This window comes from Heptranchias perlo, chromosome 2 (assembly GCF_035084215.1).
Source record: "Heptranchias perlo isolate sHepPer1 chromosome 2, sHepPer1.hap1, whole genome shotgun sequence".
In the NCBI taxonomy this organism is placed as follows: domain Eukaryota; kingdom Metazoa; phylum Chordata; class Chondrichthyes; order Hexanchiformes; family Hexanchidae; genus Heptranchias; species Heptranchias perlo.
This window is the reverse complement of record NC_090326.1, coordinates 43976277-44032959: the sequence shown is the minus strand read 5'-3', so window position 1 is coordinate 44032959 and position 56683 is coordinate 43976277. Positions and strand designations below refer to the sequence as shown.

The 56683-nt window shown below is 42.0% G+C and overlaps 1 protein-coding gene across 1 annotated transcript; it reads right to left on the bottom strand.

The window, feature by feature from the left end:
* Positions 1 to 23385: 23385 nt before the first annotated feature.
* On the bottom strand, positions 23386 to 39449 carry LOC137333480 (cholecystokinin-like). Its single transcript, XM_067997641.1, has 3 exons — positions 39411 to 39449; positions 32472 to 32717; positions 23386 to 23781 (listed from the first exon to the last, which is right to left on the bottom strand). Exons 2-3 carry the CDS (start codon positions 32713 to 32715, stop codon positions 23645 to 23647), a joined length of 381 nt encoding a protein of 126 aa, XP_067853742.1. The 5' UTR covers positions 32716 to 32717; positions 39411 to 39449; the 3' UTR covers positions 23386 to 23644.
* Positions 39450 to 56683: the final 17234 nt, after the last annotated feature.

Here is a 56683-nt window from a genome sequence, read left to right as displayed (position 1 = left end):
ACCTCTGACCCATACATTTGGCAGCCATCTTTTTGCATTGCCTGTGTTTTGACACAGGTAGAAACATAGATATACATCAGGAAAGAAACAAGTTCTGAGCCATACAGAGACATTGGGAAACACTGAGGAAAGAGGATTGCATACAGACCAAGACGGAACCATCACAGACACTACAATGAGAAGAGAATGTGACAACTATACAGAAGGAAAGGAGAGTGAAAACTGAATATGAACAAAAGGGTAGAGAAATGGACACACAGGATTAATATATAAGTGGAAAAACGGTTACCAGAACAAAGGAACCATTCATTTTCTCTGTGAGCAATGCTGTATCAGATTGTACATGATTTGTATGTGAATTTATATTTTATAATATATGCTATTGTGGATAGCATGTTTTGGGAGGTGATTACCCAGCAGCTGCAGAGATTTCAGGTGGAGAGGGAGTGGGTGACCACCAGATGGATTAGGAGGAGCAGGCAGTGCAGGAGTCCCTTGGGTGTGTTTCACTCTCAAACTGGTACCAGTGAAGGTGTTGACACCTTGGGGGAGTGTGTCAGGAGCAAATCCATGGCACCGTGGGAGACTCAGCTGCATGGGGGGGGGGGGGGGAAAGAAATGCAGTTGTTATAGGGGATTCGATAGGGTGCTAGGTGTTTCTACAACTGTCGATGTGAGTCCCACATGGTGTTGCTTCCATGATGCCAGAGTAAAGGACATCACTGAGTGGGTACAGAACATTTTGAGGGGGGAGGGGAACAGCCAGAAGTTGTCGTCCATGTGGGAATCAATGACATAGGAAGGAGAAGGGTTGAGGTCAGGAGCTAGGGAGGAAGTTAAAAAGCAGGACCACAAAGGTAGTAATCTCTGGATTGCTCCCAGTGCCCTGTGCTAGTGAATATAGGAATAGTAGGATAAGAGAAGTTAATGTGCGGCTGGAGCAATGGTGCAGGAGGGAGGGCTTCAGATTCCTGGGGCAGGAGGGATTTGTTCAAGATGGATGGGTTGCACCTCAACAGAGCTGGGACCAACATCCTCACGGGGAGGTTAACTGGTGCTGTGGGGGAGGGTTTAAACTAATTTGGCAGGGAATGGGCACCAGGATGAAACATTGGAAAGGAGAAACAAGGTGCACAGAGGACTGGGAGGGACAAGTAGTACAAGACTAAAGAATAGTTCAGAAATAGGAGGGATCAGAGGGGGCAAAGCCGAGGCAGTCTAAGATGAATTTAGAGTGCATATGCATAAACGCACGTAGCTTGGTAAATAAGGTTGGTGAGCTGCAGGCTCAAATCGCCACGTGCGACTATGATATAGTGACAATAACAGAGACCTGGCTCAAAGGATTGGGTACTTAATACTCCTGGCTACAAGGTATTCAGGAACGATAGGGAAGGAAAGAAAAGAGGGGGGTGGGGGAGTGGCTGTATTGATCAAAGAAACTATTATAGCACTAGAAAGGGATGATGTAGTTGAGGGGTCAAAGTCAGAATCTATTTGGTTAAAATTAAGCAACAATAGAGGAGCTACTGGGTGTATACTATAGGCCACCAAATAGTGAAAAGGAGATAGAGGAGAAAATTTGTAGGCAAATTACAGGCAAGAACTATAGAGCAATGATAATGGGGGACTTCAATTATCCCAATATAGACTGGGATAATAACAGAGTAAATGGCAAAGAGGGGGAGGAATTCCTGAAATGTGTACAAGAGAGCTTTCTGGAACTCTGTTTCCAGCCCAACCCGGAAGGAAACAGTGCTGGATCTCGTTCTGGGGAATGAAATGGAGCAGGTGGAGCAAGTTTCAGAAGGGGAGCATTTGGGGAACAGTGATTATAATATCATTAGGTTTAGAATATGTTAGGTTTAGTTATGGAAAAGAACAAGGAACAATCAAATGTGGAAATACTTAACTAGAAGAGGGCTAATTTCAGTGAGTTAAAAAAGGATTTTGCCCAGATGGATTGGAATCAAAAATTGGTCGGCAAAACAGTACTTGAACAATGGGAGGCCTTCAAGGAGGAGTTGGTTCGGGTACAGAGTAGACACATCCCTAGCAGGGGGAAAGGAAGGGTATCCAAAGCTAGAGATACCTGGATAACCAAAGATAGATTAAAATGAAACAGAAAAAGGAGACTTATAATGAATGTAAGGTTCATAATACAGTAGAGAACCAGGCTGAACACAAAAGTACAGAGGAGTTCTTGGGGAAAAAAAGGGAATAAGGGGCAAAGAGAGAGCATAAGAGTAGATTAGTGGCTAACATAAAAGGCAACCCAACAGTCTTTTACAAACATACAAATAGTAAACAGGTAGTCAAAGAAAGGGTGGGACAGATTAGGGACAAGGAAGATCATCTTGTGGAGGTAGAGGGTATGGCTGAGGTACTAAATGAATGCTTTGCATCCGTCTTCACTAGAGAAGAGGATGCTACCATTTGCAGTATAAGAGGAGGTAGTAGCGATATTAGATAGGATAAAAATAGATAAAGAGGAGGTACTTAACAGATTGGCAGTACTCAAAGTAGAAAAGTCACCCGGTCCAGATGGGATGCATCCTAGGTTACTGAGGGAAGTAAGGGTGGAAATTGCGGAGGCTCAGGCCACAATCTTCCAATCGTCCTTAGATATGGGGATGGTGTCGGAGGACTGGGGGATTGCAAATGTTACACCCCTGTTCAAAAAAGGGGAGAGGGATAAACCCAATAATTACAGGCCAGTCAGCTCAACGTCAGTGGTAGGGAAACTTTTAGAGACAACAATCTGGGACAAAATTAATTAGCACTTGGAAAAGTATGGGCTAATAAATAAAAGTCAGCATGGATTTGTTAAAGGAAAATAGTGTTTGACTAACTTGATGGAGTTCTTTGATGAAGTAACAGAGAGGGTTGATGAGGGTAGTGTGGTTGATGTGTACATGGACTTTGAAAAGTCATTTGATAAAGTACCACCATAATAGACTTGTTAGCAAAATTAAAGCCCTTGGGATTAAAGGGGCAGTGGCTGCGTGGATACAAAATTGGCTAGGGAACAGAAAGCAGATAGTATGGTGAATGGTTGTTTTTCAGACTGGAGGGAGATATAGTTGTGTTCCCCAGGGATCTATATTGGGACCACTGCTCTTTTTGATATATATTAATGACCTGGATTTGCTTATAGATGGGTATAATTTCAAAGTTTGCAGATGACACACAATTTGGAAATATAGTAGACAATGTGGAGGATAGTAACAGACTTCAGGAGGACATAGACTGGTGAAATGGGCAGACACGAGTCGGGTGAAATTTAACACAGAAGTGTGAAGTGATGCATTTTGATGGGAAGAATGAGGAAAGGCAATATAAACAAAATGGTACAATTTTAAATGGGATGCAGGAACAGGGAGACCTGGGGGTGCACGTATACAAATCTTTGAAGGTGGCAGGACAAGTCGAGAAAGCTGTTAAAAGGGATCCTGGACTTTATTAATAGAAGCATAGCGTACAAAAGTAAGGAAGTTGTGCTAAACCTTTATAAAACACTGGTTAGGCCTCAGCTGGAGTATTGTGTTCAATTCTGGGCACCACACTTTAGGAAGGATATCAAGGCCTTAGAGAGGGTGCAGAAGAGATTTACTAGAATGGTACAGGGATGAGGGACTTCAATTATGTGGAGAGACTGGAGAAACTGGGGTTGTTCTCCTTAGAACAGAGAACGTTAAGGAGAGATTTGATAGAGGTGTTCAAGTTCATGAATGGTTTTGATAGAGTAAGTAAGGAGAAACCGTTTCCAGTGGCAGAAGGGTCGGTAACCAGAGGACACAGATTTACGGTGATCAGCAAAGGAGCCAGAGGTGACATGAGGTAACATTTTTTTACACAGCGAGTTGTTATGATCTGGAATGCGCTGCCTGAAAGGGTGGTGGAAGCAAATTCAATAGTAATGTTCAAAAGGGAATTAGATAAATAGTTGAAGGGAAAACATTTACAGGGACATAGGAAAGAGCAGGGGCATGGGACTAATTGGATAGCTCTTTCAAAAAGCTGGCACAGGCACGATGGGCTGAATGGCCTCCTCCTGTGCTGTACCTAAGAAGAAAAATAAATAAATAAAATAGGGAATGATATTCACTGGATGATCCCTATGGTGTTGCCCACAGTAAGTCAGATAATACCTTGTTTTATGCTATGTAATGTATAATAGATTGTCAAGGCCACTGACTTAGTGCTTGACTAAGTCAAATTGTATTTTCATTACTCCATATAAACTCTTCTACCCATAACCAGGCCATCCCCTCGACCTTGCCATGGCCTCTATCGCTGAAAGGCCATCTCTGACCCTTTGTAACCCTCACTCTCAACATCCCCCTACCTTCTTCCAAAGCTACTTCCTTCTCTGTCCCCCTGCCACCACCACCCCCCCCTCCAAATCATATACCACTGCACTCTCTCTAAATTCCAACTGCTTAACCTTTGACCCTTCATTTACCACATTCTACAGTTGTCGAGCTGTTTCACCATTCCCTCATGTCCACCGTTGATGTTTTTGACCCTAGCAAAACTTTTACTCTTTCCCACCATGGTTGTTCCCACTGCTATGGCCCCCATCTTCCTCCCTCAAGTCCAAGGGGTGCAGACGTGAGCCTCCAATGCTGGTTGATGTTGTAAATGGTTCCCTCCTCTGCTACTGTCTCTCTTGCTTTCAAAATCACCATCATCACCCCTCTCTTCAAAAAAAAAAATCACCCTCAACTCCTCTGTCCTTGTAAACTTCTACCTGATCTCCAACCACCCTTTTCTCTTCAAAGTTGTTGAATGTGGTGTTGCCTCACAAATCTGTGGCCATCTTTCCTAATACTCCATATTTCAATCTCCAATTGAGTTTCCATTGTGCCACAGCACTGAAACGGCCCTAGCCAAAGTCACAAATGACATCCTCTATAACTGTGAGCATGGTACATTATCCCTCCTTGTTCTTCCTTGGCCTTTCTGCAGCCTTTGAGAAAGTTAACCACACCATCCTCTTCCAATGCCTTTCATTCGTTGTCCAGCTCAGTGGAAATGCCCTCGCTGGGTTCCATGCTTACTATCCAATTGTAATTACAGCATCTCCAGCAATTACTACTTTTCCCACTTCCACATCATTACCTCCAGAGTCGCCCTTATCTACATGCTGCCCTTTGGCGGCATCATCTGTAGACATGAGGTTATGTTCCATATGTACACCAATGACACCCAAATCTATCTCTTCACCTCAGTTGACTCCTGCACTACTTCTATGTTGACTGACTACTTGTCCAATATCCAGTCTTCAATGAGCCTCAATTTCCTCCAGTTAAACATAGGGAAGAATGAAGCTATCTTTGGCCTCTGCCACAAACTCTCGCCAGCAGCGCTATCCCCCTTTCCACCCATTGTCTCAGGCTAAACCAGGCTGTTCATTGTTTCAGTGTCCTATTTGATCCTGAGTTGGGCTTTTGACCCCATATCCTCTCCGTCACAAATACTACCTAATTCCATCTCCATAACGTCAACCTCTTCCGCCTCTAACTTAGCCCATCTGCCACTCAAACCCTCATCCATGCCTTTGTCACCCCCAAACTCAACTATTGCAATTCTCTTCTGGTTAGCTTCCCATTCTCCACCATTCATAAACTTCAGCTCATCCAAAACTCATGTCCTATCCCACAGCAAGTCTTGCTCACCCATGTCCTTGCTGACCTATATCGGCTCCCAGTCTCCCAATGCCTCATCCTTGTGTTTAAATCTCTTCATGGCCTTGCCCCTCCATAACTCTAATGCCCCTCCCTATCTCTAACAGCCCCCCAAAATTGTCCATTCCTCTGTCAGACCTTTTATGCATCCCCCCCTGACTTTGTGTAGTGCCCTGGGATATTTTTCTACATTAAAGATGCGATATAAATGCGAGTTGTGTTGATGTTTTTGGGGATTAAGTTTTATGATTATCCGTATATTTGGAAACTAAATCAATGGCTGATTAACCTTAAAAGTTCATTTGCAATGTTAATTTTATCTCTTACCATTTTAAAAACCCAGGATGCAAAGCAAGATGGTAGGTAGGCTGTTCCAGGTTGTAGTTGGGCAGGAGATGGTTGTCGGTACTTCATGTAGGAGTAGTGGGGATTTGGGGAGGGGGTGCCATGGATTATCAAGCAAGTACATTCACATTTTATGAAGCTGTTACACATGTGTACATTCACATATATTTTATGAAGCCATTAAGCAATCATGAACACATGTACATTTTTCTGAAGTCATTGAATATTTTGGTGTATAATTACAGATGTTTAATGAGTGCATAGTCCCATACATAGCTAATGAAGTCAGTGTGCACCCTGATTGCACGGCGTTGCAGATGGAATTTATAGCCAGGTCAGGCTATTTAATTGGGTATGACAGGGGGGGAAGGGGAAGGCAGCTTGTTTGGTCCTGGGTTCTGGGGATCATTCATCCTTGGGAGTGATGGCGAGGGGGCCTGCATTTTAGTGGCTATATTGGTTTAGATCAGTTCTCCTAATGACCAGTGGGTGGGTTACTGTGCTGAGGGGTAGTTTGTGTTGAGTGGTTCGCCAAGAACAGCCCCCAGGCTGCCTGGTATTTTCCCAGTCCTCGGCAGAGGCCAAACATCACTCATCCTGATTGGCAGATGTCCCATATGTTTGAGCCACATGCTTGTTGTGGTAGGGGCTGCACTCTGCGACAGAAGGGATTGCTGCATCCTACAGCTAGTTTTTTTTTATTCGTTCATGGGATGTGGGCGTCGCTGGTGAGGCCAGCATTTATTGTCCATCCCTAATTGCCCTTGAGAAGGTGGTGGTGAGCCGCCTTCTTGAACCACTGCAGTCCGTGTGGTGAAGGTTCTCCCACAGTGCTGTTAGGAAGGGAGTTCCAGGATTTTGACCCAGCGATGATGAAGGTACGGCGATATATTTCCAAGTCGGGATGGTGAGTGACTTGGATGGGAACGTGCAGGTGGTGTTGTTCCCATGTACCTGCTGCCCTTGTCCTTCTAGGTGGTAGAGGTCGAGGGTTTGGGAGGTGCTGTCGAAGAAGCCTTGGCGAGTTGCTGCAGTGCATCCTGTGGATGGTACGCACTGCAGCCACTGTGCGCCGGTGGTGAAGGGAGTGAATGTTTAGGGTGGTGGATGGGGTGCCAATCAAACGGGCTGCTTTGTCCTGGATGGTGTCGAGCTTCTTGAGTGTTGTTGGAGCTGCACTCATCCAGGCAAGTGGAGAATATTCCATCACACTCCTGACTTGTGCCTTGTAGATGGTAGAAAGGCTTTGCGGAGTCAGGTGAGTCACTCGCCACAGAATACCCAGCCTCTGACCTGCTCTTGTAGCCACAGTATTTATATGGCTGGCCCAGTTAAGTTTCTGGTCAATGGTGACCCCTAGGATGTTGATGGTGGGGGATTCAGTGATGGTAATGCTGTTGAACGTCAAGGCGAGGTGGTTAGATTCTCTCTTGTTGGAGATGGTCATTGCCTGGCACTTGTCTGGTGCGAATGTTACTTGCCACTTATCAGCCCATGCCTGGATGTTGTTCAGGTTTTGCTGCATGTGGGCTCGGATTGCTTCATTATTTGAGGCATTGAGAATGGAACTGAACACTGTGCAATCATCAGCGAACATCCCCATTTCTGACCTTATGATGGAGGGAAGGTCATTGATGAAGCAGCTGAAGATGGTTGGGCCTAGGACACTGCCCTGAGGAACTCCTGCAGCAATGTCCTGGGGCTGAGATGATTGGCCTCCAACAACCACTACCACCTTCCTTTGTGCTAGGTATGACTCCAGCCACTGGAGAGTTTTCCCCCTGATTCCCATTGACTTCAATTTTACTAGGGCTCCTTGGTGCCACACTCTGTCAAATGCTGCCTTGATGTCAAGGGCAGTCACTCTCACCTCTGGAATTCAGCTCTTTTGTCCCATAGTAACAGGAGATGTGCTAGCCTGATCATTATGCGATGCCCTTTTTCTCCAGTGAGTAGGAGCAGCAAGCATTGAGCAGTATCCTTGGGGATCATGAAATCAGTCATGTTCCTATGATTCCCCAGACTGCTGCCAGATTAACTGGATGCGGGGGCATGATCAGAATATGTGGAGGAGGGTGCCTTTCTGACTGTAGCGCCTCCAGCAGTTGTCTGGTATGGAGGGGTGGAGTATGTGTGGGGTGCAGCATGTATGAAGAATGATTTTGAGCTGGCCGCCTTGAAGTTTACTGCAGGTGGTGGTGTTTAGAGTCTGACTCCATACTTTTTGACATTTTTCCTCAACAGTCAAGCTAGGTCATGTTTCTAGGCATCCATCAAGCTTTCTGTTCTACCTTTGTCACTGAAGTAAAAATGGTACATAGGGTGGAGATGCACTTGCAAGAGTTTGGGAAATGGAGGAAAAATTCCAAGGCTCACGCTGAAGTCTGCAAAGTGTGGTAGGGTTTGTTGGGTGAGGTGAAATTTATGGGCTAGCTAGTGGCCTTAATGGAAGGAGCTACACTAATTTGGGGATCTCTTTATTTATGCCAGGTTCTGCATACTAGGAGTTCCCCATTGTGCCATATTGGAGAGAGGACAGCCGGATCCAGTGGCATCTTTAGGGAGGCATAAACCTAACTACGGGCTGAGAGGTCGTAGCAACAGTGGTCCTAACTTCTATTCCAAGCCATGAGTTATACTGGGGGCTGTGGACCAAGCCACAAACACTTGAGTCCAAGCTGGCCGGTAGTAGTGTTTGAAATTTGGGAGACTGAGTGTTTCCTCCTGTTGTGGGAGCTGGAAGTGTTTGAGGTGCAGTTGCAGCCTTTTGCCCACCCAGAGAGTCAACTGTCCAAGTTGTAGATTAGTCGGTCTAATGCCTTGACCGGCTGTCCTCACCTTCAATGTGGGGCACCCAGCTAGGGGCCTAGCTGAACAGACAATGTGGTTGCCATAGCTCCCACACCAAGGCGGAAAGGGATGATTTGCCATGTTGGACCCTACTGGGTGAATGGTCATATCATGTCAGCATTTTGCAAACCTATTGCAGGGGTCAAAATTATTTTTGTAGGTAACTGGCTCAGGGCAGCAAATGCTGAGTATTAGAGTTCTGGATGGTCTCGAACCACCAAACTAGATAATCACAAGGATTTTGCTGATATTCTCATGGCTATCTGAACTGCTGAGCTTGTTTTTTTCTTTTCTTTTCATAATTTCTTTCATCATGAATAAATGCATTCTCTTTACTTCAGCACGAGGAGGATATTTCTATTGACTATTGTTGTGGTAATGATTATGGCCACTGGGTGACATTGTAATACTGGCATTGCATTAGTTTCAAGCTGCTAAATGCTCCCTGTACAGAAAAGAGATGGATCCGCACATAGCTACCTGATAGCAAGAATAAAATGCTGCAGCTGTAAGTAGTATTTTTAAAAATTTGATCCAGAGGTTAAATAAAGGCCCCAAACCTTTGACCAATGGATTTTTCTTAATTGTGTCGGAAAGCTTTCAGGCTCCTTTCTCCACTCCCCCCCCCCCCCCGGCCCCCATTCTGGATATTGTAAGAAACAGAATTAATTTCTATAGGAATTCAGAGCTGCTTCTTACCCTACTTGGCCATTCTCTTACCCACCCCTCCACCCCCACACACACACACTGTGTAGTTCTCCACGTCAAAGTCTCCTGGTAGGAACAAATTAATAGAATATTTATAAAATATTTTAATAGTGGGATTGCTGGGCTAGTAAAACTTTTTTTTTTAACATTGTCAAACTAGTGCGAACTCCTGTTTGACAACATCTCTACATGAAATGTTTTTCTTTTGATTGAAAGCTGATTTTTAAAAAAGAAATCCAGACAATGTTGCACATTTAATTCCAAACATCCAAGTTTCTGCTTTAGTGTCTCTGTTATTAAGGGGACTGAAGCTTCACTGAAATGTAGTGCTGGTTAGATGGCCAGCAGAGCGCACTCTATCACCTCTGATATTTGGCCATTTCAAGACTCCACACAATCTAGATATGAGGATTGCTATTTTCACAGCAGCAGTCATTCTGCCGCCAAAGATGACAGGACTGTTGGATTGCACATTTGTATCCAATGCAAAATTTTGACTGAACAATCCTTTCATAATTTGTAACTTTTTATACTATATAAGAATAGGATTCATGCCTTTTACCAAGTCCAAAACCAAACGTGGTACAATAGGGGGAGACTCGGTCGTCTGGGATCGTAGTGCAAGTTTTGTTATTTTCTTAGTAGATTAAAAAATCATTGAAAAAGGAAAAGTCAGTCAATTTTATTCAAAATACGTTTCCATTTTATACGTTAAAAATATATGTTTGTAACCATTGTTGACTCCATTTGGAAAAAAAACATCAAATTTGATCGAGCCGCACAGATCCCCCAGCTTGGGTCTCCTTTTTAGGCTGTTCTGTGATGTCACCAACAGGAGCACCTGGCCGTGCTTCATTCAATGCAATGGAGGCCACCACTGGGCATAGCCTTTGAGCTGCAACAATACTGCCCGATTGCGGGAAGCGTACAACCAACTGGGTATATTACATTCCTAACCGCGTGCTTTTCTGCTTCATGGGAGTGAATTGGCCAGATTTCACTTCACACAGTTTACCAAAGGACTGCTTAAACGTGCATAATGAGTGAAAGAAAGTTGAAAAGTTATATTTGGGGTAACAGTATTAGATTCTGCCTCTAATGTTAGTAGATTGTACTATCTGAAGCTGTTGCTCAATTGGCTTTTGATCGTGATGATTTGTTTCAGACATGCAAGCCATGTTTTCCACAGTGCCTCTACTTGCTGCAGTTGTAACCTGATTTTACTCTGTCTCATTAAATGCTTTTTGTTTTTGCAAACAAGGAAATAAGGACTTCTGGAGTGAATCCCTGTTACACTCTCTGATCTCTCCACTCTTCCAGTAGCACCCACAACCTTTACAGGAATAGATTCTTCTTTCTTGAGAATGTTTTTGCCGTGTTTCTTTGAACATTTTGGCTGGCAAATATGTGAAAGACTTAGGAATTATAATGTCCGATATCTAAAAGTATCATATTTAGTTCCTTAACTGAATGAAACACAGAACAGTCAGTGTTAGCTCTGAATAGACTCTAGGCAAATGACGAACATGTTTAAAAATGTTGGGGGTGAAGTTTAACTTCGGCTGGGGTGCAAAATGGGCAGTGACGGTTGAGCCACCCGTTATATACCCACCCAATTCTCCTTTCCATCAAACTCCTTCCTGTCCCATTCACACCACCCACCACTGCCCCTTTGGACTATGCCAGCGGGTCAACAATCATTGCCTCTCTCCACATTTCCCTCCGGTATGTCCATTCATTTGTGAACGAAGCCCTAGCTATCCACGACCTTATTGTGGATGATTGCATTGACATCATAGCTTTGATTGAAACTTGGCTCGGATGGCGACACCTTGCCGTATCGAAGCCTCCCCACCTGGATATACTTTTCACCACGCTCGGATTCTCCCCGAGATATCCTCCCTCATTTTCTACCTTAGCCTCTACACTCTGTGATTCCTCATCCTGAGTGATTTCAATCTCCAACTTATCTTCCCTTATCTTCTATCCTCTGAATTCATTGCCCTCCTGTCCTCCCTAAACCTCGCAATATAAACTCTCCTACCCATATTCACAACCACCCCCTTGACCATCTTCTGTGACCTCTCTACTGGCTTGACCACTTCCTTGTATCACTCACCACACACATCCCCTTTTCCTCCTCAAATCCCATTTCATTCTGCATCTGCTCCTGGAAAAAAAACTCCCGTAAAACACAACTGCATTTTCAAACTCCAACCACCTAGCCTTTTTCCCTCCATTTGCTACGAAACTTTTGCAACCATTGATCTGCACAACTAATCCCACACTTCCACCTTTGATGCCCTTGCCCCGAACAAAACCTTCACTCTTCCATTCCAGTTGTTCCCCCTGAAATGTTCGACATCTTCATTCTCTCAAGCCCAAGGGGTGCAGACTTGAGCATTTCTGGCGCACAACTGGATTAGCCATCCAGCACCAGATGTGGCTGGACCACATCAAATGTTAACGGGCCTCACTAACTCTCTGCCAAAACCATCCATGATTCTCGGATACTATCAAACGTCTCGTTAAACCCCTCCCACCACCCTCACTTCTGACAACAAGTGCAAGGAGCTCATGGACTTCCTTGTCACTAAGAATGAGACCTTATGTTCAGCTGCCTCTGCTGCTTGCTCCTTTTCCCCTTGCCCACCAAGCCAATCTCCCCTGCCTCCCAGGGTCCCCCCGCCCTAGCTCTGAACTTCTATGTCTCTCTCCAGTTTCTCTCCCATCTCCCCTTGTTCCCTCTCCAAGCTCATCTCATCCGTGAAACCCACCTCCTGCTCCCTTGATCCTATTCCCACTGAACTGCTGACCACCCAACTTCCCCTCCTGGCCCCATTTGAGCTGACATTATAAATTGGTCTCTCTGCTCAGGTAATGTCCCCCTCCCTTTCCTGCTGTCATCACCCCACCCTTCAAAAAAAACCCATCCTCACCCCCATTTCTAACCTCTTTCCTCTGCAAAGTGGTTGAAAGTATTGTCACCTCCCAAGCCAGTGCCTATCGCTCAGTCAACTCCCTGTTTGAAACTTTCCAATCAGTATTTCACCCCTCTCGCTGCATTGAGAAGACCCTAACTAAAGTCACGAATTACATTTTCTGTGACTGTGCCCATGGTGCATCATTCTTCCTCAGCATATCTGCAGCCCTTGACACAGCCGACCGCACCATCCTCTTTCAATACCTCTCCTCCACTGCTCAGCTCAATCGGACTTCCCTTGCTTCATTGCATTCTTACCTATCTGATCATAGCCAGAGTATCTCCAGCACACGTCGAGTCTCACAAAGATCCATCGTTGGTCCATCCCTCATTGCCATCTACATCCTGCCACTTGGTGAAATCATCCAAAGACACGGGGTCAGCTTCATGTGCACATTGACGACACCTAGCTCTAGCTCTCCACCACCACCCTCGTCCCCTCCACTGCCTCTGTGCTGTCTAACATCCAGTCTTGGATGAGCTGCAGTTTCCTCTAGCAAAACATTGGAAAGACTGAAGCCATTATCTTTGGGCCCTGCCTCAACACCGTACCTTTGCCGTCAATTCCATCCCCCCATCTCAGGCTGAACTAGATTGTTCACAACGTCAGCATTCTATTCAATCATGAGCTGAGTTTACAATCCCATATCATCTCTATCACAAAGACAGCTTATTTCTAACTCTGTAAAATCATCTGCCACCACCCCTACCTCAGCCCATCGTCTGCTGAAACCCTCATCCATGCCTGTGTCACCTCCAGACTCGACTATTCCAATGATCTCCTGGCTGATATCCTGTCTTTCATCCTCCAGAAACCTCAGCTCATCCAAAACTCTGCTGCTCGTATCCTATCCTGCACCAGGTCCGACTCTCCTAAAACCCCTATTCTTGATGACCTACTTGGATCCTGGTCTCCCAATGCCTCCAATTTAGAATTCTCACACTCGTGTTTCAATCCCTCCATCCTTGCTCCTCCTTATTTCTATAACCTCCTCCAGCCCTGCAACTCTTCCCCAACCCCCCTGCCCTCTCTGTTCCTTTCACTCCAGCCTCTTGTGTATTTCTCCCTTCACCCTACCACAGCGCTGTGCCTCATGCTCTGCAACTCCTCCTATAAACCTCGCCACCTCCCTCTCCTCCTTTAGAACCCTCCTTTAAAACCCACTTCCTTGACCAAACTTTTGATCACCTTTTCTAACATCTCTTTTGCTCAGCATCCGTTTTCTTCATTATGCTTCCGTGAAGTGCTTTGGGACTTTTATTTACATTAAATGTGCTACATAAGTACAAGTTGCTATAGTTGTTGTAGTGGTAGTAAACTGAAGTTTGCCTGTTCAGGTGGATATAAAGTATTTCATGGCATTATTTGAAGAAGATTAGCGGAGTTCTCCCACTGTCCTGGTCATCATTTGTCTCTCAACAACACCACCAAGGCAGATTAACTGTCCATTCATCTCATTGCTGTTTGTGGGACCTTGATGTGTGCAAATTGGTTGATGCATTTGCCAAAAGACAACAATGACAATACTTCAAAAAGTAATTTTTTGGCTGTGAAGTGATTTGAGACATCCTCTGGACATCCTCTGAAGATGTTCTTTTTTAAATATAGTAATTGACTCAGTACACAGCTGCGTAAGCCAAATGTTTTGCACATTTGCAATTCCTAATCAGAATTGGCTTTAATTTAAAGTGCCCGTGCCAGAGTGTGTGATTTATGATTTATGGCTGATTTATATCACAGCTGAACTCTATTTCTTAAGCGTTCAACAGACTGATCTCTACAGAATAGATTTTATGAATTTGCACATTTGGAACACACATCAGGAACCTGGCCAGAAAATTCAGAGCGGCCCACTGACTTCCATGCTCGAATTTATAAAGTCTACCCTTACATATTGATAACTTTTGTTTTGCCTGGACCTTAACAGTTGACTTAACTCCACTTTTTTTTGCTCAGTGGTATTTAATGTCTCATTTACTCCCTGTTAAATATTACATTTTATCCCTTTTGTGTCCTGTTATGGCATGAATCCTGGTGTCCTTGCTGAGAGGACTGATGAGTGACTATAGACATCTCCATTATCTTCAAAACTGCTGCTGCTGTGAATTCAGTGGGTAGGAATTGCTGCAGAGCAACCCAAGGTGGAACCCCTGACTATCTTTTTTCCCTTGTTTTGGGTCACACCAGTGCCTCTGCTTGCAGATTGCATCGATTGACTCAGGTGAGATTGGCAACTCACCATATGTGGATAGTGCAAGAGCGAAAGCAAGCTGAGGCTGAATTTAAACTGGATCTTTGGCACGATGTACTCAAGTGTCTTATTTTAGACTCAATAAAATATATTTTAGTACTCAACAGTACATCTTACAATTATAATTGCTTCTTAAATTGGTTTGATAACTTGTACAGAACATCAGATCACAAAGCGCATTACGTAACTGGTGCATGTTTAAATGTATCCCTGAGGGAAAGCAGGCTATGTAAATAGTGCATTGATTAGATTAAGACAGCTAATCTAGATTGAATATATTTAAACTAAGTTGTTTGGAATATAAATGAAAATACTCATTGACATGAGGTATTTTATGAGAGGATATCCCTTTTTTGACTGATGACCAATGTCATGTAGAGTTTTTTGGAGTTGGATAATGGGGATATTCTGGCTTAGCTACAGACGATGCAGAGTCCGTCTTGTTGCACTGATCGATAAACCATCTGAAAACCTAATTTTGCACCTTGAAGCAATGATTGTATATCTATCTCTCACTTTAATTTGATAATTCTCTCTGACTTTCTCATACTTTCTCTTTATCTCACTCTGGATTTTATTTCCGTAAGTCCTTAGGTTAGCTTGTCTGCAAGGGCCTCACTGTGCCATTCAGTCTCTTGCTTATTGCCAAGATCTAACCTTGCTGCATCACAGATTTATGTATCTTAGAAATTTGTCTGTCAATTGTCGATTAGTTGCTTGGTGCAATAAAATGAAATAATTTGGTTGCTCCTCAGTTTCCCAAATAATTGAATATCAAAATAAAAATGTGAAAGCTTGCTAATATTGGAAATCTAAAATAAAAACAGAAAATGCTGGCACTGCACAGCCGTTCAGTGATCATTTCATATATGTTCATTCACCAGAACTTCTTGACAAACCAATCACTCAATCTGCTTTTGTTTTCTCAAATTAAAAGTCTTGCATCAAGCATGCTTCCATTGCTTCACACCTTTCAAAGGCATTACACCTGAAACTGTGACCTGAGAGGTGACGTACCTCAAATATGTCAAACCCCAGGGACACCAGCAGCCTGAGCCTTTAGTTTGAAATTTCACCTGCACCTGGACTTAGCTGCTGGGAATTTCCAGCTGCTGTGGACAAATTCTCTGTGTAAGTAAGATCAGCATGAAAGTTTGTAGTTTCACTCTGCTTCTGTGGAACTATAATACCCAGAGTGCACTACATTAACCAGACAGCCAGTTTACAAATGACAACCATGAAGGACAAGTGGGAGAAGGCAAAAACATTTTTATACTGCACAAAACAAGAGTTTTATGTGGTATAAATTATTAAATAAAACTTCGGAGCTAATGGTGAGACAAGTGCAGGGGTGGGAGTAGAGGAGAAAGCATTGAAGAGCAAGTGAGTTTGAAGAGAAACAATTTATATTTATATATCACCTTATCATGACTTTAGGATGTGCCAAAGTACTTTACAACCAATGAATTACTTACATAGGAAAACACAGCAGCAAATTTACAAGATCCCACAAACAACCAATGAGATGAACAACCAGTTACTTTGTTTTTGGTAATATTGGTTGAGGAAGGCCAGGAGAGATTCCTAACTTATTCAAATAGTGCCATGGGATCTTTTACATCCACCAGAACAACTGAAACAAGCAGACATTTGGTTTAATGTTTCATTCAGAAGACAGTACCTTGGACAAAGCAGCACTTCCTCAATACTGCACTGAAGTGTCGACTAGATTCTGTACTAAAGTCCTGGAGTGAGGCTTGAACCCACAACTTTTTGATGCAAAAGTGGGAGTGCTAGCAACTGAGCCAAGCTGACACTTGGAAGAAGAAAAGCAGAAGGAAGTATTGTCTTCTGAATAAAGAGCAAGCCTAATAATATGTTTATAGCAGCGTAGTGCCAGGTGAGTAACTGGAAAGTGGTTTGTAACTACAAGTAGGCAGGTGGGTACCAGATAAGTGATGAGGAGTGACGAAGTGTTAGATGAGCACCAGCCAGAAGAATAATATCCATTTTTTGCTAGATGAACATGGTAAAAGAATTGGATAGAGTACACATACAGTAGGTAAGTACTTGCATCCACTGAGATACTTGGTAAGTCAGGCCAGCAAATTACCATATGCAGTTACCAGGTAAGCACCTGGCCAAATGCAGTTACAGTTGGCAATGAGGAGAGAGAAGTCTGGCAAAATTGTCACTATGGGAAAGGATTCAAATATCACAGGATACAAATCGATAAGTTTGTAGTAGGAAGAGAAATAAGCTGGAACTTTTTTCTGGAATGGATAGTAATGTTATTTTATGATGTTTTTTGGGAAGACCTGGGTGGTGTAGTGGTGTAAGGTGTTTTGTTTCCGGGGCTTATTGTAGGTCAGCCAGTTATGTTTTCCTGAGCTGCCCTGCCCGCTGTGCGGTTTCGAATCGCTTTCCCCTTCCTGATTCTGAGCTCAGGACTTATCGAGCGGTAATAAGGACAGACAAACAGACCAGTGGTTGGTGCAAGGAAAACTAATGTTTATTAATAAGAAAACTAAAACTACAAGGTAAACAGTATTATACAGAAGATAAAAGGAATCGCTATGGATGCAATACAGTCTTGCACTTAACAGGGTGGAAGAAACGAACACATCGAGGGAAAATTCTAAAATCACAATTTTAGCAATACCCCTTTAACTCCCACCCTTACACCTAGCTAGGTTGTGTTGTGACGGCCAGAAAAAAAATAATGCTCACCGATGAAACAGATGAAAAGGCCTGGCCCCTGTGTCCTGCTGCTGCTGTCGACACGTGGTTGCGATGTTTACTGGACGGCCTTCCTTCTTGGTTGCTAGCAGGCAAGCAGGACGCCGGGCCGAGGCGAAGAAAGAGAGAGGTTCTGGGACGCCCCAGTTATACCCTCCCGGTAATGGGTTAATTTTGCGCCTCATCAGTTTGCTCCATTGTCCGATTTGGGCGCGAAAATGTAAGACAAGAGGGCCCGATCTTGGCCCAGTTACATTAATGGCCGGTACCTGTACTGATTGGTTCCATAACTGCTTTCCATTGTTCCGAATGTTCCTTAATGGGTCACCTTAGTCCTGGGATTACTTCTGCTCGAACTTTGATTGTGTAGGAAGGCAACGTTGATGGCTTGCCTCAGGGCATGAATGCAACTGTGCTTGCCTCACTGCACTGTTCAAAGAGCCCTGTCTACTCTTGTGGAAAGGTGTTTGCAGACGTGTTAAACACGGAGCCTGTCAGAGAATCCAATTTCAAATGCTGCAGGCCTTTGGCCATGTGTCTGACCGCAGCCATTTTGAGAGGCCCTGGATTTTTTTAAAACACAGTCACACCAGGGTTTCTTTAATAACTCCAATAAATCTTCGGGGTGGGGACATGTGAAATGTGAAATTTTGCGAATCCCTTCAGTAGGGAATGAGAGAGCAGCACTGATGCAGGGAGAAGACAAAACATGCTTGGAGAATTTGATCAGCCATTTTGAATGCACTTTTGCATCTTCTTTGCAACTACTGAATAAATGGGCAGAGAACATGGCATGCATACCCCATAGGTTGGATGATGGTGGTGCTATGGGTTAGAAACTGTCCTTTCAACTCTGGGACATAGGATTGAATGTGACCCAGACTAGTTCGATGAAAGCCTCCTCTCTCTGTTGGTTCCCATGATCCTATGTAAATGAATTTGGGCAGTCTCCACAATCTTCTTGTCATTGGCCCACACTACAAAACTGCAGCTAATTCATTTCTCTCACTTAATTTACAGTCTCACTTGCAGAAGCTGCAGGATAGCTCATATGGGAAATGGAAAAATGTCATACTGGTGCAATAAAGCATGCTTTTCTGAATGGCCATCTTGTTTGTACTTAACATGTTCAGATTCATCATTGTATAGGTGTGATGTACCACAAAATATTAACCAGTAATTCATGGAGTTGCTGCATCAATTGCAGCCCTATCATTGTCATCAGAGAAGGTTACATTGTGTCCAGAAATGTCAGATGGCAAGAAGATACAGCAGAAAGAAACAATTAGAACTAAATCGGTTTGTGATAATGAGGTAGAGGAACAATACTACCATACAATCATACAGCATATAAGGAGGCCATTTGGCCCATTGTGCCTGTGCTGGCTCTTTGAAAGAGCTATCCAATTAGTCCCACTCTTCCACTCTTTCCATAACCTTGCAAATTTTTCCTTTTCAAGTATTTATCCAATTCCCTTTTGAAAGTTACTATTGAATCTGCTTCCACCACCCTTTCAGGCAGTGCATTCCAGATTATTGCAACTTGCTGCATAAAAAAAATTCTCATCTTCCCTCTGGTTCTTTTGCTAATTATCTTAAATCTATGTCCTCTGGTTACCGACCCTCCTGCCAGTGAAAACAGTTTCTCCTATTTGTTACTCTAGCAAAACCCTTCATAATTTTGAACACCACTATTGAATCTCCCCATAACCTTCTCTGCTGTAAGGAGAACAATCCCAGCTTCTCTAGTTTCTCCACATAACTGAAGTCTCTCATCCTTGGTATCATTCTAGTAAATCTCCTCTGCACCCTCTAAAGCCTTGACATCCTTCCTAAAGTATGGTGTCCAGAATTGGATACAATACTGCAGCTGTTACATGTACAGTAAGCAATTAGGAGCAAAATAGTATGTTAATCTTTATTGCAAGGGGGTTGGAGTATAAGAGTAAGGAGGTCTTGCTGCAATTATATAGGGCTCTGGTGAGACCACACCTGGAGTACTGTGTACAGTTTTGGTCTCCTTACCCAAAGAAGGATATACTTGCCTTAGAAGGGGTGCAATGAAGGTTCACTAGATTGATTCCTGGGATGAGAGGATTGTTCTATAAGGAGAGATTAAGTAGAATGGGCCTATAGTCTCTGCAGTTTAGAAGAATGAAAGGTGATCTCATTGAAATGTGTAAAATTCTTAAGAGGGCTTGACAGGGTAGATACTGAGAGGTTGTTTCCCCTGGCTGGAGAGGCTAGAACTAGGGGTCATAGTCTCAGGATCAGGGGTCAGCCATTTAGAACCAAGATGAGGAAAAATTTCTTCACTCAGAGGGTTGTGAATCTTTGGAATTCTCTACCCCAAAGGGGTGTGGATGCTGAGTCATTAAATATATTCAAGACTGAGATCGCTGGATATTATTACACTAAGGGAATCAAGGGATATGGGGATCGGACGGGAAAGTGGAGTTGAGGTCGAAGATCAGCCATGATCTTATTGAATGGTGGAGCAGGCTCGATGGGCCATATGGCCCACTCCTGCTCCTATTTCTTATGAGGCCTAACCAGTGATTTATTTGGATTTAGCATAACTTCTTTGCTTTTGAACTCTATGCCTCTATTTATAAAGCCCAGAATTCTATATGCTTAACAGCGTTCTTATCTTGTTCTGCCACCTTCAAAGATTTGTGTATGTGAACACCCAGGTCTCTCTGTTCCTGCATCCCCTTTAAAATTATAAACTATAATTCCTACCTAATGCATGCCAAAGTTCAATCAGTTTGGTTAAAAAGTAGCTGGATGTACTGAACACAAAAAAAGCTATGGGCTTTGACTACATCCTGGCTGTAACACTGAAGACCTGCACACCAGAACTCACCACCCTACTAGCCAAACTATTCCAGTGCAGCTATGACACTGGTATGAAATTGTCCCAGTATGTTCTTTCCACAAAAAAACAGAAGAAACCTAACCCAGTCAATTACTGCCTTATCCGCCTCCTCCCAATCATCAGCAGAGTGATGGAAGAAGTTATCAACAATGCCATCAAGTGACACCAGCTCAACAATAACCTGCTCACTAATACTGGTTCTGCTAGAACCATTTGGATCCAAATCTCATCACAGCCTTGATCCTTACATGAACACGAGTGTTAACTGCCAAAGAGGTGTGAGTGGCTGCCTTCAACATCAAGGCAGAATTGAACCAAATATGGCGCCAAGATCTAACAAAACTGAGCTCAATGGAAGATAAATGTGGTTGTTGGAGGGCAGCCCCAGGACATCATTGCAATTGTTCCTCAGGACAGTGTCCTTGGCCCAATCACCTTCAGTTGCTTCATCAATGACCTTTCCTTTCACAAGGGCAGGAGTTAGTGTGTTCAGTAATGGTTCTAGAGTGTTCAGCTTCATTCTCAACTTCTTCTAACCACACTTGGAATACTGTGAACAGTTCTGGTCTCCATATTATAAAAAGGATATAGAGGCACCAGAGAAGGTGCAAAAAAGATTTACTAGGATGATACCAGAACTGAGAGGTTATACCTATCAGGAAAGATTGAGCAGGCTGGGGCTTATTTCTCTGGAAAAATGACTGAGGGGTGACCTGATAGAGATCTTTAAGATTATGAAAGGGCTTGATAGAGTAGATGTAGAGAAGATGTTTCCACTTGCAGGGGAGACTCGAACTAGGGGCCGTAAATATAAGATAGTCACTAATAAATCCAATAGGGAATTCAGGAGAAACCTTCTAACCCAGAGAGTGGTTAGAATGTGGAACTTGCTACCACAGGAGTAGTTGAGGCAAATAGCATAGATACATTTAAGGAGAAGCTAGATAAACACATGAGGGAGAAAGGAATGGAAGGATATGCTGATACGGTTGGGTGAAGTAGGGAGGAGGCTTGTGTGGAGCATAAACACTGGCATGGACCTGTTGAGCCAAATGGCCTGTTTCTGTGCTGTACATTCTATGTAATTCTATGTACATCAGTCTAGATAGCATCCAGACTTGGCTGACACGTTAGGTAACATTTGCCAAGTAATGATCATCTGCAACAAGAAAAGACCCAACCAGCACCCTCTGACCTTCAACAGCATCATCACTGCTGAGTCTCCCACCTTCAACATCCTGGGAGTCATCATTGACCAGAAACTTAACTGGACTAGCTATATTGACACCGTGGCTACAAGAGCATGCTAGAATACTCTGCAACGAGTGGCTTACCTCCAGACCCCTTAAAGCCTCTCCACCAACTACAAGGCTCAAGTCAGGAATATAATGGAATACTTAGCACTCACCTTGACGTGCTACCACAACAACACTGGAGAAGCTCAATACAATCCAGGCAGAGCAGCCCCTGCTATTGGATTCAACATCCACTCCCTACACTACCCATACACTGTGGCTACACTATATACTATCTAGAGGAAGCTCTGCAGCAACTCAACAAGCTTACTTTGACAGCACCTCCCAGCCCCACAACCTCTGTATCCAAGGAGAGGAGCAGCAGCATTGTGACAGCAACATCATCTGCACGTTTCCCTCACACACCATCCTGACTTGGACACATAATCGCTGTTCCTTCATCATCACTGAATTCTGGAATTCCATAAATAACACCATCATGGGAGCACCATAACCACAAAGACAGTTCAAGAAGAAGGCACATCGCCACCATCTCAGGGCAACTAGGTATGGGCAATAAATGCACTTCCTCTAGAAATGTATCCGGAGATGAAATTTAAAATAAACTCCAGAACCAATTTTCCCCAGAAAGAAAAGGATATTTCCTCAGGCAATGGCTAAAGCATTAGAATTCAAAGTCTCGTCCCTGATCAGCAGGGCATAAAACTGACAGCTAGGCAAATTCCCCTGATTTGCTTTCTTTCTGAGAGTGAATACAGATTAATTAGCAGTTACAGTCATCTTCTGCATAAGCTGTAACAATATAGCCAAGAGTGCAATCTAGGACACAGCTTAAGGGATGGACAAATGGTATAATTTCTAATAATTAGAGTTTATCTCTCCTCTATTAGGTCTGGTGAAGCCACGATACTCAAGGACAGTGGGATAGATTTTCAACTTGGCACCTGATGTTGTAAATTGGCTGCTCGTTATAGAAACTGCCTGCTTATCATTTCCATTGATTTCACTGGAAATGATAATTGGGCGGTTTCTATATCAGGTCAAATTGGTTGTTTGATTGAACTTCCCCTGAAATTCAGGTGATCTTTGAATATAGGGTTATACACATCCTTAAGCAGGAAAGGGTTAACAAAACTGTCAGTAAAAAAAAAACCTTGACGGAGACTGGGGCTCTGCAGGATTCTGGGAGTCCAACAGTGCATATAGGAATCCAGAATAAACAACTGATTTGAGGACTGAGCAGACCAATGATTTATACACTGGCCTTTCATCTTTGGGGCCTGGGCTCTAATCCAGCTGAGACTAATGGGATTGACGTCTGCTCTGACTGCTGTCTAGAAGGACCTTACTTGAAATGAGTTTGGGCAGTCCTCATCCAGTTCCTGGAAAGTATGGGGCCCACTGCTCAGAGCTGTTCTTAATCTGACAATCTTTGAGGAAAGAGGAACATGTCACAGTTGTGTAGTTTGGAGTGTTCTGAGGTTGAGACAGAAGGAGCTTTATTCTGAATCTGTGCTATACCTGACCTGAAAGCCGCATGACGCTATCAGGGTACCTGAAATGGAAACTGGTCCATTCCCCAGTGCCAATATCCCTCACCCTTGAGCAAGAAAAATCATTCTTTGTATTCATTTTCTTTGTTACAGATCATAAAACTTTTAAACAGAGTTTCTGTTTTGCTTCTTTTATTTTGATGTGCTAAACGTTGACAGATGAGATGTTAAATTATTTCAATCTTGTATCATTAGTATTAATAAGAAACTGGACTGAGCCAGAGGCAATTCTGCAAAATCCTGCATATGTATATTGCATCATACAATATTACAAACAAATTCACATTAGGTACCATAATAAATAGAATTTAAAACACTAATTTTTTTAGACACCAAATTAAAGTTTTTCTTTTGTACAGAATTTGGGGCGTGTTTGTGTTATAATTATTTTTATGATGAATATTCATATTCTTCAGCACTGCGCCGGCCGAAGTCCATCCATCCCATGTAATCCCTATCAGTTATCCTGTGGGAAGGATCCTGGTTCTGCAATTTGGTTCCCACAAGGGTGCTTCTACCCAAAGAACCTGAGGAAAACAAAGATGGAATTAGATCTGCAATATATTGTATTTAATCTGACTTTCATTGAGTTATTATAGAGGCAATCAAAAATTGTAAGCAGTAGGAAAGTGTGATGGAAGTGGGTAAGCATACTTCCAGCTCTGGGGCTTGGGTTCAAATCCAGCTCAGACCAAAAGGATAGAAGAATCTATTGGTTAGCAGAAAGGTTACTGGCTAAAATAATTTTGGGAGTCTTCAACCAGTCCTTAGTTAGTGTTGAATTTACTGCATAAAACCACTCACAATTTGGCTCAAATCGATAGTCTCACTCAGAAGTCATAAGGGCAGCAGGTGGGGAAATAGAAAGTTAAACTACTGCAGTAGAGAATGGTCTTATGAGATATTTTTTAATTTGGTATCTAACTGTGCTGTATCTTGCCTCGGAGTGTCTGTTGAAAACAGGTTGGCAATAATGAAGTATTTCATGTCACAACACTGGCATCTCACATCTTGAGTACATGGTATGTATATATATATATATATATATATATATAAATATATATATATATATGTATGTAAGATGAGATTTTTTTTTTAATAATCGGAGTACAAAATACATACTGGTGGCATATCAAATTGGAATGCCAGGACCCTGTGTCACTGTGATAGGATTCAAGCTCACACCCAAGAGTTCTTGTAAAGTGAGTTCACAATCTTAACTACAGTAGTCTGAGTAAAGGCGAGCGGATGATTTCCTAATGTGAGGAAGTGGAATCGAGATGGGAGAATCCATAGGTGCACTTAAAAACTCTCCCAGTGACCAGTTACAGTAACGGACAGTCTTTTTTCCAAATGAGAAACCTTGGTGAATGACCAAAGTCCATAGTTCAGGACTCCAAAGTTGAAAAGAGTAGGAGAGAAGATGAGGTAAATCAGGAACCAGTGGTTAGGTGAAGCAGATCACTTGTCAACCTTGCAGTTAAAGGTGGTGTGGTAAATGGAGAATCTTGTAGGAGTGGGAATATGCTGGAAGAATTGGGCAATTATTTTATAAAATGTGGTATATTTTAAGAAAAACAATATGCTAACTCATAACACCGGATACCATACTATTGTTTTCAGCAGGCACAGGCGGAAATGTGAAACATCAATCAACCTGGAGATCCTATATGTTACGGGTTTTGTCTACTGACAACAATTGCTATGGAACTGAGATTTGCAGCTTGATTTAATGTCACCACAAAAAATATTAGACTTGTGTTTTTAAAGCCTAGAGATGTCAATTTTCCTAAAGGCTTACATTGGTAGATGCAGCAGCCATGTTGCAATGTACATTGTGGATCACAGCCAAGGGAAAAATGAGTCTTTGCAAATGCCTTTGTTAATAGAATGCATGGACTTGATAGCAATATGTGTTTTTTTGGAGAGGGTTATTTCAAATTGAAGAACATTGCAGTTAAAACTCGTAGTTTGTACCCCACTGGTCAGTTAATGATAAGCAATAGGTTTTTCATTAGAAGATTATGAATTGGTATTTCTTCAGTGCATTAAAAACGAATCTATATTTTGTGCAGAAACCTCCCACCTTAGGTTTGTTCTAACTCCTGTATTCAGTATTTACCCTGTGCCTGTAAAACAGAAGTTTTTCTGAGAGTTAACTACTCCTTTTAACTCACACTCTTATTAGCTGTTATAATTTTTTGTGCAAATCTGAATTGTCTGTATTCCAAAGCCTTGTAAAATCATCAGACTTCTCTTAAACAGGCTGTCAGATGTTTAAATTATGAATTGATTTTAAAAAAAGCAAGATTAACATTTCCTTTAAAATATAAAAAATGTCCATCTTCTCCAAAATTGATTGTGAATTTTGAATGACAGCTGCTATAAACTAGAATCAAGGGGACATATGTTCCCGGTACTTTCAGCAGAGAAAAATATCCAATTATTTTATTACGTTTGCAGCTAAGATCCTACCATAATTCTCAAGCGGGTTAGTCATGCATTGAAATTCCAGATAATTGCATTCACAATTTGCTAAAGTATAAAACAAAAATTACTTAGTTCTAACCAGATGGTGCAATTGTAATTTAGTTATATATTTAGTGTCCAACAGGCACAAGCTAATCTTTCATCATTCAAATGTGAAAGATTTACGATAGCAAATATACTTTGAAATGACAGTAAAATTTCATATCAAACATGATTGTAGTTTTATTTTAATTAAAATAAATTAATTCACAACATGGTATGTCTGTAATCATGGTATGTCTGTTGCAGAGGTAAAAAACAAAGCCTAGGTACTTCCTTGCAAGGAAGCAGGGAGAATCAAGAGGCGGGAACCTTGTTCACTATGCTCTGATGATACCGCTCTGTACGTGGACATTAGGAATGCATGTGAGTGGCCTAGAGTGCTTCTCGCATTGAATTTTCCCCCATCCTGCATTGTTGAGGAATTGCCTGGTGGGCATTCAGGGCCTCTTTCTTTCTTCATTCTGCATCCTTCTCCATAGGGACACAGCCTAGAATTATAGGTTCTGTAGAATCTATGGCTGAGAAATTGGAGTAACGCTGGAAACTGGCACAAAGTGGGCGCTGTGAATGGATTGTGGGCTTGAAGACGTCGGCCCGAGGCTAGCTGAAAATTGGCGGGCGTTATCCGCAGAAAATTGGCAAACTATGGACACCAATCAGGCATCTCAATGCAGCTCGTCACTCGGGGCCTCAGGAAAATCAGTCGGCTCAGACTCCAGGCCGCCCCGCCGGTGAGTCTGGGAGGTGGGGGGAGGTCAACTGGAGGGGGGGCGAGCCTGAGCCCGCAGTACTGTTGTGAAGCCAAGGGGAGAACTCATTACTCCACCTGGCTCTATATTAATGAAAGTAAAAAAAAGTTAACTTACCTTTTCATCGCTGGCATCCAACAGTACTTTTAAGGACCATTGGTTAGGCTGCTGTCAACCCAGAAAAACTGAGCAACTCATAATCTGTCCAGTTTATGGCGAATTTGGGAGAGAGGTCCTAAAATATGCTTTAGGACACTGATTAACTTATTCATGGGGCCTTATGCCTGGTTCAGGCGGGCGCCCTGTACACTTGGAAGCTGCCGGCTTCCAATTAGGCGGTCAGCACACTTCCAGGGGAAGAACAGGCGCAACGGGCATGTTAAAAGGTCATCAAGACATTGCAAATAATCAAGGTGCATGTGGTCTCCCATTCCTACATTGTGTAAAGACCAGATCCTGTATCATTGTGCCAGTGTTTCTCCCCCCACCCCACCCCTCCACCCCCGTCCCCCACAACTAAAGTATTTTTGGTCCCTTGTGTTGGAAGTTTTGTCGCCAATTGCTCGACAGGGACAGATTAGATTAGTCATATACATCAAGCAGTTTGTTAACTATTTTGTTTCTTTTTCGGGTGCCCTGGGGGGCCAAGGTGTTGGAACTTCCAGAAAATAAGAATGTAAGAAATAGGAGAAGGAGTAGGCCACACGGCCCCTCATGGCTGATCTTTGACCTCAACTCCACTTTCCCGCCTGATCCCCATATCCCTTGATTCCCCTAGAGTCCAAAAATCTATCAATCTCAGTCTTGAATATATTCAATGACTGAGTATACACAGCCCTCTGGTGTAGAGAATTCCAAAGATTTTCAACCCTCCGAGTGAAGACATTTCTCCTCATCTCAGTCCTAAATGACCAACCCCTTACCCTGAGACTATACCCCCTAGTTCTAGACTCTCCAGCTAGGGGAAACAGCCTCCCAGCATCTACCATGTCAAGCCCTCTCAGAATCTTCTTTGTTTCAATGAGATCACCTCCCATTCTTCTAAACTCCAGAGAATATAGGCCCATTCTACTCACTCTCTCCACACAGGACAACCCAATCATCCCAAGAATCAACCAAGTGAACCTTCATTGGACAAGTATATCCTTCCTTAGGTAAGGAGACCAAAACCACACACAGTACTCCAGGTGTGGTCTCACCAAAGCCCTGTACAATTGCAGCAAGACTTCATTACTCTTGTACTCCAACCCTCTTGCAATAAAGGCCAACATACCATTTGCCTTCCTAATTACTTGCTGTAGTTGCATGTTAACTCTCTGTGTTTTGTGTACAAGGATACCCAAATCCCTCTAAACACCAACATTTAATAGTTTCTCACCATTTAAAAAAAATTATGTTTTTCTATTCTTCCTACCAAAGTGAATAACCTCATCATTTCCCCACATTATACTCCATCTGCCACATTCTTGCTCACTCACTTAACCTGTCCATATCCCTTTGCAGGTTCTTTGCGTCCTCCTCACAGCTTACTTTCCCGCCTAGCTTTGTGTCGTCAGAAAACTTGGATACATTACACTTGGTCCCTTCATTTAAGTCATTAATATAGATTGTATATAATATAAATATTGTTCAGCTAATGTTTTCAGGACATTTTTAGGTGGTATGATTATACCAGTGATCAGTTCTATTCTTCCCTAGATCCACGTAGAAAGCAATAAAACAGACATAAATAAACGAGAGAGAGGATCAGCATACAAAGGGTGATGGCAAAAATTGGAACTTTACACTCAGTGCAAAGACTATTTCCGAGCTGGGCTATGATCATATAGTACAACTTTTGGCCCTTACCCATGCAGAACATTAAAAAAAAGTGCCTCCCTCGTTGGAGCAACATGTCTGTACCAAAGGCTAAAATGCTGAACTCTATTATTGTGACGCTTATGCTCATTGCATAAAATGCTCATCGAAACAGAATGCCATTACAAGCCAAATTTGGCTTTCGGCTCACAAAATGCACCTATATAGAATGCACTGTATTTCCCATATTATTTTGAAAATCATAGACAAGTGCAGCAAACTGGAGAAATCCAGTCATGTGAAGTTGGGCATTGCTGAATGCTTCCTGTCAATAAATAGATCATAGAATCATAACGGCACAGAAGGAGGCCATTCGGCAAGAGCAATCCAGCTAGTCCCACTCCCCCGCTCTTTCCCTGTAGCCCTACTAATTTTTCTCATTCAGGTACCTATCTAATTCCTTTTTGAAAGCAACAATTGACCCTGCTTCCACCACCTTTTCAGGCAGTATATTCCAGATCATAACTACTCGCTGTGTAAAAAAGTTTTTCCTCATGTCGCCTTTGGTTCTTTTGCCAATCACCTTAAATCTGTGTCCTCTGGTTCACGACCCTTCCACCAATGGAAAGTTTTTCTTTACTTACAATGTCTAGGCCCGCCATGATTTTGAACACCTCTATCAAATCTCCGCTCAACCTTCTCTGCTCTAAGGAGAACAATCCCAGCTTTTCCAGTCTTTCCACGTAACTGAGGTCCCTCATCCGTGGAACCATTCTAGTAAATCTTTTCTGCACCCTCTCTAAGGCCTTCATATCTTTCCTAAAGTGCGGTGCCCAGAACTGGACACAATACTCCAACTGTGGCCTAACCAGTGTTTTATAAACGTGACATCCTTGCTTTTGTACTCTATGCCTCTGTTTATAAAGCTCAGGATCCCATATGCTTTCTTAGCCGCTTTCTCAACCTGTCCTGCCACCTTCAATGACCTGTGTACATATACCTCCAGGTCTCTTTGTTCCTGCACCCACTTTAGAGTTGTACCCTTTAGTTTATATTGCCTCTCCTCGTTCTTCCTACCAAAATGTATCGTCTCACACTTCTCAGCATTAAATTTTATCTGCCGTGTGTCCGCCCATTCCACCAGCCTGTCTATGTCCTCTTGAAGTCTATCACTATCCTGCTCACTGTTTACTACACTTCCAAGTTTTGTGTCATCTGCAAATTTTGAAATTGTGCCCTGTACACCCAAGTCCAAGTCATTAATATATATCAAGTGGTCCCAGTACTGACCCCTGGGGAACATCACTGCATACCTTCCTCTAGTCTGAAGAACAACCGTTCACCACTACCCCGTTTCCTGTCACTTAGCCAATTTCGTATCCATGTTGCCACTGCCCCTTTTATTCCGTGGGCTTCAATTTTATTGACAAGCCTATTATGTGGCACTTTATCAAACGCCTTTTGGAAGTTCATATACACATCATCAACCGCATTGCCCTCATCAACACTCTGTTGCCTCATCAAAAAACTCAAGTTAGTTAAACACTATGTGCCTTTAACAAATCCGTGCTGGCTTTCCCTTATTAATCATGGGCTCAACAACTTTGGTTAATACCAGGAATACACTCTGAGGTGGTCGAAACAAAGTGTAAATATCCCCCAGAAGAGCAAGGGAGGCCTCCTAAGCAATAACCCAAGAAAGCATCCATAAATTAATCTGGCTTTGAAATTCCCAAACTTTCGCTGTGGGAAATGATTAACCCACCACTACTTGCACAGTAGCAGACCCTGTTCACATCATTTTCATTGGCAGCTACTCCTTCTGAGATGCCCACAGTTTCCCTCCAGGGGGGAGGATTTGGGAAAAAAGAATATTGCAGTTTTCCCCAGGCAATACACTGGGGGACCACATTGCACACGGATTCCCTGAACAAGGTTGTTGATGCAAGAGTTAATAAAGGCCATAATCAGGCAAACTAAAACCATTCAATCAGTGGAGTCCTAATGGCTGCTTTGAATGTCTGCATCTACCTACAAATGATTGGGAACAGGTTTCCCTGATGAGAAAGACAATGGTGAAGAATTACCCAAGGACACATTGGTAGACCAAAGCTGCAAATACACAGCCATGTAACATTAAGAGTTACCCAACTTTTCAATCTCAATTTAGTTTCAGGGATCCCCAGCTTCAGAGTGCAAGTTTTCTTCCAGGTCTCATGTGGACCACACCAACCATTTATGAGAGTGCTCATGTCATCATTATGGACTGTAGTCACAAACACAAACTATCAAAGCTAACACTTAAATAGACTGAACATACAGATTCCAGCAGGACCACGCAGAATCCTTGTATAGTACAGTTACAGCCTTGATGTTTGTACTACAGTTCCTCTCCTGGCATGGAAAACTTAACATAGGGGGTGATGCCCAACACAGTCCAAGCAAATGGATAGATACACTCAACTGATAAATTTGCCAGCAAGAACCTAAGATAGCATGCTACAAGACTCATTGGGCAGGTTTTGTTCCCCAAAAGGTACATGGTTCTAAGTTTTGCTGAAACAGATTGGAAAATCAGATTTTCTAAAATCAGCTGTTGTCCTGGTTGAAGTCTAAATCCAGGCTGTCCCACTGCAAAAGGACTTCATGTTCTAAATGTATACAGAAACGGTTAACAGAGTTAAGGCAGCAGATTAGTTAATAAGGATCTAATATTATGGAATATTTATCGAGAATTTGTTGATTCCCATTTAAAATCAATATTAATTACCAATTGAGATGTTTTAGTCATTTGGCGTTCTGGTAAATAAGCTTTGACCTCAGATCAGAATGTACAGGTTAACAGATAGTTAACAATAAAATACAAGGTAGACGTTAATTGTCAGACATTGGGGGTAATTTTGACTTTAGTGTAAAATGGGTGATAGCGAATCGGCAGCTCATCTTACATCTCTCCTGATTTTTATTTCTATTGAAGTCAATGGAAATAAAAATCGGGAGAGATGTAAAACAGGCTGCCGATTCGCCATCACCCGTTTTACACTATTGCACAAAGTCAAAATTACCCCGGTTGTTATTTTCCCCCTCAATCTATAGTTTCTTATTGTACTTACAAAATTTGTTTTACCATTATGCAAAGAGACACAGATGCCTGGAATTTCCATAGGGATTCTTCCAATCTCCTGCAGTAACTTCACCCATCGACGTCGTTTCTGCCAAAATTACGGCAGTAGATTGGGGAACCCCCACCGAAATTCTACCCCAGAGTGTGGTACAGTGAAAGGCCCTAGTGACATTGGAGTAAAAGTATACGACATTCATTCCTGCTTCCTTTGTCTCAGTATAGGATTAGCATACTTTTTCTGGTTGCAGATTCCTGGAAAATATGGTATTTGTCCTCATTAGCAGATGATAGCCATTTCCAAATTGTATATGGAGCTCAAACTTCATTCAAAAGATGAAGATTCTACCCATGCTACTATGTGCTTACAGGCAGTTCATTTTGAATTACAAGACAGTAATCCACAGGGGGTCAGGTGTTGAACAAGTTAAATGAAAGTTATTAGGCAGTATATGCAAATAAGTTTTTCTTTCAAAATATACTTTCTTACCTTTATTGTTTTACTTTGTGATCATATTGCTGTTAACTAGGCAGTGTGATTTTGAGCCTCTAGGAATATTCGTTTTGTGAAGCTAAGAGCTACAGTACTGGTAGATTATAATTGATGGATGAATCCAGAATGGCACTTCAAATTGAGCAGTGACAGTGGGAAACGGGGCACAAGTTAAAATGAGGGGGAAAAAAATTTAGCACTGACGTCAGGAGGTTATTGATACACAGAGTGATCATCAGATGGAATGAACTTTTATGTAAAGAAATGAAAGTAAAAAAATAGGATTATTCATAGCAGAATTCTGTGATTGGGGAAGGAGAAACTGTCGGTTCTATCGATGGATGTTAAGACATCCCTTCCTCATCCATATCTATCTAGTGATCTAGATAGTGAAATACACAAAATTGCAGTCATTTATATTTTAAACTACATTATCCACAAGCATTCAGTGACCAATTACAGAAAATGTTTAATTATTAAGCCTACCATAGTTGGCAGTTCAACTTTGCAGTTGGTGTACCTCACCTTTCCTGACTTGTTGAAGGTATCTTGTGAGCAGGGCTCCCAGGTTGGCTCTTTGCTCACTGCTCTGGAATGGTTTCACCTGCTCACTGGACTGGGCTTCTTGAATTTGCCTCTGGTGCATGGCAACACTTTGCTTCAGCTCATTGGCAGTTGGGCTACCATCAACAGACACATTGGTGAGTCTGCCAATGCAGCCTGAAGAGAGAACAGAGAGAAACACGCACACGTAGATTCCACTGTTCATAGCTGGAATAAAAGGAAATGGGAACAAGATGTAGTGAAACCTGGCCACCTTGATTCAGCAGATATCTGTCTTAAGCAGACAATATTTCTCAAAACTCTTACTGCATTAAAAAAAAGAGAAGCATTCACAATCAGTGAGAAAACAAGGCTAGGAATATATATGCAGTTTATGTTGACCAACAGCCACACCGATATAGCAACAATTTGAGTAATTGATTTAACTTGTTGACTATACATTATTTGATACAAATAACTTTAATGTCAAGGTTATCTCCCTGGCAACAGAAGATCAGACTTCCATCTTGTATAAACCTTGCATCTGGAATATGAAGCCACTCTTAAAGTCTGAATCCCTATTTGAAAATGCCATTACAGCTGAGTTTAGATCTTACCATTCCAATTTGTTGGTTGAATTAGACAACCACCTGTCTGCATCTATCAGTTTGACTCAATCCCTGTTGGTGACCTCACATTATAGGGCTGGCTATGTTTATTCATTTTTTAAAACTCTTTGTCCCCATCAAGGTGAGGGACAGTATCACTAGGGGATGGACGATTTTGAGCAAAGAGTATCAACACCGAGCACTCCCATGTCGAATACAGAACTGTTAAATGCAGAATAAATTACACTGCTCCAACTGCACCCCCAGTGCACAGCCTCAACTGCCAGGTGCGAATATTGGGAAATTGTGGGAATGTTTCCCACAATTTTCTGTCCTTAAAATTGGAAAGCCATGAGGAGTACAGTATGATTTCCCAACATGTGTCCCCCATTGAGAGAGGCTCCACAGCTGAAGCTTGCATTAATAAAATTTACTATATATCTAAACTGTTCAATCAAATGACCAGATTTTCACATACTGAATGCTATCAAGTTGTTGCACAGTGACATCATTCTATATTATATGTAGATATTATAGCCTTTAAGAAGCTGAAGGCTATGTACAAGCCATCTCAAGATGTTGCCACCATTGAAGGACAGTTGTTTGTTCAGTAAGCATCTGTACGAAATGTATAGCAATGAGGTTATTTTCCTAGAATTTATGTCCTCGATCACTATAGAATATAAGCTTAACAACGTTTTCATATTGAATTGTCCAATTTATATAAAATTCTGCATTGTGTTCTAAATGGTCATGCTGCAGAGCTTTTTTTAGGACCTTGTATCAATATGAAGTGAAAATTAAGTTTACATTTACTAATTACAATGAAAAGTATGCAGCTAACTACACTTAAATGCACACCTGCTATTTGTGCACTTGCTATTTTGTATAATTTTTGTAAGTCTAAATGACCCACCGTGCATTTCAGTGGAAGCTTGTTTGGAGTAATGAATGACAAGGGTTAATTGCCTGCTTGACATATAATGTTTACACCCACCTCACCTCTGTCAGCTTTAGAACTGTTAATTTGTTAATTGTTCAACTCTGTAGTAGACCTCATTCAGTATAACTGGCACTAGCATGAAGGCTGCCGTTTGCTCTTTTTTTTAAAAAGACTTTTAAAAACATAAGCTGCTTCCTGTACTGCCATTTGTTTTTTTTCTCTCTCTCCTTCCCTTTTTCTTTCCTCATATTCCTGAAGTTGTTGGCCGTGAAGTTTTATGGGGGTTCTCCTGGTCTCCTGCTGAAATCCTCAGGGAAGTGATATAAACAACTGTAAACAGCAGCTTTTTAGTTTCCCTGTGAGTTCTGCTGCTTTCCCATTGGGGTTATGGCAGGACATCGGGAGCACTCCCGTGGAATTTCACAGCCACTGACTCCTGCCAGGATCAATTCTGTGGGTATTGGCAGCTTTCTGGCACTTCACTCAAGTGGCTATTCCTCACATGAATATATGAAAAAAGACAGGAAAGGACCAACTAGTCCATCAAGCCTGTTGCATCCCGACATGCATCATCAACCACCCCCACTCACAATTTCATGGGAGAGGTGAAAAAAGCAGAAGAAACCAGAGGCCATTTAGGAAAAATCTCTGGGAAATTCCTCACTGACCCCTGAAGATGATCAAGTAAGCTCCAGGACACCACCGTGATTGGTATCACTAGTCCCAGTTAACCCACCTCCCTTTTATAACTCAACATGTCTTCCACTAGCAGAAACTCATCCAGCTCGCATTTGAAGGCCTGCAGAGAATCCATGCTCATCAGACGTACTGGAAACCTCTTTCAGAGATCAGAGACTCTGCAAAAAGTAGTACTTCCTGGTATCTAGCCCAACACTATGCTTTCCTAACTTGTACTCATGCCCTCTAGATCTCTCTGCCTATCTAGCTCAAATAACCTAGCCATTATTTTAAAGACCTCAATCATATCCCCTCAATGTCTACGCTTTGGCAGAGTAAAAAGCCCCAGTTTTCTAAATCTGTCCTGATAATTAAGAGCCTTTAAATTAGATATCAATCAAGTAGTTCTCCTCTAGATCTTTTGCAAGGCCTCGATACCCCTCACCATATGAGAAGTCCAAAAATGGACACGGTATTCATGATGTGGCCTGACCAAGGACTTGTACAAGATAAAAATTGTACTTCTGTTTTTTATATTTAATTGTTCTACCTCTACACCCTATTTCACAACAGACTCGGAACACTGGTCATGGACCTTCAATGTGTTGTGAGCTATAGCCCCTATATCTTCTGCTGCTCCACAGCCTTAAGCACACAACCCTACATGATACATTCATGACTGGAATTACCTTGGCCCAAATGCATGATGCTGCATTTGTCTATAATTAGATATCTGCCACACATGGACACATTCCACCAATGCATCTATCAGCCTGCAGACTATTTATTTCATCTAATGTCCTAACTCCCACACATATTTTTGTGTCATCATCAAACATGTGGACTGTTCTCCCGATGCCTTCATCCAGATCATAAATAGTGGTGCTGAAAAGCAATGGATCTAAAACGAACCCGGCAGGACTCAACTAGTGACCGGCCTTACACACAGCTGCTACCCTCAAATGCAGCCAATTCTCTGTCCAACCTAAGATCTGCCTGCCAGTTCCACAAAGTGCAACCTTATTGAAAATAAAGATATAAAGTATCTACTGGACTTCCATCAAGTATCACTGTTGTAATGTTGTTAAAAGTTTCAATCAAGTTGGACCTCCTCTTTCAGCAGTCATATTGGGATTCCCCAATAACCTCTGCTTTTTCTTGATGATCGTACAATGCAGCTCTAATAATACCTTCTATCCATTTGCCTATAACTGAAGTTAAATTAAGAGGCCCATAGTTTCCTGGTTCTGACTTACTGCTGTTTTTAAATATAGGCACCACATGGACTGCTGCACAGTCCATGGATCAATACCAATTTCAGTGAGCTGCTAATTAGATAATTCACTGGCTGACATAATACAGCCCCATTTCTTTTAGCATCCCAAAGTGAATATCATCAGGGCCAGCAAAATGATCTGGTTTGAGAGCCCTAATTCTAGTAAAGACTATTTCTCTATGCACTTCTATACAATGGGCCATAATTTGCTGTGGCAAGGCATCTGACAGCATCTGCCGTTAGTTAGACTTGCCCTTGCACGTTCAGGTTTTTAAATGTTTTGCGGGGCAAGTGGCTGAAAGTGTGAACTGATAACATCACAGTGAGGAAAACTGGGCATCTGGGACCTGAGTTAACAGGGCAGGCAACTGGGTATCTCCTTAAACCAATCAGATTGAAGGATTGTGAAATTAACAGAGCAAGGACTGAGAAGGAAGTGTAAATTAGAGTGGGTGAATTCAATGTCAAATCAGGTACAGAAAGAGAAATAGAGAGGGAAGGAAAGATTGGATTAAGAGAGAGAGAAAAAAAGAGACAGGAAGGAAAAGAATTTTTTTTTTAAATTGACATTTTTAAAATCTCCAACAATTAGTACCTGAAGGAATGAGTCTCTACCCTTGTAATAATTCATTTTCAGTGCCTGAGTGGTTGATTGGCAGTAATTAACAATTATCACATCATTAAAAGGATCCATAGCCTTGAAATGACAAGACTTAACTTTCTGTGGCGAGTTTAGTTTGTATCTACCATGCAAATACAGCAACTTCACACCTTTCAATGCATTTCAATGGTGAGGCAGACAGAGAGATGCTGTTTTTGTGAAGCTAACAGCAACTCGGACAGCAGCTTTTGGCTATCTGCCCCTCACGAAGTAACTGTACCATTTACGCATAAATAACGATGAGCACCATTAGCCTCACCATTATTTTGACACAAATTCTGGCCCATTCAGTCTCAGCATCACCTCTATGTAACAGTACTATTAGCATCATCTTCAGTAGTGAGGACTGATGTGAATAACCATTTAAAATTTCAGCCATATCTTGGGACTCTACCCCAATACTTCCTGCAGAATTCCTCAATGGCCATACACAGTCCTTGATAGCTTTCTGACTTCTAACACGGATAAAAAAAACCTTGCTATCACTATCACACTTAGCCATTAACTTCCTTTTCACTGCTCTTTTGGCCAATCTGATAGCAGATTTTGTTGCCCTTGAATGAATCGGATACCAATCCCTTGACAGTTGTTTACCTTGCACCTGGTAAAATATTTCTTTGGACATCACCATTTAGGTTTTGTTTTGTTGTGTGCCCTTCTTTTGACCCATGGAACATACATGGCTTCTTTATGCATTTTTGAGCCTAAACAGTAACTATTAGCAGGTTACTTTCTGTGAAGAGCATCTCAGCTGAACTCATTCCCATTCTTCACTGAGGTCCACTCTTTCCAACTGGGTCCCTGGGCAGCAATTGAAACAGGAACCCTGGCTGATTTCCCTTCCCCCCGTTTTCTTCATTAGACTGGGGCACTAAAGTCAAATACAACACCCCAGCTGTTGTCCTGGCTGAGATCACAGAGACTGGGAGTGGAGCCTGCCACCTTCTGCTTTCTGTTGTTCAGCACTGTACTAAATTGGGCAGTGCCTACTTGCTGTGCCATCAAGTGAATTTTGTTTTCAAACGATTGAAAGTAGCTGACTGACATGCCACCACTTTTCAGTTGGTAGAAAGTACAACAGCAGTAAGGAACCAGCAGGCAATGCTCTGTTCATACAGTGAGTACTCACAAGTATGAAGCTCTGGTGGCCTCCATTCCATGTCTGTGTGAGCAGAGAGTATAACTGAAAGGGCTAACAATATTACACCAGTAGGTTCAGTGTGAAGGCAGAAGAAGCATTCAATGAATCCTGACCTGTCCCATTGTTGAAAATGTAAGACAGCATTGCACACAAAACTTTTTATATTACATTACCCTTCATATGAGGTGACAAGAAGTAGATACTTCTGACATGTGTGTAACATTGGGAAAAAGCAATTCAACACCACAGAAGTGTATTGTACCAGCGTGAGAGCAGATAACACTCATACCCCGAATCAATATCGGTTCCTGGAGATGGAATATGATGTGGCAAATTATTCCATAATAGTAACACATCATTCACAAACTTACAATCAGAGAGTGTAAACAGTTTAAATGAAAAGATGTCCAAAATCTTCTGTAAGGGTCTCAGTCTCAGATACTGACCGACTTGCCCTGTATGACCAGCATTTGCTATTTTTATTTCTGATCATTGTGTTCTTTATAAGTTCTATTTTTTAAAAAAAACGTACTGTAGAAAGTCAAGGATTACTGTGCGTTCTTAGTGGGCGACTGCCGATTCAATCTCACTGTGTATAGATAGATGGACCGTTTAGTTTATGTTGCTGTCGACTGTCTGTCTGAGGCGTTTCTCTTTGAAAAGCTGTTTTGAAAACGTAGCTCTGACAGGGGCTATATGTAGCAAAATCCCCGATGGTTACATTTGCCCAACATAAGTTAAAGAAACTTTCTAACGTTCAGTGTCAAAATGACACACTCTCGGGATGAACCTCTTCAGATGTCCATCTGCTGCAATCGTTAAAGTAGATTTAACACATTCAGGTTTGCTGAAATAAAGTAATCTCATGCTCCTTGGTTTCGGGTTTACATTTTCTAAATGATTCCAGTCTACTCGTTTTGCTGGAAACCACTCATTTCGTAAACCGTTTCAAAATTTGGTAAATGGGCACAAACTGTTAATTGGACCAGAGTGCGGAGCAAAAAAATACAGACTCACACGAATCTGATCTATATGTGTTTAGATTTACATTCAAAGCTCATCGGCAACCCATTCAGAGTGGTGCACTTAAACTGACTGCCCGGTGTGGGGGCAGATCTCCTGGACAATACATCAGCTGAGATCAGCGCAGACAGGGGATCTGTAGTTTGTGAGCGTTATCAGTAAATGGCACAGGAAAAGTTAAGAATGTAAACTTGAACGAACGTGTCTCAACTTTCAGACTAATTTGTCATATCCGTTTAATAAGGGAGTTCACAATACCTGGTTAACCAGATACCTGTGCCGTACACTCCAGACTTCTTCCAACTCATCACCTGAAATAAAAACCTAGGCTTGTTGGCAAAATGGGGATAAGTGTGGGTTTTTATGGCAAGATGAGCTGGATGAGCCGAATGGCCTCCCTGATCTGCACTTACCTTTTGGAAATCATGGTTGTTACAAAGAGCAGTTATCTAGTCAGTGTACTTGTCTCTTAACAATAGTTATTAACAGAACACAGTCGAGGTGCAGATGAGCTTTACAGACACTGGGAAAGAACAGACTCAACCATAACCTAAAGCCAAAGCCAAAGCCAAGGGTAAGTGATGTTCTTACCTACAAGCGCGGAGGTCCGAAGACTGATAGTCACAGCAGCAAATCCTCAAAGAAGATGGAATGGTGGAGCTGACCGCCCCTTAAATACTATCAGAGACCCGCCTTGATTTGCTGAGATCTCTTTACACTTCTCTGACGCAGTTTCAGTGGATGTGGGCACTATGGGGAGAGGGACAGCCGGGACAACCTTCCTCACATACTCCCAGTCCCCACCTTCCTCACAACCTCCGGGTCCCAGAGCTCCTTCACACACTACTGACCCAGGCAGCAAATCAGTGAGCTTCTGTCCTCAAAAGGGACCGCATTTAATGGCAGATAAAAGGGTACAAATGGCAAACAAAGTAAACAAAAATACTAGAAAAGACACGGATAGGGGTTCGATTCTTTACATCCTGATAAGAACCATTTCAATTCGTGTTATTACTTTGAATTTGTTCACTTCTGAGATCATTGGCTCTTCGTTAGAAGATTGGTGCCAAGATCAATAAAACTGCCCTTGAACATCTGAATTCACATATTATATTACTTAAAAGGACACAATTTCCCCACGATCAGTTGATTTGATTTTTACAATTTGTACTTCGATAGTGCCTTTGATAAACATGCCAAAGCAAAAGTCTAATACACCAAGAGAAACGGCGAGCAGCTTCCAAGCTCTATTTAATAAGTGGGCACTTTTTAATGTGCCCTAACTTCAGGCCATAATGTGGACTCACAAATTCTGAAATAGTCTGATTGAGACCATTATAGAATTTAGTTCTATTGTGTTTGCAAAATGCAGTACGATGAGTAAAGACAAATAAAAGTTCCTTTTCCCGGCAGGTTAGAGGTCGATATTTTAAAGTTTACTTATATAAAAAAAATAAGGCAAATGTGATTTACTTGGTGCTAACATTCTCTCATAGATCGATAGTACAGGGAGATCAATATTCAAGCTAACTTTCCTGTTTCACTAAATCTTTTCAAAACATTTGAGAAACCGTGTCGTTTTTTTTTGCTTATCTACTGATCACGAAACAAAGTTTCCCCGAAACGATGTAAAATCCCAGAAAGAAGCGGGAAACAAGAAGGGAGTCTTACCGTTTGTGTCCTGGTCCCAGATGTTGTACTTGAGTGGAATCTGCTTCTTTTGGGAGACAACAGACTTGGTACTGTTTGGAGGAACTCTATTTATAAGGCGGGGGGTGCAATCTTTGCGGAGATTGACGTGGTGGAGTTTTTAAAAATCGAAAGCGAAGTTGTTGGCGGTGACGCTAACTTGCTCCCCCTGTTTAAAATGAGGTGTGAAGTGACAGGCTCCGAGTGGCCGAGATGCGGGAGCTCAGGCGGGTTTTCGCGGGCCACCTCTATTTCTCCACAGGGTGAGGTCTGACTTTTCTAACCACACCTCGTCGTCAACCTGAAATCTTGTCGGACTTTCAAGCCTTGTCATTAACATCTTCATTGGAATGACTTCAATAATCTCCCAGACTTGTAATTCATTTGATTTTGTACTTTTATGAAAGATGTCCATTTTTTTGTTACATAATTCAGTTTGCAGACTGTCTGCGGTTTTCCGCACTTGCACAATGTGACGAGAGATTTCCACTCATGCATCCATCCATGTATCTACTCGTACATTCATAAAATATCATAAAAAGCTGTGCCTTCAAACTAACCCATGGAATCACTGCAACGCATGCTCTTGTTGCAAGATTCGCTTTACTTAGCGAGCGTTTCCTGTCTGCAAATCGTTAGCCCTTTCCACCTTTCTGAACTGAACGACACTTGCCTCAACTATTCCGGGGGTGCAGCTCCGGAAAGTTCACCATCAGCAGCGAATGTTTTATTCCAAGAACCGTAACTAGGTTCAAGGTACCGGGGAACTTTCACTCAAAGGTCGGATATAGTCGGAACCACACATTTAAGTGAATGAACTGTCGGGATTTAATATCACTGCTATTTAAACCTGGTCTATATCACTGTTACTATAACACTGTTGGTGCAGTTAATTGGTGTGTACATCTGGTTATTCTCAAATAGAATTTAAACTTGGTTAACGCGATGTTCATTTAAACCTAGCTATAAATCACCGATATTAAAATCTGACCAAATATCTACGCCAGCATCTCAGCCACATTTGGGGATGTTACTGGTACAGTGAAGACCATTAAATGCAGAATAAGAAATCGCTGCTTTAATAACAGCAGAACGGTCAAATATCAACACATCTGCAGTATTTTGTTTTATTTTTGCAAATATCAACTCATATGGTTAACTAACTGTCGATACTGCTGATGGTATTGATAGGTAAATCTGGCTGCTAATCCCGACCCACCTATTTGCTATACATGACATCGAATACTTTAAATGTAATTGCGTTTAATTGAATGTGTAAATTGAGCGAGTGGAGCCGATACGCTTTGGTTCGCGCGTTTACCTCGGTGAGAGCGGATGGAGTTGTGAAGTTTTGAGTGTTGGGTGTGCAGCAGCCCAGAGAGACCGACAGGAGGCGACAGGAACACGGAGACAACACGTTAGGACCAACATCTGGCTGAGGAAATGATCAGGAAAAAGGACCGATCGATTCATTCGAGCCGAGAAACGCCAGGAGTGAAAAGGACAGAAGCAGAAGCGACAACCAGAGTGTGAAGGCGGTGAGATCTCCGGCTCCAGAGAGATCAGAAAGATCAAGAGCGCTGCAGAGTTAGCCAACGGAATGGCCCAGGGTTTATTTTCACACTATTTGAAATGAATAATTAAAACGAGAATATAAATAAAAGAATGAAAAAAACAATATACAGCCATGTAAGGAAGGGTCCGAGGCACAAATCTTTACCTGCCAACCCTTGTGTGGGGGGGGGAGGGGGACTTGAAAGGGAGTCAGCGTTGTTTTAAAATATTTCTACCATTTATTGGGCCAGATTTTGTTGTCAAATTTTTTATATTGCGTTATTTATGCGTAAATGGTACAGCAACTTCAGGAGAGGGGCAGGTGTGCGGTTAAATGCCAATATCCAATAGTTGCTGTCCAAGTTGTGCTGCTCCGCTGTTAGCTTTGCGAAAACGGCATCTCGCTGTCTGCCTCACCATTGAATGTTGTGAAGTTGCTGTATTTATGCGGTAGATACGAACGAAACCTGCTGCAGATGTTTAGGGCTAGAAACTACAAGCGTAAGTATCCTTTTAATAACATGATAAGTGTTAATGACTGCTAATCAACCTCTCTGGCACCGAAAATTAATCATTACAATTGTGGAGTCTCACTCTTTCAGGTTGTGAATTGTTTTAGGAGATTTTAAAAATGTCAAATTTTAAATTTTGCATTTTTTTCTCACTTATCCTTTCTGCCTCTTTTTTTCTCTCTTAATCCAATCTTTCTTTCTCTTTATTTCTCTTTCTGTATCTGATTTGACACTGAATTCACCCCCTTTAATTCACCCTCACAGTTGTCCTGTTCACTAAGTTCCCAGATTCCCAGTTTACCTCCATGCACGTTATCAACTCACACTTTCAACAACTTTGTGGGCAAAAATATTTCGAGCCGAAAGGTGCAGGAGCAGGTCTAACTAATGGCAGACACTGTTAAATGCCCTGCTACAGCAAATTCTGGCCCATTATGTTTCCAATATTATTCTCCTGCCTCCTGGAAAAACATAGTTTGGGTCTCAAATTTCCTGCTGCAAGCCCAAGACATCCAGGGGATCCCAATAGCAAGAAGGTGGCACATGGATTTGGATCCAATTTGGTTTCCCATAAAAATCAAGGTTTCTGTGACTGCACATTCAGTACTGAGGACAAGGCAGCACCCGGCCACTTCCTTGTCTCCAATGCCACTTCTTTACCTATCCCTGTTTCCCTTTCCCACTGGCCCTTGATGGTGATGTTAGATGAGTTAAAGAGATATTCAGGAAGCTTTAGAAAATGAAAAGCTATCTGACTAATATTCTAAACAAGCTGGGATGAGAAGCGCCAATAGTAGGTGGTGATTGTCAACTTTTAAGAAAAGCCTTGTGATTTGGACTTTGTACAGATACGATGGGATGTAGTCTAAAAGCACTCATTCCTGTCCATACACACTTAACATTTGTTACATGGAAATCTGCAGGGAAAGCTTGAGGGATCTCCTGATAGAGGCAATTCTCATAACAGAGGGAGGGGAGACCCTTAGCAAGGGACTAAAGGCCCTCTAAAACTTACTTGGTTACATTTCAGAAATGTAAAAGACAATATCTCTGGAACACTATTATATTGTATGATACATCATGTATGCTGAATTTTTTGTTAGCATTTTTAAGCCTCTACATCCAGAAGGTTACATTGGAAGTATTTTTAAGTGCATTTTTAAAGGGGCATCATTTCCCCTAAAATATAGCTTACATAACATTTTAATGTAAATGCATAATCTAATGATGTAATAGCTTGGATGAGAAACATGATTCGATTAGAATTGGATTACAATAATTGGCCCTTGCAGCTTCAGAGAGAGGAGTTTTTCAACACAATATATGAAGAAAACTTACTCAAAGGGTGATAAATGTTTGGAATAATCTACCAAGCAAGTGAATAGAGGTCCAAATATGTGGGTTATTTGAAATATAACTGTATGCTACGATGGAAGAGTCAATGTACTAGGATGAGCTTTAATGGTTTTTTCTCATCAGTGTGGGCTGGGTTTGAACATTGATCCCAGAAGTAAAAAAAAAGTGCCCTAAATCTACTCTTATGGTCTTATACTCTGCCACTAAAGTCCTTAAGAGATCAAAATCTAGGAATTTATATCTGAATGCTGGTTAAGTGTGTGGATGCTTTCTCTTCACATTTGCATTGAATTATATTATACCCTCATCTCTGCAATACTTGAAAGCTTACTAAAGATAGGGAGCTATTGAGGGGTTATCAAATTCATGCGAAATTGAAAAGCTTGCCAAGTTGTTGAAAGGCAATTCTAATTGCCTGTTAAGAAGAAATGGTTCCTGTTTGTGGACTTGATGGCAGCCAACTTTGGTGAAAGGGCCTTTATCATAGTTGAACAAATTTTGGACCAAAGTTTAGAAACTGTAGAAGATAGCATCTGTCTAGTCTAGTATAAACTGACATTGGGGAATAATGATAATCCAGCTACCTTCTACCTGGCTGACCAGATTTTGTGATAATGTGGTGATAACATTTTGCGAGCTGCTCCTCGCAGTTAATCTTCAGTGATGCTAGTAAATGGAATCATTTATAATCAGTTCCTGAAGGTGTGATTTACAACATTTATGATGATCCTTGTAAAAAAGCTGGGTTTCAGTATCTTGACAAATGTAGTCATGATGTGGAGACGCCGGTGATGGACTGGGGTTGACAATTGTAAACAATTTTACAACACCAAGTTATAGTCCAGCAATTTTATTTTAAATTCACAAGCTTTCGGAGGCTTCCTCCTTCCTCAGGTAAATGAGGAAGGAGGAAGCCTCCGAAAGCTTGTGAATTTAAAATAAAATTGCTGGACTATAACTTGGTGTTGTAAAATTGTTTACAATTGACAAATGTAGGTCAAGGAACCAGACAAATCCTTAATTCCCTCCTTTAACTCCTTATTAAGGAATCATCTGGGGTTTTACCTCCCAGTGTAGGTCTAGAGATGAATGATTCTGGATTCAACTCGCTGAACTGTCTTATATTTAGCAGTTCAGATCAAAATTATTTTAATTTACTAACCCTTGATTAAGTTACCCTCAAGCTCCATAATGAGTGAATTAACTCTTGCCGAATCTTCAAGGATGAAGCCAAACCACAGTCAAGCCCTAAACACTATTGGTTATAACTCACAAATTAAAGTTAAAGTTACACGAAGGCTTAATGAGCATGCATAAATGTAATCAGAGTTACCTAGAAGTTGAGCAGCAAATCATTAATGAACAGAGTTACTTAACAAAATGAATAGCAACACAGGCAATTCAGTGTATCACTGTAAATCACCGCTAATGGATGTTGAATATTAACTTTAGCCATGACCAGAGTCTGAGGTTATAAATTGGTGAGATTGCTTTAAGATTCTTAGATAGCTGACAAGTTAATAGCTTTTAATAGCCATTCTATCAAATAGCTCAAGTCTACGTGTGTGATTAACAACACGCCGCTCATGACTTCATCCTCATGAGCGGGGTGGTTGGGTCAATCTCCTCCCTTCCCTGGGACGCAGGCGTAGCTTCTGGAGTGTTGAGTCAACGAACCCCATTGTGGCGGGGTTATCTGTTTCACTTGGATCTCTGGCTTTGACTGAACCTACCTTACACACATGTGACAATGTCTGAGCGGGCTTCCCCCTCGCCTTTCTTGAGCTCAGACTACTTGCAATTATGTGACACTCTTATCTCTGCCGGTAATGGGCTAATGTAGCCACAATTTATCTTCTAAACTCTGACACTCTATCCTTAAAGTGCCTTGTACTGGTAAGGATACCTCTTACACCAATAGGTAGAAGTTCTTACAGAAGAATAGAGGAAATAAAAGTTTTCTGAATAACACAGAGAGAATAAGAAAGACTGCAACTTGTACCAAAGACAAAGAAAAACTGCTTCTGCATGGCCCATATGTCAGAAAGGCTCACTCCTTTCTGTGTCAATCATCCCCAACAAGTCAGTACTGAAGCATTCATCTCCAGACAGATTGGCTCCATTTTTACATGCTCCCTTATCTTATAGCCTTACTTTTAACAAAGAGACCCACACAAATATGAGGATTTGTGACCTGTTTACGACTCAGTAGGTGCTTCTGAGCCAGGGATAATGACTTTACGATATAATTGCTTAAAAGACTGTATTCAATATTTACTTCCCAGCATTCAGTTCAACAAGTGAACTCCATATTGTATTGGCATCCTCAGGCAGTTTACAGGATATTTCCCTTACGAATCTCCAGGGTAACCCTTCGGGCAACTCTATGGGGGACCATTCCATTTAAGATACACTTACATCGCTCCCTCCTCAACAGGTTATGATTATATACTTTAGTTTATCTAATAAACACCTACAATTTTTTATATATTTCTGACTGAGACTAACAAGGAAATTCTAATAAGTCAAAGATCATTGCACATAATTTAACCAAAGTAAGTTAATGGTTGAAGGAAAATTATGTTAAAACACGAATACCCTTATTGGGGAGGGATGAAAGGATAATGTCATGGAGAACTTATTGTTTTGAGGGGTCAGGAAATTGTTATTTCATGTCTGGGACTTGGATTTGTGTCCAGCCCACACTGTTGGGACGAAAGTCCTTATTTGCTGTCAGTTGGTGAACTCTGTGCTTATCAAGGTGAGCCATTTTATTGTGGGGGAACACTTTTCTCCTTTTAGTACTGGGGTAGTAAATAGCTTCCTCCACTCATAGCTATCAATGTAACTTTAACATCAGCCATACCATTTTCATTACCCTCACCACCTATCCCTGTGGTTCCTGTAAGTGAATTTGATGATTTAATGCCAGTTAGTACCAAATGGCCAGGCTATGCTTTCACATTGCCTAGGAACTAGGTTGAGACTGACCCAAATAGATCACATGGGATCCTAGGATGTAAGAGAGACTTACTGTCATCCCAATTCTATCTGGCATGATTCTTGTTTGGAAAAACTGGAGTAAGGTACAGTCAAGTGTTTTATTAGTTATCATTATGAAAGTGAAATGTTAACTTTCATGTTGAACTTGTGAAAGAACAAATAAATCACACAAATGATCTATCTGCCGTACAAACAGCTAGACAGCAATGGTATAAAATCCTAATCCAGGCACGTCCTGGAGCTCATTGTTGCTTTCAGATCAAGAAATCACCTTGTGTTTAAAAATATCTTATTTTTTTGCTTTAATATGTTAATATGTAAGAGATTTTGTTTTGTGTTGCTTCAGTATCTTCCGAACAACACATGCTGCATGCTCCCAAATAACAATTGGCTAATAATTATGCATGGAAAGAGCATGCAGTCAATAATTACTATTAAAAATGTCCAGTACTTTGTATTTAGAACCATTACAATATTAATTTCAGAAAATTTTTCGAATACAAGGACCAAGTGGTGAACAGTGAGGCATTTAGTGCTTGTAGAAGTATATATGAAACAATTGTCAGTAAAATGAAATAAATAAAGGATGGAAAAGAATGAAGTAAAATATAATTATTGGTGATGCACAAAGTTTTTTTTAAGGTATTTGAAGTCTGTCAAAATAAATTTGAATTAATTACTGTATTTTAATTTACATGGAATAGATTTAACCTTTTAATTTAGCAAATTGAATTAAACAAATAACAAACAATGACTTGCATTGCGCTTCACAGGAATGATTATCAAACAAAATTTGACACTGAGCCACATAAGGAGATATTACGACAGGTGACCAAAAGCTTGGTCAAAGAGGTAGGTTTTAAGGAGTGACTTAAAGGAGGAGAGAGAGGTCGAGAGGTAGAGAGGTTTAGGGAGGGAATTCCAGAGCTTAGTGCCTTGACAACTGGAGGCACGGTCGCCAATGGTGGAGCGGTTAAAATCGGGGATGTGCAAGAGGCAAGAATTGAAAGAGTGCAGAGATCTTGGAGTGTTGTAGGGCTGGAGTAGGTTACAGAGATAGGGAGGGGTGAGGCTATGGAGGGATTTTAAAATTGAGGTGTTCCCAGACTGGGAGCCAATGTAGGTCAGTGAGCACAAGGATGATGGGTGAATGGGGCTTGGTGAGAATTAGGATACGGGCAGCCAAGTTTTGGATCAGTTCAAGTTTAAGAAGGGTGGCAGGTGGGAGGCTGGCCAGGAGAGCATTGGAATAGTCACGTCTAGAGGTAACAAAGGCAAACAAGCAAAACATATTTATATATCTGAATTAGCACATCTAAATCATAGAAGTTTATTGATCTGCTTAGAGTAATATAAACCATATCTAAAAAATGATCTCGTGCACTAACATGATATCTTTTATGATTGTTATGTCTGCTGCTCCACTTGCATTGTTGATTGAGCTGTAGCTCCTAATGTTCCAAAAAACTGAAGTTGCTGAGCATAAGTCACAGGTTATGCTCTATTAAGAAAAGTCACAGGTAAGTCCTGCACTAGATTCAGATCAGTTACAGTCTTCTCTTTTCTCATCAATTTTCTCCCCCTCCCCATCTTCTGAAGGCATTGACTTTTTTTATTCGTTCATTGGACGTGGGCGTCGCTGGCAAGGCCGGCATTTATTGCCCATCCCTAATTGCCCTTGAGAAGGTGGTGGTGAGCCGCCTCCTTGAACCGCTGCAGTCCGTATGGTGAAGGTTCTCCCACAGTGCTGTTAGGAAGGGAGTTCCAGGATTTTGACCCAGCGACGATGAAGGAACGGTGATATATTTCTAAGTCGGGATGGTGTGTGACTTGGAGGGGAACGTGCAGGTGATGTTCCCATGTGCCTGCTGCCCTTGTCCTTCTAGGTGGTAGAGGTTGCGGGTTTGAGGTGCTGTCGAAGAAGCCTTGGCGAGTTGCTACAGTGCATCTGTGGATGGTACACACTGCAGCCACTGTGCGCCAGTGGTGGAGGGAGTGAATGTTTAGGGTGGTGGACGGGGTGCAAATCAAGCGGGTTGCTTTGTCCTGGATAGTGTCGAGCTTCTTGAGTGTTGTTGGAGCTGCACTCATCCAGACAAGTGGAGAGTATTCCATCACACTCCTGACTTGTGCCTTGTAGATGGTGGAAAGGCTTTGGGGAGTCAGGAGGTGAGTCACTCACCACAGAATACCCAGCCTCTGACCTGCTGTTGTAGCCACAATATTTATGTGGCTGGTTCAGTTAAATTTCTGGTCAATGGTGACCCCCAGGATGTTGATGGTTGGGGGATTCGGCGATGGTAATGCCGTTGAATGTCAAGGGGAGGTGTTTAGATTCTCTCTTGTTGGAGATGGTCATTGCCTGGCATTTGCCTGGTGCGAATGTTACTTCCCACTTATCAACCCAAGCCTGGATGTTGTCCAAGTCTTGCTGCATGCGGGCACGGACTGCTTCATTATCTGAGGGGTTGCAAATGGAACTGAACACTGTGCAATCATCAGCGAGCATCCCCTTTTCTGACCTTATGATGGAGGGAAGGTCATTGATGAAGCAGCTGAAGATGGTTGGGCCGAGGACCATCTTCCTTTGTGCAAGGTATGAGTCCAACCACTGGAGAGTTTTCCCCCTGATTCCCATTGACTTCAATTTTACTAGGGCTCCTTGGTGCCACACTCGGTCAAATGCTGCCTTGATGTCAAGGGTAGTCACTCTCACCTTACCTCTGGAATTCAGCTCTTTTGTCCATGTTTGGACCAAGGCTGTAATGAGGTCTGGAGCCGAGTGGTCCTGGCGGAACCCAAACTGAGCATCGGTGAGCAGGTAATTGGTGAGTAAGTGCCCTCTGGTATCTTTGGTATCTCCTAACTCACTATTATTTGTGTGCTAGCCTTTTAGTTTTAGGGTTAAATCAGATTATATCCAATAACTAACCCCTAAAAAAGAATTTCAAAATTAGTGTTGAAACCTGAAAATGTCATACTTGTTAAACTGCTCTTTTGATGTGATACATGCAGCTACTTTCCCTGTGTGGCATTGTATCTTCTCTCCCTACTGACAGGGTAACATCCATGTAGAGCCTACGTGCAACTGACTGTGTCATGTACAGATGGCTGAACAAAGTTCCATGGAGAAGGAGTGCCGAGGTTCTTTGAACATTTGTTATTCACAATACTCGAACCCCCTTATCAAAACTGCTCAGTGTCTGTGCGTATAAAGACACCCCACACATCTCAGATAACAGAATACCTGACATCATTAGCCTCCCTTATGATTAGTTGCCTCCGAGTTATCAAGAACTCCAACCCAAACTAGAGATGACTCCCCTTTCCCATCTTATGAAAAGGAGATCAGAATGGCACCAAATGCTCATTACTCAAAGGAGCCCTCTCTTCACAAAGTAACCCAAAAGCTTGTTTTGGATGAACAGAAAGCCTTTGTTCGCAGGGAAAGCTAACATAATGCTTTTCCCTAACAGGGTTAGCAATATTATAGAAAGCTTGTATAATGCTTTCCTTACAACTGTGTCAGCAGGCTTATCAACTGTGCCAGGAATCTCAGCCGAGCCGTAACAGCAACATATGTGCACTTTCATCCAAAGTAACTAGTAATCAGGAGTGGGAAACCAACCGATTTTCACCTCCGTAACCCAGTAGCGCAGAGGTCAATTGCAGTGTCCATAGTGTTGTTCTGACTGAAATCAGCTAACTTAGCACAGACTAGGGTTCAAACCTGGAACTTTCCTGATCTGTATCATAGAATCATAGCAAGGTTACAGCACGGAAGGAGGCCATTCAGCCCATCGAGTCTGTAGGGCTCAATTACTCACTGGATAAATTAGCTGAGCATTTTAAAATCAAAGTCAGCTTGAGAAGAATGTGAACTCAAAGGCTACAGTTGGTGAATGCCTGAGATTCTTTTTTTAAATTTTCATCTGATGTGCACAGAAACCCATCACCATGTTTCTACAAGCCAAGCTATTGAGAAATCTACTGCTGTAGAGTTTCTGTTTGCCTTTTGGTCAATCTAAATTCTCTCCCTATAGGGGCATACCCGACTTACCTAAGTCGAGAAAATTTAGGCACAGATTGGCAGAACCAAGGCTTAAGGATGGCCAAGTGTGCACAGAGGTCCTGCTGGAGTTTAGTCAGCTAAAACTGCACTGCTTATCAGTACAAAGCACTGGTTAGTTTCTCATTGCTGGCCCAGCGAGGAGGCATCCTACCAATTCAGGCATTAGCTTGCAGGATTATCCGGAGCCCAATGGGAAGAATCCTAGGTCCCAGTGATACATGTAACCCTCCAGGTTCCATTAGTGAGCCAGACAGGTTTGTCAATTACCAACAGTGCCCTGGAGTACTGTGGACCTGCTTGGTTCAAGTATTGGATTACTGAGTTTGTCACAGGAGGCTGAATTAGTTCCAAACTTCTATCACCACACATGTCATCTTGGAACTACTTCAAGCCCAAAGAGAAACCATTTTCCTCCTCCCAAGGAAGATAGTCATTAGCTGGTCATTAGAGAACTGACAAGCATGGGGTTCAGCCCTTGCTTTGTGGACAGCAGGTAACAGGAGCTCCTCATGAGTGCAATGGTGAGAAGCACAACTCACTGTAGAGAAGAAAGAACAATCTTGCACTTAGAAACCTGGAATCACATTGCACACAGCAAGGTCCCAGAATAATCCATTGCATAAAAGTTTAGGATGGTGGTGATGTTCACAGCCACAGGCTGTGGGGTGCCTGTGACGGAGGTGGTTGCAACATTTGACATAACTGATTGATGACTTTGTTGTGAAGTGCAGTCTCCACAAGCACTGTTCCTGGGTCAGCTATAGGCAGGAGCTCCTCTATGTATTCTAGAGTGAGGTTACCAGCAGGTGGCTGCTGTGCACCTCATGTGCTGCCTGACCAACCTGGACCCATTCCTGGTCCTGTCCGCCTGACCAAGTACCACTAGAAATATCAAACAGTCTGTTCCCCTTTAACTGTCACCTGCATACAATTTTCTGCTCCCATTATTAGTGTGCTCGCTGTACTTTTCCTGAAGGTGTGCATAATTATGATAATGAAGTGATCAGAGAAAATTGGATGCAAACGGCACACTTCACTTCGAGCTGCATAACACCTGTTGTGAATCATTTGAGCATAAACTGCAGCCATTAAGGGAAACCTATGGCCATAAATTTCCTCAGAGTTGCTCCAGCTCAGCTGCTGTAACTTTGCTGGAAGTGTGGTGGAAAGCCCGGCGAAGTTATGACAGCAGATGTTCCGAAGAAGTTCCTAGCCTGTGTTACATTGCTTTGGAATTTTAACACGGTTAATACTTCTGCATCTGCAGCTATAAGATTGTCGCTAATCCTAACCATCTATCCAGTTCACAATCATTTTGAAATGCACTATCTGATTTATAACTAAGTTAAAGGATTACATGGCTGTAAAGTAGAAAAAGTGAACAAATACTTTGGGTTTGTATTTGTTGCATTCCTGTCTGATATCAAACCATACAGACTTATAAACAAAACTGAGAGACGCAAATCTATTGGTTGCACTGCTGAGGGTAATTTGTTCTCTTGAAAGAGAATTAGGTACTTATTTTAATTAGGCCCTAATCACTGCCATCATTGACAAACCAGAACAAAGCAACTGGTATATTTTTATACTTTCGGAGTGAAATTTGATGTGTATTATCATAAACTTGTAAGGTAAGCAGAATCCTCTAAATGATTGCACATATATTTTTTTCTGACTATCCCCTCACTCAGGAGGCTGGCTGTGGTTTTTGGTGTTCTCACAGTAACAGATAAAAGCTTGGGAGGGATTTCCATCTTGTTTAATTTAAAGGGCATTGGGTGGGATTTACATAAACGTGCTCTTGCTTTGTCAGGAAAATGCAATTAGAGCATCATACTTGGCCTTTAACACCAATACTGATCAAGGGTTCCACATGAAGTTAATGTTACAGTAGAGGAGGGGGGAGTAGAGATATTGGATAGGATAAAAATAGATAGAAAGGAGGTGCTATATAGGTTGGCATCACTCAAAGTTAACAAGTCACCCGGTCCAGATGGGATGCATCCTAGGTTGCTGAGGGAAGCTAGGGTGGAGATAGCAGAAGCTCTGACCACAATCTTTCAATCCTCCTTGGATATGGGAGTGGTGGCCAAAGGACTGTGGCCAGAGAAATTGGCTGTGTGGTTGATAGAGAGGAGGAAAACTGTAGACTGCAGAAAGATATCAATGGACTGGTCAGGTGGCAGAAAAGTGGCAAATGGAATTCAATCCAGAGAAATGTGAGGTAATGCATTTGGGGAGGGCAAACAAGGCAAGGGAATACACAATAAAGAGGATACTAAAGAGGAAGTGAGGGACCTTGGAGTGCATGTCCACTGATCCCTGAAGGTAGCTGGACAGGTAGATAAGATGATTAAAAACACATATGGGATACTTGCCTTTATTAGTCGAGGCACTGAATATAAGAGCAGGGAGGTTATGCTAGAACTGTATAAAACATTGGTTAGGCCACAGCTTGAGTATTGCATACAGTTCTGGTCACCACATTACAGGGTACAGAGGAGATTTACGAGGATGTTGCCAGGGCTGGAGAAGTTTAGCTATGAGAAAAGATTGGATAGGCTGGGGTTGTTTTCATTGGAACAAAGGAGGCTGAGGGGAGATTTAATTGAGGTGTATAAAATTATGATGGGACTAGATAGAGTGGATAGGGGGGACCTAGTTCCCTTAGCAGAGGGGTCAGTGACCAGGGGGCATAGATTTAAAGTAATTGGTAGAAGGATTAGAGGAGAGCTGAGGAGAATATTTTTCACCCAGAGGGTGGTGGGGGTCTGGAACTCTCTGCGTGAAAGGGTGGTAGAGGCAGAAACCCTCAACTCATTTAAAAAGTACTTGGATGAGCACTTGAAGTGCCATAACCAACAGGGCTACGGACCAAATGCTGGAAAGTGGAATTAAGCTGGATAGTTCTTTTTCGGCCGGCACGGACACGATGGGCCGAATGGCCTCCTTCTGTGCCGTAACTTTCTATGATTCTATGACTGTAGGATTGCAAATGTTACACCCCTGTTCAAAAAAGGGGAAGGGATAAACCTGGTAACTACAGGCCAATCAGTCTAACGTCAGTGGTGGGAAAACTACTAGAGACCATTGTCAAAGACAAAATTAATTCTCACTTGGAGAAGCATAGGTTAATAAGGGACAGCCAGCACGGATTTGTTAAAGGCAAATTGTGTCTGACTAACCTGATTGAGTTCTTTGATGTAGTATCAGAGAGGGTTGATGAAGGTAATGCAGCAGATATTGTATATATGGACTTTCAAAAAGCATTCGCTAAGTACTGCATAACAGACTTATTTGGAAAATAGAAGCACATAGTATTAAAGGGACGGTGATAACTTGAGTACGTAACTGGCTAAGGGATAGGAGACAGACAGTAGTGGTGAATGGATGTTTTTCTGGCTGGAGTGAAATATGCAGTGGGGTCCCCTGGAGGTCGGTATTAGGACCATTGCTTTTCTTATTAAATATAAATGACCTGGACTTGGGTATAGGGAGTACAATTTCGAAATTTGTGGATGATGCAACATAGTAAATAGTGAGCAGGATAGTGAGCAGGATAGTAGACTTCAGGAACACTTAGATAGACTGGTGAAATGGGCAGACACACGGCAGATACAATTTAATGTGGCTAAGTGTGAAGTGATGCACTTTAGAGGCAGTATAATCTAAATGGTATTATTTTAAGGGGTGCAAGAGCAGAGGGACCTGGAGGTGCATATTCACAAATCTTTGAAGGCAGCAGGGCAAGTTGATAAGGCGGTTAAGAAAGCATATGGGATACTTAGCTTTGTAAATAGGGGCATTGAATACAAAAACAAGGAAGTCATGCTGAACCTTTACAAATCACTGGTTAGGCCTCAATTCTGGGCATCTCACTTTGGGAAGGATGTCAAGGCCTTGGAGAGGGTACAGAGGAAGTTTACCAGGATGATACCAGGGATGAGGGACTTCAGTTCTGTGGAGAGATTGGAAAAGATAGGATTGTTCTCCTTAGAGCAGAGAAGGGTAAGGGGAGACCTAATAGAGATTTTCAAAATTAGAGGGATTTCGATAGAGCAAGTAGGGAGAAACTGTTTCCTCTGGCAAGTGGGATGGTAACCAGAGGTCACAGGTTTAAAATAATTGGCAAAAGAACTAAAGGGGAAATGAGGGGAAATTCACTGAAAATGACTTAAAAAAACTATACTAAACCATTTAATAGTTTAATTTTTTTAATTTTTTTTATTCGTTCATGGTGTACACTAGTAAGTTTCTTAGTCAATTAAATAATTGTTGATATGTAAAAACTTTTAAAACGTTCCTACTGGTGCCTGCGCGCCTAAGAGAATGAGTCCAATTCGAAGAGCCTTCCAGAACCAGCGCAATCGGCAGAATCTTGCAATTTTGTCCTTGGGGGCATGGCCAGTTTTCTGGGCGGGGCCTGATTTGGGTGAATTGAACCTTGAACCAGCGTAAAAGATCGTGGGAAGCACGAACATATGTGGTTTTCGGCGTATCTCACTTAACGTTTAAAATTCCCTGATCTTTTGCGCTGGTTCGGCCGATTCCGCCCGGATTGCACTGATATGACTGCCATAAACGAGCGGAAACTCGACCCCAAGCATCCATAAACACTGTATTCCCTGCCCTTATTGCTTCTAATTTTATCTCCCTCATTTGTAATGACTTTCTCCTCATTTTGTTGCACCACACACCATCATTTGTTAAATGAGAAATGAAGGACCTGCTGTCAGACCTTTACCAGTGCTGGCCTCTGAAAAGTAAATGATAGAAGAACGGGGGAGAGAAAGTGGTTAAAAAAACCTTGTAACACAGGCTCTGAGCTATTCTTTGTGTCACAACCATTCAACTGACTGAACATTTTTAGAAAGAGCTAAGGATGCTCGGATCTCCATAATAAGGTAATAAAACTGCTAAAGAATCTTTGAAATGCATAAAATAACGATGAAGTGCAGTAATTACACTAGTATCTGTCAAATAGTATTCAAATTATCCTGGTAGATTATCAAGTACATATTTATTCTCCAAATGTTAGGAGCTGCAAACATTTTCATCTGTTGAAGGAAATATGGTGAAGGCTGCAATTTTATGTTTCTTCATTGGAAAAGAGGTATTCTGCTGACATGGATAATGGGTCCATGAGTGAATAAATCCAGGTATGATGTGTTGAAAGAGATATCCTTCTTGGTCTTGGATGTTGATCCGAGTGGTCCAGAGTGAATGAAAAAATCAGCATCAGCCAAGATAACGTAGACATTCAGGTAAGATGCTAATCAATGTCAGCAGAGCACTGGGTCTCTAAGAAGTTTACAATTGAAGAAAATGGCTTTATTTCATAACCAGTAGTAGAATAAGTCTTTTTTTTACCATTTCTTCCCTTGCTCCCTCCTGAAGCATTAAAGTCTTTCTCAGGGTACAGTTTCACAGATGCTAGCTGGTCTCTGGTACCTCACTGTAGTAGCCATTCTTTGTGATTGACCATTGACAATGAGTAGCAGTAGGCTATTCAATAATAGATTCATCAACACATAACCAAGTCTCATCCTGTCTACTGCAGATGTCCACACACACACTCATAAGTAGGGAGTCACTGGCTAGTGATCAGAATTTTTCCCTTCCTCCAAGGACATTGAGGCCGATTGCACAGCCCCTACTGCCAACTTGGTTATCTCAGC

Coding starts and splice junctions, on each gene's coding strand:
- LOC137333480 (XM_067997641.1), bottom strand. CDS start 32,715: ATGAACAGTGGAATCTACGTGTGCGTGTTTCTCTCTGTTCTCTCTTCA. Junction 23,782..32,471: donor CCTTCAACAAGTCAGGAAAG/GTGAGGTACACC, acceptor TGTTTTCCTCAG/GTTCTTTGGGTAGAAGCACC.